Source organism: Eubalaena glacialis, chromosome 3, assembly GCF_028564815.1.
Source record: "Eubalaena glacialis isolate mEubGla1 chromosome 3, mEubGla1.1.hap2.+ XY, whole genome shotgun sequence".
Taxonomy (NCBI): domain Eukaryota; kingdom Metazoa; phylum Chordata; class Mammalia; order Artiodactyla; family Balaenidae; genus Eubalaena; species Eubalaena glacialis.
This window is the reverse complement of record NC_083718.1, coordinates 85,616,693-85,682,937: the sequence shown is the minus strand read 5'-3', so window position 1 is coordinate 85,682,937 and position 66,245 is coordinate 85,616,693. Positions and strand designations below refer to the sequence as shown.

At 37.7% G+C, this 66,245-nt stretch overlaps 1 protein-coding gene and 1 pseudogene across 1 annotated transcript; both read right to left on the bottom strand.

The window, feature by feature from the left end:
* Positions 1-18,418: 18,418 nt before the first annotated feature.
* Positions 18,419-47,415, bottom strand: CTSS (cathepsin S). The gene is made up of 8 exons (XM_061186042.1): positions 47,337-47,415; positions 45,936-46,062; positions 43,180-43,302; positions 42,205-42,354; positions 40,434-40,661; positions 38,449-38,614; positions 37,473-37,575; positions 18,419-18,770 (listed from the first exon to the last, which is right to left on the bottom strand). The coding sequence occupies exons 1-8, from the start codon at positions 47,360-47,362 to the stop codon at positions 18,671-18,673; spliced, it is 1,023 nt and encodes a 340-aa protein (XP_061042025.1). The 5' UTR covers positions 47,363-47,415; the 3' UTR covers positions 18,419-18,670.
* Positions 47,416-58,727: 11,312 nt separating this feature from the next.
* Positions 58,728-59,694, bottom strand: LOC133088207 (serine/threonine-protein phosphatase PP1-gamma catalytic subunit-like; annotated as a pseudogene).
* Positions 59,695-66,245: the final 6,551 nt, after the last annotated feature.

Below are 66,245 nucleotides of genomic sequence, written 5' to 3'. Positions count from 1 at the left end.
GTCTCTTATATATATATTTTTTTAATTTTATTTTATTTATTTTTTTATACAGCAGGGTTTAAAAAATTTTTTTTAAATTTAATTTTATTTATTTTTTTGTACAGCAGGTCCTTATTAGTCATCAATTTTATACACATCACTGTATACATGTCAATATCAATCTCCCAATTCATCACACCACCACCCCCACCCCCACCCCCCACGGCTTTCCCCCCTTGGCGTCCATACGTTTGTTCTCTACATCTGTGTCTCAATTTCTGCCCTGCAAACCAGTTCATCTGTACCATTTTTCTAGGTTCCACATACATGTGTTAATATATGATATTTGTTTTTCTCTTTCTGATTTACTTCACTCTGCATGACAGTCTCTACAAATGACCCAATTTCGTTCCTTTTTATGGCTGAGTAACATTCTATTTTATATATGTACCACATCTTCTTTATCCATTCGCCTGTCGATGGGCATTTAGGTTGCTTCCATGACCTGGCTATTGTAAATAGTGCTGCAATGAACATTGGGGTGCATGTGTCTTTTTGAATTATGGTTTTCTCTGGGTATATGCCCAGTAGTGGGATTGCTGGGTCATATGGTAATTCTATTTTTAGTTTTTTAAGGAACCTCCATACTGTTCTCCATAGTGGCTGTATCAATTTACATTCCCACCAACAGTGCAAGAGGGTTCCCTTTTCTCCACACCCTCTCCAGTATTTGTTGTTTGTAGATTTTCTGATGATGCCCATTCTAACTGGTGTGAGGTGATACCTCATTGTAGTTTTGATTTGCATTTCCCTAATAATTAGTGATGTTGAGCAGTTTTTCATGTGCTTATTGGACATCTGTATGTTTTCTTTGGAGAAATGTCTATTTAGCTCTTCTGCCCACTTTTGGATTGGGTTGTCTGTTTTTTTAATATTGAGCTGCATGAACTGTTTATATATTTTGGAGATTAATCCTTTGTTGATTCGTTTGCAAATATTTTCTCCCATTCTGAGGGTTGTCTTTTCCTCTTGTTTGTAGTTTCCTTTGCTTTGCAAAAGCTTTTAAGTTTCATTAGGTCCCATTTGTTTATTTTTGTTTTTATTTCCATTATTCTAGGAGGTGGATCAAAAAAGATCTTGCTGTGATTTATGTCAAAGAGTGTTCTTCCTATATTTTCCTCTAAGAGTTTGATAGTGTCCCATCTTACATTTAGGTCTCTAATCCATTTTGAGTTTATTTTTGTGTATGGTGTTAGGGAGTGTCCTAATTTCATTCTTTTACATGTAGCTGTCCAGTTTTCCCAGCACCACTTATTGAAGAGACTGTCTTTTCTCCATTGTATATCCTTGCCTCCTTTGTCATAGATTAGTTGACCATAGGTGCATGGGTTTATCTCTGGGCTTTCTATCCTGTTCCATTGATCTATATTTCTGTTTTTGTGCCAGTAGCATATTGTCTTAGTTACTGTAGCTTTGTAGTATAGTGTGAAGTCAGTATAGTGTGATTCCTCCAGCTCCATTTTTTTCCCTCAAGACTGCTTTGGCTATTCGGGGTCCGAATAGCCCCAAAGAGTCTTATATGTTTTTAATGGCATTGTCCAGTGGACTCCTAGTTCTGGAATGTCTAAGTCCTCTTGTTTCTTTACCTTTTTTTTATCCAGTTAAAAGTTTTGTCAACTTCTATGGTGTCTCCCAGATTTGCTCTTTGTTTTTGATTTGTTTGTAATTTTTTTCCTTTTTTCACAGTTACAAAGTTTGTCCAGGGTTTTAGCACCACACATACACTTGCTGTAGTACCTTCAAGCTAGTATTCTTCTTTTTATTTTCTCCAAATCATCCTATATAGTTTCCAGAGTAAGACTTTTTTAAAATTTCTTTTTTGATTTAACATTTTTATTTTATTTTATTTTTTGTGTAAACTATTTTATTTTTTAAAAAAGGCTTTTTATTTCTGTAAGTTTGAAATTACTTATGGCTAAAAATTTCTCCTTATGTTAGACATACAATAAAAATTTTTGTTAAATATTTCATTATTCTACTTACTAGTTCAGAGGTTCTTCACCTGGGATCCATGGATTCCTAAAGGATCCATGGATATAATTCAGAAAATCTGTGGATTTTTATGGGGAAAACAATAACATCTTTATTTTCATTAACCTCTAACTGAAAGCATTTCCTTCGATTCTGAACATAGTTCATAAACCACAGTAATATTAGCAATACTTGTAATTCTATCACCCAAAGAAAACTCAGATATTTTTGTATCACATTACAGTTTTTTCAGGTATCTTCAAATATCATTTATACTTGTCACTATTTCAAATTTAAGATAATTATTAACTCTTGTTATTTAATGCATTTTTAAAGAAGCATGTTTATGGTGAACTTCCCAGGATCCTTCTCAGTGATGTAAGTTGCTGAGCCAAGTGTTATTTTAGCCATGGTTGTGCCTCCGGTTTACGTAAAACATACACACGTCACTTAACCCTGTTTGTGGATGAAATGTCTATATCTTGAGTATATCAAGAAAAATAAAGGTGAAAGCATTCTTGAAAAAAAAAGAAACATGTTTATTACTATAGCACAAAGTTATATTTAAAAATTTTAATAACTGTATTTCAATATAATCAGCATCCTTTGTAATTCTATGTGTTTTATTTTATGGATTTAAAAACATTATTCTGAGAAGGTGTCCATAGGCTTAATGAGACTGACAAAGGTTAAGAACCTATGTTTTTGTTCCATTTACAGTGCTTGAAAAATTGTGGGCAAAATAAAAATTAAAGAATAATCAACTAAATACTTTTTATTTTAATTTAATTTAATTAATTTATTTATTTTGTCTGCATTGGGTCTTCGCTGCAGTGCACGGGCTTTCTCTAGTTGTGGCTAGTGGGGGCTACTCTTCGTTGTGGTGTGTGGGCTTCTCATTGCAGTGGCTTCTCCTGTTGCGGGGCATGGGCTGTAGGTGCACGAGCTTCAGTAGTTGCGGCACGTGGGCTCAGTAGTTGTGGCACACGGGCTTGGTTGCTCCATGGCGTGTGGGATCTTACCAGACCAGGGATCGAACCCGTGTGCTCTGTGTTGGCAGGCAGATTCTTAACCACTGCGCCACCAGGGAAGTCCAACTAAATACTTTTTAACTACAATGTTTCTCTACACTTTTGATGATATTCATATATTATTACCATGTTTTTATAGTGAGCAATTCTTGTTCTTTAAAATGTACTTTGTGGAAAGGGAACCAAAGATAGTAAAATTAGTTTAAGTTCAGTTTAAGATATATTAATGACATCATCCCATACATTTTTCATGTCATAGACATGAACTTATAAAATTTAAAATTCCTGCTACCTCTTCAGAACCTGTCTACTAATCTAGAGCAGTTGTGAGGAATATCAATCTGAATTACTCATAAAAATATGAGTAATGGAATATTTTTAAAGAAATGCAGTTTGGTTATTTTTTCAGGTTGACTAATAATTTGTCCCCAGAAGGTACTGGCCAATTGCTAATGACTAGGTAAAAATAATTTGAATTAGTATAATTATTGTTAATCATTAAAATAATTATTACAAAGCGCTTGAAAACAGATTGTCTCTTTAGCATGTGTCTACTTTGACATCATTTATTTAAAAACATTTACTGAATCCTTTTATGTGAAAAGATACAATCTCAGGACATGAATAACCTAATAGTTTCTTCCATTAAACTTGCCATAGTGCGCAGTGGTTAAGAATCCACCTGCCAATGCAGGGGACATGGGTTCAAGCCCTGGGACGGGAAGATCCCACGTGTCGTGGAGCAACTAAGCCCGTGCGCCACAACAACTGAGCCTGTGTGCCTACAGCCCATGCTCCATAACAAAGAGAAGCCACTGCAATGGGAAGCCCATGTACCGCAAGGAAAGAGTAGCCCCCGCTTGCCACAACTAGAGAAAGCCCGCGTGCAGCAACGAAGACCCAATGCAGTCAAAAATAAATAAATAAATAAACGTATTTTTTAAAAAAAAAGTTGCCATAGCATGTGATGTATCACATTGATTGATTTGTGTATATTGAAGAATCCTTGCATCGCTGGGATAAATCCCCCTTGATCATGGTATATGATCCTTTTAATATGTTCTTGGATTCTGTTTGCTAGTATTTTGTTCAGGATTTTTGCATCTGTGTTCATCAGTTATATTGGTCTATAATTTTCTTTTTTTGTGATGTCTTTTTCTGGTTTTGGTATCAGGGTGATGGTGGCTTTATAGAATGAGTTTGGGAGTGTTTCTCCCTCTGCAATTTTTTGGAAGAGTTTGAGAATGATCAGTGTTAGCTCTTCTCTAAATGTTTGATAGAATTCGCCTGTGAAGCCATCTGGTCCTGGAATTTTGTTTGTTGGAAGATTTTTAATCACAGTTTCAATTTCATTACTTGTGATAGGTCTGTTTATATATATACATTTTTTTTTTCTTTTTTTTTTTTTCTTTTATTTTTATTTTTATTTTTTTTATTAGTCATCAATTTTATACACATCAGTGTATACATGTCAATCCCAATCGCCCAATTCAGCACACCACTATCCCCACCCCACCGCAGTTTTCCCCCCTTGGTGTCCATATGTCTGTTCTCTACATCTGTGTCTCAACTTCTGCCCTGCAAACCGGCTCATCTGTACCATTTTTCTAGGTTCCACATACATGCGTTAATATACAATATTTGTTTTTCTCTTTCTGACTTACTTCACTCTGTATGACAGTCTCTAGATTCATCCACGTCTCAACAAATGACTCAATTTCGTTCCTTTTTATGGCTGAGTAATATTCCATTGTATATATGTACCACATCTTCTTTATCCATTCGTCTGTCGATGGGCATTTAGGTTGCTTCCATGACCTGGCTATTGTAAATAGTGCTGCAATGAACATTCGGGTGCATGTGTCTTTTTGAATTACAGTTTTCTCTGGGTATATGCCCAGTAGTGGGATTGCTGGGTCATATGGTAATTCTATTTTTAGTTTTTTAAGGAACCTCCATATTGTTCTCCATAGTGGCTGTATCAATTTACATTCCCACCAACAGTGCAAGAGGGTTCCCTTTTCTCCACACCCTCTCCAGCATTTGTTGTTTGTAGATTTTCTGATGATGCCCATTCTAATTGGTGTGAGGTGATACCTCATTGTAGTTTTGATTTGCATTTCTCTAATAATTAGTGATGTTGAGCATCTTTTCATGTGCTTCTTGGCCGTCTGTATGTCTTCTCTGGAGAAATGTCTATTTAGGTCTTCTGCCCATTTTTGAATTGGGTTGTTTGTTTCTTTAATATTGAGCTGAATGAGCTGTTTATATATTTTGGAGATTAATCCTTTGTCCGTTGATTCGTTTGCAAATATTTTCTCCCATTCTGAGGGTTGTCTTTTCGTCTTGTTTATGGTTTCCTTTGCTGTGCAAAAGCTTTGAAGTTTCATTAGGTCCCATTTGTTTATTTTTTGTTTTTATTTCCATTTCTCTAGGAGGTGGATCAAAAAAGATCTTGCTGTGATTTATGTCAAAGAGTGTTCTTCCTATGTTTTCCTCTAAGAGTTTTATAGTGTCCGGTCTTACATTTAGGTCTGTAATCCATTTTGAGTTTATTTTTGTGTATGGTGTTAGGGAGTATTCTAATTTCATTCTTTTACATGTAGCTGTCCAGTTTTCCCAGCACCACTTATTGAAGAGACTGTCTTTTCTCCATCGTATATCTTTGCCTCCTTTGTCATAGATTAGTTGACCATAGGTGCGTGGGTTTATCTCTGGGCTTTCTATCTTGTTCCATTGATCTATGTTTCTGTTTTTGTGCCAGTACCATATTGTCTTGATTACTGTAGCTTTGTAGTATAGTCTGAAGTCAGGGAGTCTGATTCCTCCAGCTCCGTTTTTTTCCCTCAAGACTGCTTTGGCTATTCGGGGTCTTTTGTGTCTCCATACAAATTTTAAGATGATTTGTTCTAGCTCCGTAAAAAATGCCATTGGTAATTTGATAGGGATTGCATTGAATCTGTAGATTGCTTTGGGTAGTATAGTCATTTTCACAATGTTGATTCTTCCAATCCAAGAACATGGTATATCTCTCCATCTGTTGGTATCATCTTTAATTTCTTTCATCAGTGTCTTATAGTTTTCTGCATACAGGTCTTTTGTCTCCCTAGGTAGGTTTATTCCTAGGTATTTTATTCTTTTTGTTGCAATGGTAAATGGGAGTGTTTCCATAATTTCTCTTTCAGATTTTTCATCATTAGTGTATAGGAATGCAAGAGATTTCTGTGCATTAATTTTGTATCCTGCAACTTTACCATATTCATTAATTAGCTCTAGCAGTTTGCTGGTGGCAGTTTTAGGATTCTCTATGTATAGTATCATGTCATCTGCAAACAGTGACAGTTTTACTTCTTCTTTTCCAATTTGTATTCCTTTTATTTCTTTTTCTTCTCTGATTGCCGTGGCTAGGACTTCCAGAACTATGTTGAATAATAGTGGTGAGAGTGGACATCCTTGTCTCGTTCCTGATCTTAGAGGAAATGCTTTCAGTTTTTCACCGTTGAGAATGATGTTTGCTGTGGGTTTGTCATATATGGCCTTTATTATGTTGAGGTAGGTTCCCTCTATGCCTACTTTCTGGAGAGTTTTTATCATAAATGGGTGTTGAATTTTGTCAAAAGCTTTTTCTGCATCTATTGAGATGATCATATGGTTTTTATTCTTCAATTTGTTAATATGGTGTATCACATTGATTGATTTGCATATATTGAAGAATCCTTGCATCCCTGGGATAAATCCCACTTGATCATGGTGTATGATCCTTTTAATGTGTTGTTGGATTCTGTTTGCTAGTATTTTGTTGAGGATTTTTGCATCTATATTCATCAGTGATATTGGTCTGTAATTTTCTTTTTTTGTAGTGTCTTTGTCTGGTTTTGGTATCAGGGTGATGGTGGCCTCATAGAATGAGTTTGGGAGTGTTCCTTCCTCTGCAATTTTTTGGAAGAGTTTGAGAAGGATAGGTGTTAGCTCTTCTCTAAATGTTTGATAGAATTCACCTGTGAAGCCATCTGGTCCTGGACTTTTGTTTGTTGGAAGATTTTTAATCACAGTTTCAATTTCATTACTTGTGATTGGTCTGTTCATATTTTCTGCTTATTCCTGGTTCAGTCTTGGAAGTTTATACCTTTCTAAGAATTTGTCCATTTCTTCCAGGTTGTCCATTTTATTGGCATAAAGTTGCTTGTAGTAGTCTCTTAGGATGCTTTGTATTTCTGCGGTGTCTGTTGTAACTTCTCCTTTTTCATTTCTGATTTTATTGATTTGAGTCCTCTCCCTCTTTTTCTTGATGAGTCTGGCTAATGGCTTATCAATTTTGTTTATCTTCTCAAAGAACCAGCTTTTAGTTTTATTGATCTTTGCTATTGTTTTCTTTGTTTCTATTTCATTTATTACTGCTCTGATCTTTATGATTTCTTTCCTTCTGCTAACTTTGGGTTTTGTTTGTTCTTCTTTCTCTAGTTTCTTTAGGTGTAAGGTTAGATTGTTTACTTGAGATTTTTCTTGTTTCTTTAGGTAGGCTTGTATAGCTATAAACTTCCCTCTTAGAACTGCCTTTGCAGCATCCCATAGGTTTTGGGTTGTCGTGTTTTCATTGTCATTTGTCTCTAGGTATTTTTTGATTTCCTCTTTGATTTCTTCAGTAATCTCTTGGTTATTTAGTAACGTATTGTTTAGCCTCCATGTGTTTGTGTTTTTTATGCTTTTTCCCCTGTAATTCATTTCTAATCTCATAGCGTTGTGGTCAGAAAAGATGCTTGATATGATTTCAATTTTCTTAAATTTACTGAGGCTTGATTTGTGACCCAAGATGTGATCTATCCTGGAGAATGTTCCGTGCGCACTTGAGAAGAACGTGTAATCTGCTGTTTTTGGATGGAATGTCCTATAAATATCAATTAAATCTATCTGGTCTATTGTGTCATTTAAAGCTTCTGTTTCCTTATTTATTTTCATTTTGGATGATCTGTCCATTGTTGTAAGTGAGGTGTTAAAGTCCCCCACTATTATTGTGTTACTATCAATTTCCTCTTTTATAGCTGTTAGCAATTGCCTTATGTAATGAGGTGCTCCTATGTTGGGTGCATATATATTTATAATTGTTATATCTTCTTCTTGGATTGATCCCTTGATCATTATGTAGTGTCCTTCCTTGTCTCTTGTAACATTCTTTATTTTAAAGTCTATTTTATCTGATATGAGTATAGCTACTCCAGCTTTCTTTTGATTTCCATTTGCATGGAATATCTTTTTCCATCCCCTCACTTTCAGTCTGTATGTGTCCCTAGGTCTAAAGTGGGTCTCTTGTAGACAGCATATATATGGGTCTTGTTTTTGTATCCATTCAGCAAGCCTGTGTCTTTTGGCTGGAGCATTTAATCCATTCACGTTTAAGGTAATTATCGATATGTATGTTCCTATGACCATTTTCTTAATTGTTTTGGGTTTGTTTTTGTAGGTCCTTTTCTTCTCTTGTGTTTCCCACTTAGAGAAGTTCCTTTAACATTTGTTGTAGAGCTGGTTTGGTGGTGCTGAATTCTCTTAGCTTTTGCTTGTCTGTAAAGCTTTTGATTTCTCCATCAAATCTAAATGAGATCCTTGCCGGGTAGAGTAATCTTGGTTGTAGGTTCTTCCCTTTCATCACTTTAAGTATATCATGCCACTCCCTTCTGGCTTGTAGAGTTTCTGCTGAGAAATCAGCTGTTAGCCTTATGGGAGTTCCCTTGTATGTTATTTGTCGTTTTTCCCTTGCTGCTTTCAATAATTTTTCTTTGTCTTTAATTTTTGCCACTTTGATTACTCTGTGTCTCGGCGTGCTTCTCCTTGGGTTTATCCTGTATGGGACTCTCTGCGCTTCCTGGACTTGGGTGGCTATTTCCTTTCCCATGTTAGGGAAGTTTTCGACTATAATCTCTTCAAATATTTTCTCTGGTCCTTTCTCTCTCTCTTCTCCTTCTGGGACCCCTATAATGCGAATGTTGTTGCGTTTAATGTTGTCCCAGAGGTCTCTTAGGCTGTCTTCATTTCTTTTCATTCTTTTTTCTTTAGTCTGTTCCGCAGCAGTGAATTCCACCATTCTGTCTTCCAGGTCACTTATCTGTTCTTCTGCCTCAGTTATTCTACTATTGATTCCTTCTAGTGTAGTTTTCATTTCAGTTATTGTATTGGTCATCTCTGTTTGTTTGTTCTTTAATTCTTCTAGGTCTTTGTTAATAATTTCTTGCATCTTCTCAATCTTTGCCTCCATTCTTATTCCAAGGTCCTGGATCATCTTCACTATCATTATTCTGAATTCTTTTTCTGGAAGGTTGCCTATCTCCACTTCATTTAGTTGTTTTTCTGGGGTTTTTTCTTGTTCCTTCATCTGGTATATAGCCCTCTGCCTTTTCATCTTGTCTATCTTTCTGTAAATGTGGTTTCTGTTCCACAGGCTGCAGGACTGTAGTTTTTCTTGCTTCTGCTGTCTGCCCGCTGGTGGTTGAGGCTATCTAACTATATATATACATTTTTAAGATATATATATATATATTTTTTAATGCTTTTCTTTTTTTAAAAAATTTTATTTATTTATTTATTTATTTATTTGGCTGCGTTGGCTCCTTGTTGTTGCACGCGGGCCCTCCCCAGTTGCGGCGAGCGGGGGCCATTCCTCCCTGAGGTGGGTGGGGCCCCCATTACAGTGGCTCCCCTGTTGCGGAGCACAGGTTCCAGGCACGTGGGCCTCAGTAGTTGTGTCACGCAGGCTCAGTAGTTGTGGCGCACAGGCCTAGCCGCTCCGCGGCATGTGGGATCTTCCTGGACCAGGGCTCAAACCTGTGTCCCCTGCATTAGCAGGAAGACTCTTAACTATTGCGCCACCAGGGAAGCCCTGTTTATATTTTCTAATTCTTCCTGGTTCAGTCTTGGAAAACTGTACCTTTCTGAGAATTTATCCATTTCTTCATTGTTGTCCATTTTATTGGCATATAGTTGTTTGTAGTAGTCTCTTATAATCCTTTGTATTTCTGCAGTGTCAGTTGTGATTTCTTCTTTTTCATTTCTAATTTTATTGATTTGCATCATCTCCCTTTTTTTTCTTGAAGATTCTGGCTAAGGGTTTATCAATTTTGTTTATCTTCTCAAAGAAGCAGCTTTTAGTTGTATTGATCTTTGCTATTGTTTTCTTCGTTTCTATTTCGTTTATTTATTCTCTGATCTTTATGATTTCTTTCCTTCTACTGACTTTGGGTTTTCTTTGTTCTTCTTTCTCTAGTTGTTTTAAGTGTAGGGTTAGATAGTTTATTTGAGATTTTTCTTGTTTCTTGAGGTGAGATTGAATTGCTATAAACTTCCCTGTTAGAACTGCTTTTGCTGCATCCCATAGATTTTGGGTCATTGTGTTTTCATTGTTATTTGTTTCTATGTATTTTTTTATTTCTTCTTTGATTTCTTCGGTGATCTCTTGGTTATGTAGTAGCGCACTGTTTGGCCTCCATGTATTTGTGTTTTTTACAGTTTTTTTCCTGTAATTGATTTCCAATCTCATAGCGTTGTGGTCAGAAAAGATGCTTGATACAATTTCAATTTTCTTAAATTTTCCGAGGCTTGATTTGTGACACAAGATGTGATCTGTACTGGAGAATGTTCCATGTGCACTTGTGAAGAAAGTGTATTCTGCCACTTTGGGTGGAATGTTCTATAAATACCAGTTAAATCTATCTGGTCTATTGTGTCATTTAAAGCTTGTGTTTCCTTATTTATTTTCTGTTTGGATGATCTGTCCATTGGTGTAAGTGGGGTGTTAAAATCCCCTACTATTATTGTGTTACTGTCGATTTCTCCTTTCATGGTTGTTAGCATTTGCCTTATGTATTGAGGTGCTCCTATGTTGGGTGCATAAACATTTATAATTGTTATATCTTCTTGGATTGATCCCTTGATCATTATGTAGTGTCCCTCCTTATCCATTGTAACAGTCTTTATTTTAAAGTTTCTTTTATCTGATATGAGTATTGCTACTCAGCTTTCTTTTGATTTCCATTTGCATGGAATATCTTTTTCCATCCCTTCACTTTCAGTCTGTATGTGTCCCTAGGTCTGAAGTGGGTCTCTTGTAGACAGCATATATATGGGTCTTGTTTTTGTATCCATTCAGCCAGTCTGTCTTTTGGTTGGGGCATTTAATCCATTTACATTCAAGGTTATTATCGATACGTATGTTCCTATTACCATTTTCTTAATTGTTTTGGGTTTGTTTTTGTGGGTCTTTTTCATCTCTTGTGTTTCCAGACTAGAGAAGTTTCTTTAGCATTTGTGGTAAAGCTCGTTTGGTGGTGCTGAATTCTCTTAGTTTTTGCTTGTCTGAAAAACTTTTGATTTCTCCATCGAATCTGAATGAAATCCTTGCTGGGTAGAGTAATCTTGGTTGTAGGTTTTTCTCTTTCATCACTTTAAGTATATCCTGCCACTCCCTTCTGGCCTGCAGAGTTTCTGCTGAAATATCGGCTGATAACGTTATGGAGATTCCTTTGTATGTTACTTTTTGTTTTATCCTTGCTGCTTTTAATATTTTTTCTTTGAATTTAATTTTTATTAGTTTGATTAATATGTGTCTTGGTGTGTTTTTCCTAGAGTTTATCCTGTATGGGATTCTCTGTGCTTCCTGGACTTGGGTAACTATTTCCTTTCCCAGGTTAGGGAAGTTTTCACCTATAATCTCTTGAAATATTTTTCAGACCCTTTCTTTTTCTCTTCTTCTTCTGGGACCCCTATAATTCAAATGTTGGTGCATTTAGTGTTGTCCCAGAGGTCTCTGAGATTGTCTTTAATTCTTTTCATTATTTTTTCTTTATTCTGCTCCTCAGCAGTTATTTCCACGATTTTGTCTTCCAGCTCACTTATTCATTCTTCTGCCTCAGTTATTCTGTTATTGATTCCTTCTAGTGTATTTTCGTTTCAGTTATTGTGTTGTTCATCTCAGTTTGTTTGTTCTTTAGTTCTTCTAGATGTTTGTTAAACATTTCCTGTATTTTCTCAATCTGTGCCTCCATTTTATTTCTGAGATTCTGGGTCATCTTTACTATCATTACTCTGAATTCTTTTTCAGGTAGATTGCCTATTACCTCTTCATTTATTTGGTCTTGTAGGTTTTTACCTTACTCCTTCATCTGTAACATATTTTTTTTTTGCCATCTCATTTTTCTTTCTTTCTTTCTTTTTTCTTTTATGAGTGGGATTGTGTTCCTCTCTTCCTGGTTGTTTGGCCTGAGGCTTCCAACACTGGAGTTTGTAAGCTGTTGCGAAGAGCTGGGTCTTGGTGCAGAGATGAGGACCTCCTTGAGACCTCACTCTGATGAATAGTCCCTGGGATCTGAAGTTCTCTGTTAGTCCAGTGTTTCCGACACAGAGCTCCCACCACAGGAGCTTCAGCCCCACCCCCAGCTCATGAACCAAGATCCTGCAAGCTGTGTGGGGCAGCAAAAAAAAAAAAAGAGAACTATACCAAAGTAAAAAATAAAATTAGACTAGGAAACTAACAGATATGTTAGAAACAATATAAAAATAAAAATATAGACGAATCAAAAACCAGAAGGTAAAACAGTACCACAACAGTAAAAAAGAGGAGGAGGGGAAAAAAAGGGAGGGGGAAAGGCTTGGCTGTGGAGGGCAGGGCCTAAGCAAGGGTGAGGTTTGGGTGGTGGGCGGGGCCTATGCTTAGGACCCACAAGGCTGGAAAAGGCACTGGGGGCTGTGGGGGGTGGGGCATAGGCTCAACAGGAACAGAAGGGGCCCAGGTGTACCCCCCACCCCTGGTCTCAGAGGGTGGGGGACCTCACCTGGGAGCCCAGCAGGCTCCTTGGGCTCGAGTGGGCGGGGCAAACACCCTCCACTCCTCTCCTGCTCCTCCCAGAGGGCCCCTTCTGCCTGCCTCTCCTGATCTCCTCAGCCTCCCTCTTATGCCCCTAGGACCCACGCGGCCTGGAGGAGGCTTTGGAGGGAAGACTGATATCACTGATGAATATAGATGCAAAAATCCTCAACAAAATACTAACAAACAGAATCCAACAACACATTAAAAGGATCATACAGCATGATCAAGTGGGATTTATCCCAGGGATGCAAGGATTCTTCAATATATGTAAATCAATCAATGTGATACACCACACTAACAAATTAAGGAATAGAAACCATATGATCATCTCAATAGATGCAGAAAAAGCTTTTGACAAAATTCAACATGCATTTATGATAAAAACTCTCCAGAAAATGGGCATAGAGGGAACCTACCTCAACATAATAAAGGCCATATATGACAAACCCACAGCAAGCATCATACTCAATGGTGAAAAACTGAAAGCATTTCCACTAAGATCAGGAACGAGACAAGGATGTCAGCTCTCGCCACTCTTATTCAGCATGGTTTTGGAAGTCCTATCAATGGCAATCAGAGAAGAAAAAGAAATAAAAGGAATACAAATTGGAAAAGAAATAAAACTGTCACTGTTTGCAGATGACATGATACTATACACAGAAAATCCTAAAGATGCCACCAGAAAACTACTAGAGCTAATCAATGAATTTGGTAAGGTTTCAGGATACGAAATTAATGCACAGAAATCTCTTGCATTCCTATACACTAATGATGAAAAATCTGAAAGAAATTAAGGAAACAATCCCATTTACCATCGCAACAAAAAGAATAAAATACCTAGGAATAAACCCACCTAAGGAAGTGAAAGACTTGTACTCAGAAAACTATAAAACACTGATGAAAGAAATCAAAGATGACATAAACAGATGGAGAAATATACCATGTTCTTGGAATGGAAGAGTCAGTATTGTGAAAATGACTATACTACCCAATGCAATCCCTATCAAACTATGGCATTCTTCACAGAATTCTTTGGTATTCTTCAGAGAATTAGAACAAAAAATTTTACAATTCGTATGGAAACACAAAAGACCCCGAATAGCCAAAGCAATCTTGAGAAAGAAAAATGGAATTGGAGGAATCAGGCTCCCCAACTTCAAACTAGACCACAAAGCTACAGTAATCAAGACAGTATGGTACTGGCACAGAAACAGAAATATAGATCAATGGTACAGGTTAGAATGCTCAGAGATAAACCCATGCACATATGGTCACCTAATTTATGACAAAGGAGGCATGAACATACAATGGAGAAAAGACAGCCTCTTCAATAAGTGGTGCTGGGAAACCTGGACAGCTACATGTAAAAGAATGAAATTAGAACACTTCCTAACACCATACACAAAAATAAACTCAAAATGGATTAAAGACCTAAATGTAAGACTGGACACTATAAAACTCTTAGAGGAAAACATAGGAAAAACACTCTTTGACATAAATCACAGCAAGATCTTTTTTGACCCACCTCCTAGAGTAATGGAAATAAAAACAAAAAATAAACAAATGGGACCTCATGAAACTTAAAAGCTTTTGCACAGCAAAGGAAACCATAAACAAGACAAAAGACAACCCTCAGAGTGGGAGAAAATATTTGCAAATGAAACAACAGACAAAGGATTACTCTCCAAAATATATAAACAGCTCATTCAGCTCAATATTAAAGAAACAAACACCCCAATCTAAAAATGGGCAGAAGAGCTAAATAGACATTTCTCCAAAAAAGAGATACAGACGGCCACGAAGCACATGAAAAGATGCTCAACATCACTAATTATTAGAGAAATGCAAATCAAAACTACAATGAGGTATCACCTCACACCAGTTAGAATGGGCATCATCAGAAAATCTACAAACAACAAATGCTGGAGAGGGTGTGGAGAAAAGGGAACCCTCTTGCACTGTTGGTGGGAATGTAAATTGATACAGCCACTATGGAGAACAGTATGGAGGTTCCTTAAAAAACTAAAAATAGAATTACCATATGACCCAGCAATCCCACTACTGGGCATATAACCAGAGAAAACCGTAATTCAAAAAGACACATGCACCCTAATGTTCATTGCAGCACTATTTACAATAGCCAGGTCATGGAAGCAACCTAAATGCCCATCAACGGACGAATGGATAAAGAAGTTGTGGTACATATATACAATGGAATATTACTCAGCCATAAAAAGGAACGAAATTGAGTCATTTGTTGAGACGTGGATGGATCTAGAGACTGTCATACAGAGTGAAGTAAGTCAGAAAGAGAAAAACAAATATCGTATATTAACACATGTATGTGGAACCTAGAAAAATGGTACAGATGAGCCGGTTTGCAGGGCAGAAGTTGAGACACAGATGTAGAGAACAGACATATGGACACCAAGGGGGGAAAACTGCGGTGGGGTGGGGATGGTGGTGTGCTGAATTGGGCGATTGGGATTGACATGTATACACTGATGTGTATGAAATTGATGACTAATAAGAACCTGCAGTATAAAAAAACAAACAAACAAAACAACTAATACTAAACTTTCATTGGGTTATTTGTATGGAAATATGTTAATATAAATGTTTCAGACATTACATGAAATTTCTAAAAATCTTATATGTTCTGGTATAATGTTATAAGTCATAATCCTAGTTATTACTTTAAAATATATATCTCAGAAATAACTAATTTTCTTGTCAACTGCATTATTATGAACTTTCATCAAATCTTTAACCGTGGTCATTTTTAAGTCTTTTGTCATTTACAGACAGTTCTGGGTGTACTCTGATGCTTTTGCAAATATGTTCCTATAAAAGGGTTTCATCTTCAAGAAATTCAAGGAAAAGACTCTGACAAGTACAGGTTTCTGGTAACTGACTGTACTGCTGAACTGAATGAATAAGCATTTTCAGAACTCTAATGAAAAACTGATGAACTCATAAAAGTGCTAACAAAAGATCAAGATAAAAAAAATATTAATTACATGGGACTGAGTGAACTGATGAGGATGAGTATAATTTTTGGGACTTTCTGTTTGAATTAAAAAAAAAATCCCACAAGGACTCAGAGGCAAAGAATATACAAAACAATTTTCACTGCAAAGTAAAGGAGCTGTTACAGTGGAGGATTACTGGACTGAATGTCAATATTATGACATAGTATGAGTGTGTTTCATGTTTGGTAATTGCAATCATTGTTGCTTTTGTTGTGGTCATCCATGTACAATGCTTGGTGTCAGTCTATTTATCTCTTGTAAAAATAAAATACAGTGTGTGTGTGTGAAAAAAAAAAAAAAGAAATTAGAACACTTCCTAACACCATACACAAAAATAAACTCAAAATGGATTAAAGACCTAAATGTAAGACTGGACACTATAAAACTCTTAGAGGAAAACATAGGAAAAACACTCTTTGACATAAATCACAGCAAGATCTTTTTTGACCCACCTCCTAGAGTAATGGAAATAAAAACAAAAAATAAACAAATGGGACCTCATGAAACTTAAAAGCTTTTGCACAGCAAAGGAAACCATAAACAAGACAAAAGACAACCCTCAGAGTGGGAGAAAATATTTGCAAATGAAGCAACAGACAAAGGATTAATCTCCAAAATATACAAACAGCTCATGGAGCTCAATATCAAAAAAACAAACAATCCAATTAAAAAATGGGTGGAAGACGTAAATAGACATTTCTCCAAGGAAGACATACAGATGGCCAAGAGGCACATGAAAAGATGCTCAGCATCACTAATTATTAGAGAAATGCAATTCAAAACTACAATGAGGTATCACCTAACGCTGGCCAGGTGGCCATTATCAAAAAATCTAGAAACAATAAATGCTGGAAAGGTTGTGGTGAAAAGGGAATCTTCCTGCACTGTTGGTGAGAATGTAAATTGATACAACTGCTATGGAAAACAGTATGGAGCTTCCTTTAAAAACTAAAAATAGAACTACCATATGACCCAGGAATCCCACTACTGGGCATATACCCAGAGAAAACCATAATTCAAAAAGATACATGCACCCCAATGTTCATTGCAGCACTATTTACAATAGCCAGGACATGGAACCAACCTAAATGTCCATCGACAGATGAATGGATAAAGAGGATGTGGCATATATATACAATGGAATATTACTCAGCCATAAAAAGAAATGAAATTGAGTTATTTGTAGTGAGGTGGATGGACCTAGAGTCTGTCATACAGAGTGAAGTAAGTCAGAAAGAGAAAAACAAATACCATATGCTAATGCATATATATGGAATATAAAAAAAAATGGTACTGATGAACCTAGTTGCAGGGCAGGAATAAAGATGTAGACATAGATAATGGACTTGAGGACACGGGGTGGGAGGGGGAAGCTGGGGCGAAGTGAGAATAGCATCGACATATATGCACTACCAAATATAAAGTAGTTAGCTAGTGGGAAGAAGCAGCATAGCACAGGGAGATCAGCTCAGTGCTTTGCGATGTTCTAGAGGGGTGGGATAGGGAGGGTGGGAGGGAGGTTCAAGAGAGTGGGAATATGGGGACATATGTATGCATATGGCTGATTCGTTTTGGTGTACAACAGAAACTAACACAGTATTGTGAAGCAATTATACTCCGTTAAAGATCTATTAAAAAAAAAAAAAAGTTGCCATAGCATATCACCAGGATACTACAATTTAGATTTTCATGATAGATTATAATAGTTACCTAAGAATAAGGAAAGAATGGTATGTGGTTGATCTCGGGTGGCCTCGGCCTGCAACGGCTTGAAGCAGGGTTTTGGTTGCCGGCCAATGATTGAGGTCGGGTCGCAGCGGTGAGAGCACCGAATCTTAGGCACAGTCAGTGAAAGGCCCGGGCCCTGCGGCTTTGCAGAAAAAGAATTCCCGCAAAGATGGAAAGTGGTGAAACAAGTATTAATTTGGAGAAAAAAAGTACAGTACGTGTGGATAGACACACGAGCGGGCTCAGAAAGAGTCGCACCCTGGTGGCAGTTTAAATCACTTATATGTGGCATTTTTTCCAGGTTTCCTTTGGCCAATCATTTTGATTTGCCTGGTTCAAAGTCTGAATTTGGTATAGCTCAGGATTTTCCCATGTGTGCATGCACATCTCTTAGCCAAGATGGATTCTACCGAAGAGGCCTATGGGTAGATTTGGCCACTTGGCATCACTCTCCTTTTGACCTCCAAGAAGGCTTTCTGCGCATGTGTAGTTGGGGAGGTCTCCTGACTTCAGGAATGAGAAATATGTGGTCTCTTATCTTCTATCTGGGCAGGGCCCAGCCTCCTCTCTCAATTGTCCTGTTATTCCCATGTCAGAGTATCAGTCCACAAGGAAAGAACTCAAACCATTTGCCCCGGGGGCCCATCTGTCTCCTGCCTCATGGTAATGATACAAAGTTGAAAAGGCAGTTATTTATTAAGCATCTATATGCCATCGAGGTTCAGCAGGATATCAGGGGACTTAAAAGGACAAATAAAATAAGACAATGACAAACATGACAGATTATCTCAGGTTGACCAATTTTCATAGTTATATCTATAGTACATTATTAATTTACTTAGCAAACTTTTCCCCAAGATTTGCAAAGTTAAAAAAGTAGATGAATCAAACTATATTTTCTGTTAGTACAGTAAATATACATTGATCATGACACACATTTCTACTCGTTACAGCAGGTAAAAATAAATTGTGAGAAAGTGTTTCTTCTTTCTTGAATTGTTATAAAACAAAGAGGTCCTCTAGATTTCCGGGTAAGAGGGATAACTAGCAATCCCACAGTGATTTCCACTATTTCTTGCCATCCGTATATATCCTTGTTCACCAAAGTTGAGGCCCCAGCTTTAGAAAAAGAAGTAACACAAAATTACAAATGAATATAATCAAATCACATTATCAACTTTTTATCTCTTAGATTGCTTTTCTCCTAAAGAGATTATATATGAAAAGCTGTAAAATAAAGTTGGAACAAAATAATATAATAATTTCCCCAGGGCTTTTAGGCAATTTTCAAAGGATGGTTTGGTAGGTTTTAATGCTATATTAATGAATAGATTTAATACCTAAGGAAAACAATATAAGGTCCATCCTAAACCTTTAAATCCTCCTATTTCTGCAGGGAAAGAGTTTTATTATCCTTTCCAAGACCCCATCTTTAAGTGTTTTTGCATAATAGGATCATAGGTGATGATTTCCTGTCAAACTTCAATTTCTTTAGAGAGTGTCAATTAAGAAAGATTTTTGATAGACCACTATGGAAAAGGCACAGGGCAGGGGACTCTCAAAAAGAGCAGCTTTCAAACACCTTTTTGACCTGGAAGTGGAGCTGAGATAAGGTAAGACTTGCTCATAGTTAAAGCTGTAAAAAATGGAATATGCTACCTTGGGAGAAGATGAGCTCCCTGGCACTGGAAGTGTTCAATTAGAGATGTACATAACTTGTCAGAGATGTTGCAGGGGGAATTCATGGGTCAGATAAGGGTTAGAGGAGATCAGTGGTTCCTCACTTTTTCATTTCATGGACTTTGAGAATTTCAAAAAATTTTGCAGATTGACATAAGGTTACCAGTTTTTAAGTTAGCAAGTACAGACATTAAAAAAAACAAAACCCTTTATTATCACCATCAAATTGTAAAAGAAAGGACATTTTAACACCAAAAACAAAACTTAAGAGGACATAACCTCTAATTTAAGTATAGTCCTTTGAGACAAATAAATTTAGATTTATGAAAGATTTACCAAAATATTCTTTTTTCTCCCTTTTTCACATACTAGTGAAAAAATTGACAAAATTCTTGTGAGAGAAATGACTTGTGAAGTCTTTTATGATTGTGAGATTTTATAATTGTAGGTGTACAAATAATTATAATATGAGGCAGAATTCATATGCTGTATGAATTGTGCTATAACTAGTATACAAATAAAAGCATGAAATACTGTGTTTGTATTTGGAGAGCAGCAGGAAATTTAGTTGAAGGGAAAACTGAACATCTTTAGGGGAGTAGTGTGAAAAGAAGATAGAAAGTTGGTTTGGGGCCATATTGTGCAGAGCTTAGAACAGCAGACTGAGGAACTTGTTTAAGTCCATAGGCAGAGGGAAGCCATTGCAAACTTCTGCTCAGGACTCAAAGGAAGGTTGTGTTTTTGCATGCAGTGGAGAAACTAAGAAATGCTGGACTATTGGAAGAAGACAAGTGGCATAATTTAAAACAACTGTGCTTCAATAGGCCTTAAATGTTCTATGTATCAGCCATTCACTGGACTCTTCCGGTCTTATTTCTCTCTCTCTTGTACCATTTAACACAGTTGTCTACTCTCACCTCACTTCTCTCTTGGCTTTAAGACACTACTGTGTCCTGATTTTCTCTTCTCTCTCTGGTCACTCTTTCTTAAACTCTCTTATGGGCTCCTTCTTTATTTTTTTTTGGCCGCACCAAGCGTCTTACGGGATCGACCAGCAATTGAACCAGGGCCCTCAGCAGTGAAAGCGCCAAGTCCTAACCACTGGACCTCCAGGGAATTCCCTGGGCTCCTTTTTTGATTCCTTTCATTTATTGCCACTCCCCTGCTCAAAATCCTTTAATGCCTCACCAACACCTTGAGAATAAAATCCAAACTCCGCTGCTGTCACCTCTCATCAATGGATGCAGTGCTTTTTTAGTATCTGGTTTGATAAGCAAAAGCGATAATAAATTCTGGCTAAGCTATTATTATTAATATCAATAGCCACCACTTATTGAGCACTTACTCTGTGCTAAGCAGCTTAACACATATTATCTCATTTAATCATCATCCTGTGAGGTAGGTATTATCTTCTTTTTACTAAAGAGAAAAACTGGCAGAGGTAAAGTGGCTTGCCCAAAGTCACACAGATGGTTAATTGTGAATCAAGGGTTCAAATCTAGGGTTATTTTATTCCAAAGCCTACTTTAACTTTTATACTATCTTCCTGTGAGAGAGGTAGTATGGGGAATGAAATTCAAACCAGAACATCCAGGATCTTATATAATTAGTATATTGCTATATCTTACTATATAGTTATTTCACTGCCTAAAAACAAGGTAAAAAATTTTAGATAAGCTGAGTTTAGACCTAAGTTCTGGTACTGAAAGTTGAATTGAGGCTCTTAGGAGTAGTAATATGAACTCAGTCGGTGAGAGCTAGGAGTCCCAGATCCCACTCAGTATCTGGACGAGATCAACTGTCCCAAACTTTGTAGATCCCAGACCTCTTTTTTGGCGGAGTACTGCTAACCCTCCTTTTAAAAATACAGCTGATTAAAAATCTCAAGCTAAATAAATATTTGAGGACAAATTCTTGTCTTCAGAACTGTTCAAGGTCAGTTCCAAATGCTCATTCCAGTCCTTACCAAGTTGTTTATTTTTATCAACTTTATAGCCCTTTCACTCAAACTGTTCAATTCTGGGCAAGTTTCTTAACTCTCTTAGTATCAGGAGTTTCCTATTCTGTGTTATGGGGATAAAATGCCTATCTCATAGATTACCTTAAAAATTAAATGAGAAAATGTATTTAAAGTGCTTGCACAGTGTCTGTAGTAAATGCTCAACAAGTAGAGGTAGCTATTTTTGTTCTTATCCAAGTATAAGTCCATCTGATTAGACTCAAGTCCATCCCCTTTAAAAGTATGTAGTGTTTTTCTAGGGTGACCAACAGTTCCACTTTCCCTAGGATTGTCCTGGTTTTAAAACTAAAGTCCTATGGCCTGGGAAACCCCTTACTCAGTGACAAAGCAAGATGGTTTGTCCCCCTACCTTCTCTCTGCATATTATAGACTACTAACTTATTAGATATTCCTTCTAAAATATATGCCAATTTCCTTTGTAATAAATTGCAGCCTTGAACTTCTTAGGCTGTGCCAGACACTATTCTAGGCATTAGGATTATGGAAGTAAACAAGGTAGGCAAAGTCTTTTTAAAGCCTATGCATTCTATAAGGGAAACATATAATAAACAAAGAAATACATAATATGATATGATATGATAAGTACTATAAAGAAAAATAAAGGATAAGGGGATACAGAGTGTTGGGAATCCGGGCTACATTTTTTTTTTTAATTTTTTATTTATTTTATTTTATTTTATTTTTTGGCCATGCCATGTGGCTTGCAGGATCTTAGTTCCCCAACCAGGGATCGAACCGGGGCCCAGCAGTGAAAGTGCAGAGTTCTAACCACTGGACCACTAGGGAAGTCCCCAGGGCTACATTTTAGATGGTGTAGTCAGGGGATGCTTATCTGAGGAAACATTTGAGCAAAGACCTAAGTAAACTGAAGGTGCAAGTGATGCAAAAATCTGGGAAAAGAGCTGGGAATAAGCTTGGTGTGTCTGGGAAACAACAACAAGGCTAGTGTACCTAGATCTCAGTGAGAGAGGGGAAAGCAATTGGAGAGGTGGTTGGAGAGGCAGGCTGAAACCAGATAATGTCCTGCTTTTAACAGACGTGGGTCTTATTCTGAGTGTGAAGGAAAGCCATTAGAGGGTTTGGAGTAGGAGAGGAATAACATCTGCTTTCTGATTTAAAAAGGCTCATTCTGGCTACAGTGTAGAGGATTGACTATAGGCAAATAAGAGGGAAAGTGATTATCAGTTGGGAGATTTACTGCAATAGACAAAGAGAGATGGACAGTGGCTTGAACCAGAGTGGTAACAGTAGAGATATTGAGAAGTGATAAGGTTTGGGATAATTTAATGATGGTAGAAATGACAGGATTTGCTGATGGTTTAGATGTAGGGTATCATATGAAGAAAGAAGAGATGGCTCCAATGTTTTTTGGCCTGGGGTAAGCGCTGTTGGCATTTACTAAGATGGGGAAAATTGGGGCAGTAGCAGGGAGTCAAGAGTTCTATTTTGAACATATTAAGTTAAAGAGACCTATAGACACACAGCCGGTAGACTGCTGGACATGGAATCTGGAGCTCAGGGGAGAGATTAGGGCTAAAGATACAAAGATGAGAGTCATCAGCACATACCTGGTGTTTAAAACCATGAGACTAAATGAGATTACTTAAGGAATGAGCCTAGAGAGAGAGGGAACTGAGGTCTGGGGCAGTCTAATATTTATAAGCAAGAAGTAATAAAAGGAACTAAGGAACTCAGGAGACTGAGAAGTAGAGCAGGAAGAAAACCAGGAGAATGTGGTCCCCTGAAAGTCGAATAAAGAGTGTTTCAGAAAGGAGAGAGTAATTATATATCAAATGTTAAGAGGACAGGTAAGGTGAGACTTTGAAAACTGTTTAATGAGGCAAGATGGAAATGAGTGGCAATCTCGGCAAGAGTGATTTCAGTGAAGTGGTGTAATAAATACTTGTTCTGAGTTATAAATCAATATGCACATTCTTAATCTCTTTATAGAGAAATCTCTAAGGAAATCCACTAGGCTATAACTTTTTACATCTTTTTTTCAGCCTTCGATTCCATGGAGAAGAGGCAGTATGTATGAATTTAATATAAATTCCTATAATGTTTAGTATAAAACGTTTACCCTAACTCTACTTTAAGATCAGCCTCAGGCTTCCCTGGTGGCACAGTGGTTAAGAATCCACCTTGAAAGAATGCTCAACATCGTTAATCATTAGAGAAATGCAAATCAAAACTACAATGAGGTATCATCTCACACCGGTCAGAATGGCCATCATCAAAAAATCTAGAAACAATAAATGCTGGAGAGGGTGTGGAGAAAAGGGAACACTCTTGCACTGTTGGTGGGAATGTTAATTGATACAGCCACTATGGAGAACAGTATGGCGGTTCCTTAAAAAACTAAAAATAGAACTACCATAAGACCCAGCAATCCCACTACCGGGCATATACCCTGAGAAAACCATAATTCAGAAAGAGTCATGTACCAAAATATTCATTGCAGCTCTGTTTACAATAGCCAGGACATGGAAGCAACCTAGGTGTCCATCATCGGATGAATGGATAAAGAAGATGTGGCACATATATACAATGGAATATTACTCAGCCATAAAAAGAAATGAAATGGAGGTATTTGTAATGAGGTGGATGGAGTTAGAGTCTGTCATACAGAGTGAAGTAAGTCAGAAAGAGAAAAAGAAATACAGTATGCTAACACATATATATGGAATCTAAGGGGAAAAAAAGGTCATGAAGAACCTAGTGGCAAGATGGGAATAAAGACACAGACCTCCTAGAGAATGGACTTGAGGATATGGGGAGGGGGAGGGGTGAGATGTGACAGGGTGAGAGAGTGTCATGGACATATATACACTACCAAATGTAAAATAGATAGCTAGTGGGAAGCAGCCGCATAGCACAGGGAGATCAGCTCGGTGCTCTGTGACCACCTGGAGGGGTGGGATAGGGAGGGTGGTAGGGAGGGAGATGCAAGAGGGAAGAGATATGGGAACATATGTATATGTATAACTGATTCACTTTGTTATAAAGCAGAAGCTAACACACCATTGTAAAGCAATTATACTTCAATAAAGATGTTTAAAAAAAAAAAAAAAAAAGAATCCACCTGCCAGACTCTGGGAGGGCTCACGCCAAGGAGTACTTCCCTGAACTTCTGCTGCCAGTGTCCTTGTCCCTGTGGTGAGCCACAGCCACCCCGTGCCTCTGCAGGAGACCCTCCAACACTAGTAGGCTACAGGGCGAGCAGAAGCAAGAAGAACTACAATCCTGCAGCCTGTGGAACAAAAACCACATTCACAGAAAGATAGACAAGATGAAAAGGCAGAGGGTTATGTACCAGACGAAGGAACAAGATAAAACCCCAGAAAAACAACTAAATGAAATGGAGATAGGCAACCTTCCAGAAAAAGAATTCAGAATAATGATAGTGAAGATGATCCAGGACCTTGGAAAAAGAATGGAGGCAAAGATCGAGAAGATGCAAGAAATGTTTAACAAAGACCTAGAAGAATTAAAGAACAAACAAACAGAGGTGAACAATACAATAACTGAAATGAAAACTACACTAGAAGGAATCAATAGCAGAATAACTGAGGCAGAAGAACGGATAAGTGACCTGGAAGACAGAATGGTGGAATTCACTGCTGTGGAACAGACTAAAGAAAAAAGAATGAAAAGGAATGAAGACAGCCTAAGAGACTTCTGGGACAACATTAAACACAACAACATTCACATTATAGGGGTCCCAGAAGGAGAAGAGAGAGAGAAAGGACCCGAGAAAATATTTGAAGAGATTATAGTCGAAAACTTCCCTAACATGGGAAAGGAAATAGCCACCCAAGTCCAGGAATCGCAGAGAGTCCCATACAGGATAAACCCAAGGAGAAACATGCCGAGACACATAGTAATCAAAGTGGCAAAAATTAAAGACAAAGAAAAATTATTGAAAGCAGCAAGGGAAAAATGACAAATAACATACAAGGGAACTCCCATAAGGCTAACAGCTGATTTCTCAGCAGAAACTCTACAAGCCAGAAGGGAGTGGCATGACATATTTAAAGTGATGAAAGGGAAGAACCTATAACCAAGATTACTCTACCCGGCAAGGATCTCATTCAGATTCGATGGAGAAATCAAAAGCTTTACAGACAAGCAAAAGCTAAGAGAATTCAGCACCACCAAACCAGCTCTACAACAAATGCTAAAGGAACTTCTCTAAGTGGGAAACACAAGAGAAGAAAAGGACCTACAAAAACAAACCCAAAACAATTAAGACAATGGTCATAGGAACATACATATCTATAATTACCTTAAACGTGAATGGATTAAATGCTCCAACCAAAAGACACAGGCTTGCTGAATGGATACAAAAACAAGACCCATATATATGCTGTCTACAAGAGACCCACTTTAGACCTAGGGACACATACAGACTGAAAGTGAGGGGATGGAAAAAGATATTCCATGCAAATGGAAATCAAAAGAAAGCTGGAGAAGCAATACTCATATCAGATGAAATAGACTTTAAAATAAAGAATGTTACAAGAGACAAGGAAGGACACTACATAATGATCAAGGGATCAATCCAAGAAGAAGATATAACAATTATAAATATATATGCACCCAACATAGGAGCACCTCAATACATAAGGCAACTGCTAACAGCTATAAAAGAGGAAATTGACAGTAACACAATAATAGTGGGGGACTTTAACACCTCACTTACACCAATGGACAGATCATCCAAAATGAAAATAAATAAGGAAACACAAGCTTTAAATGACACAATAGACCAGGTAGATTTAATTGATATTTATAGGACATTCCATCCAAAAACAGCAGATTACACTTTCTTCTCAAGTGCACACGGAACATTCTCCAGGATAGATCACATCTTGGGCCACAAATCAAGCCTCAGTAAATTTAAGAAAATTGAAATCATATCAAGCATCTTTTCTGACCACAAGGCTATGAAATTAGAAATGAATTACAGGGAAAAAAACATAAAAAACACAAACACATGGAGGCTAAACAATACGTTACTAAATAACCAAGAGATCACTGAAGAAATCAAAGAGGAAATCAAAAAATACCTAGAGACAACTGACAATGAAAACACGATGATCCAAAACCTATGGGATGCAGCAAAAGCAGTTCTAAGAGGAAAATTTATAGCTATACAAGCCTACCTCAAGAAACAAGAAAAACCTCAAATAAACAATCTAACCTTACACCTAAAGGAACTAGAGAAAGAAGAACAAACAAAACCCAAAGTTAGCTGAAGGAAAGAAATCATAAAGATCAGAGCAGAAATAAATGAAATAGAAACAAAGAAAACAATAGCAAAGATCAATAAAACTAAAAGCTGGTTCTTTGAGAAGATAAACAAAATTGATAAACCATTAGCCAGACTCATCAAGAAAAAGAGGGAGAGGACTCAAATCAATAAAATTAGAAATGAAAAAGGAGAAGTTACAACAGACACCGCAGAAATACAAAGCATCCTAAAAGACTACTACAAGCAACTCTATGCCAATAAAATGGACAACCTGGAAGAAATGGACAAATTCTTAGAAAGGTATAACCTTCCAAGACTGAACCAGGAAGAAACAGAAAATATGAATATACCAATCACAAGTAATGAAATTGAAACTGTGATTAAAAATCTTCCAACAAAGAAAAGTCCAGGACCAGATGGCTTCACAGGTGAATTCTATCAAACATTTAGAGAAGAGCTAACACCCATCCTTCTCAAACTCTTCCAAAAAATTGCAGAGGAAGGCACACTCCCAAACACACTCTATGAGGCCACCATCACCCTGATACCAAAAGCAGACAAAGACACTACAAAAAAAGAAAATTACAGACCAATATCACTGATGAATATAGATGCAAAAATCCTCAACAAAATACTAGCAAACAGAATCCAACAACACATTAAAAGGATCATACACCACGATCAAGTGGGATTTATCCCAGGGATGCAAGGATTCTTCAATATATGCAAATCAATCAATGTGATACACCATATTAACAAATTGAAGAAGAAAAACCATATGATCATCTCAATAGATGCAGAAAAAGCTTTTGACAAAATTCAACACCCATTTATGAAAATAACTCTCCAGAAAGTGGGCATAGAGGGAACCTACCTCAACATAATAAAGGCCATATACGACAAACCCACAGCAAACATCATTCTCAATGGTAAAAAACTGAAAGCATTTCCTCTAAGATCAGGAAAAAGACAAGGATGTCCACTCTCACCACTATTATTCAACATAGTTTTGGAAGTCCTAGCCACGGCAATCAGAGAAGAAAAAGAAATAAAGGGAATACAAATTGGAAAAGAAGAAGTAAAACTGTCACTGTTTGCAGATGACATGATACTATACATAGAGAATCCTAAAGATGCCACCAGAAAACTACTAGAGCTAATCAATGAATTTGGTAAAGTTGCAGGATACAAAACTAATGCACAGAAATCTCTTGCATTCCTATACACTAATGATGAAAAATCTGAAAGAGAAATTAAGGAAACACTCCCATTTACCACTGAAACAAAAAGAATAAAATACCTAGGAGTAAACCTACCTAGGGAGACAAAAGACCTGTATGCAGAAAACTATAAGACACTGATGAAAGAAATTAAAGATGATACCAACAGGTGGAGAGATATACCATGTTCTTGGATTGGAAGAATCAATATTGTGAAAATGACTATACTACCCAAAGCAATCTACAGATTCAATGCAATCCCTATCAAATTACCAATGGCATTTTTTATGGAACTAGAACAAAAAATCTTAAAATTTGTATGGAGACAAAAAAGACCCTGAATAGCCAAAGCAGTCTTGAGGGAAAAAAACGGAGCTGGAGGAATCAGACTCCCTGACTTCAGACTATACTACAAAGCTACAGTAATCAAGACAATATGGTACTGGCACAAAAACAGAAATATAGATCAATGGAACAAGACAGAAAGCCCAGAGATAAACCCACGCACCTATGGTCAACTAATCTACGACAAAGGAGGCAAGGATATACAACGGAGAAAAGACAGTCTCTTCAATAAGTGGTGCTGGGAAAACTGGACAGCTACATGTAAAAGAATGAAATTAGGACACTCCCTAACACCATACACAAAAATAAACTCAAAATGGATTAGAGACCTAAATGTAAGACAGAACACTATAAAACTCTTAGAGGAAAACATAGGAAGAACACTCTTTGACATAAATCACAGCAAGATCTTTTTTGATCCACCTCCTAGAGAAATGGAAATAAAAACAAAAAATAAACAAATGGGACCTAATGAAACTTAAAAGCTTTTGCACAGCAAAGGAAACTATAAACAAGACGAAAAGACAACCCTCGGAATGGGAGAAAATATTTGCAAACGAATCAACGGACAAAGGATTAATCTCCAAAATATATAAACAGCACATGCAGCTCAATATTAAAAAAACAAACAACCCAATCCAAAAATGGGCAGAAGAGCTAAATAGACATTTCTCCAAAGAAGACATACAGATGGCCAAGAAGCACTTGAAAAGTTGTTCAACATCACTAATTATTAGAGAAATGCAAATCAAAACTACAATGAGGTATCACGTCACGCCAGTTAGAATGGGCATCATCAGAAAATCTGCAAACAACAAATGATGGAGAGGGTGTGGAGAAAAGGGAACCCTCTTGCACTGTTGGTGGGAATGTAAATTGATACAGCCACTATGGAGAACAGTATGGAGGTTCCTTAAAAAACTAAAAATAGAATTACCATGTGATCCAGCAATCCCACTACTGGGCATATACCCAGAGAAAACCATAATTCAAAAAGACACATGCACCCCAATGTTCATTGCAGCACTATTTACAATAGCCAAGTCATGGAAGCAACCTAAATGCCCATCGACAGACGAATGGATAAAGAAGTTGTGGTACATATATACAGTGGAATATTACCCAGCCATAAAAAGGAACAAAATTGGGTCATTTGTTGAGATGTGGATGGATCTAGAGACTGTCATACAGAGTGAAGTAAGTCAGAAAGAGAAAAACAAATACCGTATATTAATGCATGTTTGTGGAACCTAGAAAAATGGTACAGATGAACTGGTTTGCAGGGCAGAAGTTGAGACACAGATGTAGAGAACAAACGTATGGACACCAAGGGGGGAAAGCGGCGGGGGGTGGGGGTGGTGGTGTGATGAATTGGGTGATTGGGATTGACATGTATACACTGATGCATATAAAACTGATGACTAAAAAGAACCTGCTGTATAAAAAAGTAAATAAAATTAAATTTAAAAATTAAAAAAAAATAGAATCCATCTGCCAATGCAGGGGACACAGGTTCCAGCCCTGGTCCGGGAAGATCCCACATGCCGCCGAGCAACTGAACCCGTGTGCCACAACTATTGAGCCTGCGCTCTAGAGCCCGTGAACCACAACTGCTGAGCTCACATGCCGGAACTACGGAAGCCCACTCGCCTAGAGCCCGTGCTCCGCAACAAGGGAAGCCACCGCAATGAGAAGCCCGCTCACCACAACGAAGAGTAGCCCCCGCTCTCCACAACTAGAGAAAAGCCCGCGTGCAGCAACAAAGACCCAACGCAGACAAAAAAAAAAAAAAAAAAAAAAAATCAGGCTCTCCTGAAAGATCATTCAACAGTTTTCAGTGAAAGAAAATGGAATATGCTCTTTCTTCTAACTTATATTTTAATAACTTAATTCCACTTATGGATGAAGAAGAGTCATTTCTGTACCCACCCCCAACCCAATCCATCAACTTACTCCATGACCTAGAGGCCCATCTATTTTGCAACTGTTTATTTTAGAGAGTTCACCAGATATTGCTTAAAGGTGTCCTGGGTGCTTACTTAGTTTTTTGGTGTGTGTGTTTGCATGCATGGGTGTGTATGTGTGTGTGCATGCATGCGTGTGTGTGTGTGTGTGTGTGTGTGTGTGTGTGTGTTTAAGGTTCTAATGGGCACATAGTTAATACCTTTAATATTTTTTCCTCAGGCCAAAGTTGTCTCATGCCCAGTAACTGTGGAGCCTTCATTACTCATTGATCTGTATGTTAAATTAAACTCCTCCCTTTTTTTTGCAAAGACAATCTTGGCCCATCTTGTGGGCAGTCCCTTAGACTGGGGTGGCCTTCTGACCAAGTTTAGGCTCCTAAACTTTTCTAAGTACATAGCCGTTGTATCTCTGGCTCAGCTAGCTTTCTAAATTTATAGATCTGCCCATCATTGGCAACATAGACTATCCAAATACTTAAGGATCTTCTCAGATAGTTTAACCTCAAAATCTCTACTGCCTAATATTTAGGGAGATGTCCCTGAAAAACATGTAGTTCATCATTCCTCACTTAGATGCTCTAGTTTTATTCCTGAATTAAGTCAAACCATCAGAGGGTTGTATAATAAGGTATTTTGCATTATCTTGGTCCCCATAAAATAATTTTTACTCAGTTATGCTTGGTATTAAATCATTTGCCTATATGCTAGACATTCTGAAAGCATTCTGTAAAACTTCTAGCTGCATTTACGGTTGGGATGTTACTAAGGGCATAGTTTTCTGCATTAGATTGTATTCTCTTTATAGAGCTTCAAAGGAGGAATAATAACAAAAATAATAACTATGATTTATTGGACATATTATGTGCCAGACACTATGTGCTAAGTGTTTTACATACATTATCTTGTTAAATCCTTATAGTAATCTTGAAACTATTATTCCCATTTTACAAATGGGAAAATTGAAAGTTAAAGATATTAAATAACCTGCCTAAGGTCACACGGACAGTAAAGGAGCTAGGATTCTAAGCAAGTTCTGCCTGGCTTCAAAGTAAATGCTTTTACTTGCTATGCTATACTGTATTATAAAAAGAAGCTAAATACCCATGTACAGAAAGGGAGAAAAATTCAGGGACATTGGATCAGTGTTATATATATACCAAGAAGATTAAGTGTAAACAAAAGGAAGATAAAAAAGAAGAGGCCAAATAGAGGAAGACTCCACATTCTTTTACTTAAGGTTAACTTGGTAGCACTGGAATGACATAGAATCTAACCTTTTAAGAAATCATTAAGAACAAGTTTGATAATATAAGAGGGTTTTGCTTGAGTCAACCTCTGTGGAGCCTGGAATTCATGACCATATGCAATCTGTCCTTGCTGGGATTTAGTGCCAGAATCGCTGTGGTCGTTCATAATTTGTTCCCTTCCTATCTCACATCTCTCTCTAACAGGCTTCTTATACTACTACCTTTATAAAAGAACATGCAGTTCCCTTAACTCATTTACTTTCTCTCAGTTCTAGATTTTGGCACATTTACCTTCCTCTGTTCTGATTGCCCTTTTTCATCTGGTTATTTCTTTCTCATCCTTCAAGATTCAGTCAAATAATCTGGCTAAAAGGCCCTCCCAGACTCCCCAGGCTATGCCAGGTACTCTTATTCTGTGCTTCCACTGCAACGGATGCATACCTCCATCTTAGCATTTATTACATTCTATTGCAATGGTCTGTACATGCACACACCTGTTTCCTTGACTCTACATATTAAACTATGAGTATCTTGAAGGATGATAGGAAGGCTGTATTTTTCATTGCCTAGCACTGTGCTTGGCACATGGTAGGTACTAATATATGTTTGTTGAATCAATGTATGAACAAAGATGCAAAAATGAACAAGAGACTGTTCTACCTTTGAGGAGTTTATATTTTAGTGAATGGAACATGATTTATAGAAATAGCTATAACAGAAGGTACAATTTGTTAAATGCTATAATAGAATTTGTAAAGCATTGTTAAAGCTTAGAAGTTAGAGAAATAATTCTGAGTAAATGAATGGGGTATGGAAGAGATAGCATTTGAGGTAGGTGTTTTTTGAAGAATGAATAGGATTTTAATGATGTTTTAAGGATTTTTAAGGTTTCTTTTTTCATTTTAAAAGTAATAAGTGGTTTGTTAAAGACAATTTTGAAAATACATATAGGCAGACAAAGACAATCTTTTTTTTTTTTTGCTGTGCCGCGGGGCAGGTGGGATCCTAGATTAGATTTTTTTTTTTTTTGGCCAAGCTGTGGCATGTGGGATCTTAGTTCCCTGACCAGGGATCAAACCCATGCCCCCTGCAGTGGAAGTGCAGAGTCTTAACCACTGGACTGACAGGGAGGTCCCAAAGACAACCATTATTAACATTTGGTATAATTCCTTCTGGTCCTTTAGTATAACATATATCAGAGAAATGGTGTATACTATTTTAAACTTAATACTTATACTGTATATAAATGTTGTATTTATATGTATTTTTTCATTTAAACATATATTCCAAGTATTTTATTAGGTTATTAATAATGGTCTGAATAAATATAATTTCTAACACATGGACTGATTATGTCATAATTTATTTAACACTATTTCTATTGTTAGGCATTTTTGGTTGCTTACTAGTTTTCACTATTAAAGGAGAAGAATGCTACAATTTACATAAGTCAGGTGTGAAGTTTGCCCCAAATTTAGGATTATTTTCTTCATATAGATTCCAAGAAATGGAAATAATTGGATGAAGAATATGAACAGTTAAAAAGTTCTTGATTCATATTATCAAACTGCTTTCAAGAAGGATTGTAAAACTTTACTCTTCCACCGGAATGTATAAGGGTGCCCATTTCACCACAGACAGTGGGGTTTCTGTAGGCAGCAATGGGCTTTAAGGGCATTTCAGAAAGATGAAACGGCACAAGTAACAAATCAGAAATAGCTAAGTAGGGCTTCCCTGGTGGTGCAATGCCTGTCAATGCAGGGGACACGGGTTCGAGCCCTGGTCTGGGAAGATCCCACGTGCCTTGGAGCAACTAAGCCCGTGTACCACAACTACTGAGCCTGCGCTGTAGAGCCCATGAGCCACAACTACTGAGCCCTTGTGCCACAACTACTGAAGCCTGCGCCTAGAGCCCATGCTCCGCAACAAGAGAAGCCACTGCAATAAGCCCGTGCACCACAACGAAGAGTAGCCCCTGCTCGCCGCAACTAGAGAAAGCCCGTGCACAGCAACGAAGACCCAATGCAGCCAAAAATTAATTAATTAAATAAAGAAAATATCATTAGAAAAAATAGAAGAAAAAAGAAATAGCTAAGTGTCTCTAAACTTAAAGAATGATGAGAAAGTAGTTTGCTGTGGCCAGAGTGTGAGTATGGGTACATGAGAATATAGTGGAAGAAAAGTGTAAAAGGCTATGTTGGAAGCTACCTAGTGGAGACCCTTGAATGTCTGGCCAGGAGTTTGGACTTTATTTTGACGAAAATGGTAGACTGTTTAGAATTTTGACCTTGGGTTTGGATGATACATATTTTAAGAAGATACTTCCATAGCTGGGTGAGAAGAGAATCTGAATTAATGTCATTAGGAATGGAAAAGAGAAAATACATATAAAGTATGATGCAGAGGCCTAAAGGACAGGGCTGTGTGGGTTTAGGGAGAGAAGGAAGAGCCCAAGATGATACCAAGGCTTTGATGATCTGAAGATGATGATGTATTACTCAAAATAGAGAAAAATTTTCCCTTGAACTTACTCTGAAATCATTTTCATGGATGGGGGATATAGGGCAAGTTGGGATAGGGAGAGGGGGAATTTGATTTTAGATTTGTTGAGTGAGAGAGAGAGAGAATGTGTGTGTGTGTGTGTGTGTGTGTGTGTGTGTGTATGTGCTGTAAGTGGAAGTAGGGCAGGTGGGTGGGGAATTTTGATTTTTAAAGTAGAGCTAAAGTTGGAAGTTGGACATAGAAGTCTGCTGCTTAGTAGAAAGGTAATTTTTAGAAATTGTGAACTGGGTATCATGCACATAATGGCGATAGATGAAGCTCAAGGATCAGAGGAGTTTGCTTTGGCATGGCTAGAGCTAGAGTGTAAGGGACAGGTGGAAGAAAATAACCTAAGAAATGAGGCTAAAGCTGATATAGCAAAACAAGCCAGGAAAGTGATATGTCATAGATGTCATAGAACTAAATGCAGTAGCGAGTTTATAAAGCAGAGAAGTCTCTCACATTTCTGTGCCATTGCATATCCTTTTTGGGTCATTGGGCAACTTACTTCCCTCCTCCAACACATGAGCAGTTCCATTCATCTGAAAACTTGGTGCAAGTAGTGCCTTCTCTCTGGAGCTTTAGGCAGTTAGGCATCTTCTCTATGGCCCCATAGCCATTTAGACATATTATACCATGATGTGTTGTATTTTATTGCTTAAAAATATATCTAATTCCCAAGTGGACTTTGAACCCTTACAGGATAGGATGATTTCTCATTAATTTTTGTATTTCCAAGGCCTAGATAATGTCTGTCACATTGTAGATGCCTAGAAAATGCTTGTTAAATTAGTAAGTGCTAAGAAGAGGTTTTGAATTAAAACCCCAAAAGATATATAATCTTCAAGAAGAAACTTCAATAGAGAAGAGGATTTACAATACCTACTGTAGGGAGTAAACAAGATATATATATAAGTGAAAGTATTGCTCCATTTAAAAAAGTTATCACCGGTCTAGACCCAAGCTGATCAGTACCGTGAACGGGTTATAAATGAACCAAGATATTAATCACCTCAACTACTTTCCCAATGGGCCATGCAAATATCATCATCTTTGTGGGCCACAACATGAAAAAGATAGGAAAGTAACTTTTTGTTTATTTATGATTTGTAGACTAGGTACTTCCAGTAAAGATTTGAGGGGGGTTATGGGTTGAATTGTGTCCCTTCCAAATTAATATGTTGGAACCCTAACCCCCAATACTTCAGAATGTGACCTTATTTGGAAATAGAAGCATTGCAGATATAATTAGCCAAGAACAGGTCATTAGGGTGGGCCCTAATCCAATATGACCTGTCTTATAAAAAGAGAACATTGGACAGAAATACACATGCACACAGGGAGAATGTCATGTGGAAATGAAGGCAGAGATCAGGTGATGCTTCTATAAGCCAAGGAAAGCCAAAGATTGCCAGCAAAACTTCAGAAGCTAGAGGAAAATGACAGCCCTTCTGACTTCTAGCCTCTAGAACTGTGAGACAATAAATTTCTGTTGTTTAAGCCACTCAGTTTGTGATACTTTGTTATGAGAGCCCTGGAAAACTAATACAAGGAGAAACTTCAGACACGTTTAAGTCTCAACTCTTCATATTTCCTCTTTTTTTCCCTCTGAAAGCTACATTACTTTTGTTTGTGGGTTTTATGGATGTCAGCTAATTCATGTATTGAGGGGCTGTTAGGTGCCACATACTGTGCTGAGGATTCAAAGACAAGATATAATCTCGGCCCCAAAGGCACATACAGAATTTTGGAGTGATAGTTAGGTGAACATACAATTTAAATATAATGTGTAAAATATTCCAGTATGCATAGGATATTTTAGGAGCATAGAAAAAAAGACATTTTGCCTAGCCCAAGAATTTAGGGAAAACTTTCTGGTATAGATAATGCCTGAGCTGGTTTTGAAGGGAAAGGAGGAATAAACCAAGTGAGGAGAAAGGATGTTTCAGGCAGAGGGGCCAGCATAACCAAGATATGAAGATATTAAAGGTAAAATGATATGTATGGGAACTATAACTGTGTATGTTTCAATATAACTAGAATGAAAAATGTGAGACAAGTGCCAGGAATTGAGGCTGGCAAGGCAGGTAGGGACCAGACAATAGGCGACTCATCGTTTCTACTAGGGAACATTCATCTCACAATGAGTGGTACTAAGTATAAGAGGTATAAGCCCAGACTTATATTTTAGACAAACCAGATTGGAAGCAGTATAAAAGACAGATTTAAGAGTAAAGGAGACCTGGGTATATATCCAAAAAAAAACAAAAACACTAATTCAAAAAGATACATGCACCCGAATGTTCATAGCAGCATTATTTATAACAGCCAAGACATGGAAACAACCTAAGTGTCCATCAACAGATGAATGGATAAAGAAGATTTGGTATATATATAATGCAATACCACTCAGCCATAAAAAAGAATGAAAATTTTGCCATTTGCAGCAACGTGGATGGACTTGGAGGACATTATGCTAAATGAAATAAGGCAGACAGAAAAATAAATACTGTATGATATTGCTTATATGTAGAATCTAAAAAATACAATAAACTAGTGAGTATAACATAAAAGAAGCATACTCACAGATATAGAGAACAAAGTAGTGGTTACCAGTGGCAGGGTGGGGGAGTGGGCGGTACTAAGTATTGGGTGTAAGATAGCCTCAAGGGTGTATTGTACAAGCCAGGGAATATAGCCAATATTTTGTAATAACTGTAAATGGAAAGTAACCTTTAAAAATTGTATAAAATAATTTAAAATTTTTTTTAATTAAAAAAGAAAAAGAAAGAGTAAAGGAAACCAGTTAGATGGCTACAGGGAGAGTCCAGGCAAGAGATGTCTCAACTAGAGCAATAATAGAAGAAATGGAGAGGGGGCAGAATCAAGGACCGATATGAGGTAAAATTAGTTCAACTTGTTGCTTGATTGGGTCTGGAGGATCTAAGACAAATCCATAGTATCTAATTGGGTAACTATGTTGTGTGGTGTTGCCTTTTAGTGAGATGGGAAGTTCTGAGAAGGAACGAAATGGTAGGGAGGGTACTGGGTTCCCTGGACATACTGAGTTTGGAGAAACTAAGATACGTGGAAGTGCACGTGTCCAGATAAATAAGTCTGAAGTTCAGGGCAGAGGTCAGAGCTAGAGCTAGAGATTTGAAAGCCATCAGCGTATAGTTATAGCTGAAATCATAAGAATGGAATGATTGTATCCAAGAAAGATGTAGAATAAGAAGAGTAATGGGCAGAAGATGGGGCCCTGGAGGAAAGACTAACAACTGAGGGCTAAGCAGAGGAATGGCTATTCATAAAGGAGACCAACAAGGAATGATCAGAGAAGTACTGTAGAAGATAAATCATGAAGACCAAGTGCTGACCGCAGAATAGGAAGTGAAGAATTCTGAGTAATTTAAAATGTCACTTTATAAGAAGCTATAAATATTCACCATTTTCAATATCATGATGATCATCATCATAATCACAAGAAAGCATTGGTTGAGGCTCCCTCAAATTCCTGATTTTATTTAAATATACATTAAAGTGTGAGTACCTGTTTTTCACAAGCCAGTAGTCTCTCCCATTAAGGTTACCATAGCCAATCACCAGTACACCATGATTCACAGCCTGAGTACACAAGGGGTCATAGTAGACACCTGAGAATAAAATATGGGTAGAGCAAAAGAGTAAGTGATGTGTGGCAATGAAGGACATTTGAAAATGCTATTTTATTAGACTGTTTTGGGTATATGTCAGGAACATATACTCTCACATTTAAACTATTTAGAGTCCATGATTCTTTGCCATCAGTGCTGTATTTGTCAGGGTTTTTTTTGTTGTTGTTGTTTTGTTTGTTTGTTTAGCCAAGTTTGGCATCAGTCTAATCACAGCTCCCTCAGAAATCTTTGATGAACTGCCACCTTTTTCTAATTATTTTTTAACTTATATTGTTGTATTTCTATGTATATATTCCTAAATTGTTTGTTCTATACATTTTCATCCTTTACTAAATTAAATGATCTTTAAGGTGAGGTTTAAAAAAAAAAAAAAGATGATAACCTTCTAGTTTGTCTAATACAATGCTCTATCCTTAGTGGGCGCCCTCCTTGTACACTACTGTGTTGCACCTACACTCCACAGCGGCTACAGCAGCTAGGAGCTCAGGCTCTGGAGTCAGGCAGCACAGTTTCTAATTCCAGCTGACCACTTGCAGACTGTATGACTTTAGGCAAGTTAACCTAAGACTTAGTTTTTTCATCTGTAAAATAGGGCTATTGTAAGGATTAAATGAGATAATGCACAGAAAGAATTTAGCATAGTACCTGGCCTGTACTCTTAGTAAATTTTGACAACTATTACTTTACTAATTAGAACTGGGTATAAAAATATGTATATGAAATGATATGAGGCGGAGGATTCCGTTTAACCTAATCTAAGCATCCAGAGGCATAGTGATGGGGAAGAAGAATATTCTTTCTTATGGTGCAAGGGCAGTATAAAGCACGAGGATAACATGTCTGGATTTTTACCACTTCTGTAGAGGAAGAAAGAAGAATGGCGTGCATCTATAGCAACAGACACAGGTCCTTTGTTGGCCACAGCTTCTTTTAAGGCATCTTCACTGCCGAAGGGAAGTTCAATATACCTTGAACACGTGGCAGCTCGATTTTTTGCGTCATACTGGCACTTTTCATCCTGTGGAAAAAGGATAAATCAGATAAAGAAGTATACTTCAATTTCCTTTATAAATCGACAGTATCCTAAGTCTGGATTTCAAATACGCTTTCTTTCCTCATTTAGTCTTTTCAAGTGTCTAAGGCTCCTTCTTCCTTTTAAAGAAAGAAAAATAAAATCTTCCAAACCCTAATAGTTCTATGTTTCACCAATAACACAGGAAATACAGAACAGTTCTATTGCTTTAAATTGTATATATCTTCATATGTGCAAATTTGCCAGGGTAATGTCTCTCAGACTCTAAGGTGGATTGTTAGGGGCATACTACATCAAGACTTGAGACTACAGCTTTAAGATCTTTTTGATGGTATAATACCTGCAAGATGATCTGCAGTTTAGGGACTTCCCTGGTGGCACAGTGGTTAAGAATCCGCCTGTCAGTGCAGGACACAGGTTTAATCCCTGGTCCAGGAAGATCCCACATGCCGTGGAGCAACTAAGCCCGTGAGCCACAACTACTGAGTCCGCGAGCTGCAACTGCTGAAGCCCGTGCGCCTAGAGCCCGTGCTCTGCAACAAGAGAAGCCACTGCAACGAGAAGCCCGCGCACCGCAATGAAGAGTAGCCCCCGCTCGCCGCAACTAGAGAAAGCCCACACAGCAAATAAATAAATAAATAAATAACATAATTTTTTTTAAAATGCCATAACAAGTCTCAGAACAAAAATCTAAATATAACAAATTTGAATCAAAACATAATAAACCAGTCTTTAAAAAAAATGATCTGCAGTTTAAATATTGGTTTAAAAACACCATATTTCAAGTGAGAAAGGGGAGTTTACAAATTCATGTTTGTTGTATATACAACTATGTTTTTAAAATGCTTAAAAGGAAAAAGAACTTGAAAGAAATAAACCAAAAAAATAGAGGTTAAGGTAAGAAGTTTTTGAATGATTTTTTTATCTTTTCTAAATTTTCTGTCGTATGGACAGAAAAGTGTGATGAACCTGCGAGGAGGAGGAGAGCATTATTTAGCTTTTTAGTAGGTAGAAGAAAGATGGTTGATGATCTGAGAATAAGGTTGAGGATAGGAGGTTGTGGGACAAAAAAGTTTAAATACCAGGCAGATATACAGAAAGAATTTTAAGGAAGGTTTGCTGAAAATCTTTTTTTTTATAATTAATTTATTTTTATTATTATTTTTTTTGGCTGCGTTGGGTCTTCATTGCTGCACGTGGGCTTTCTCTAGTTGCGGCGAGCGGGGGCTACTCTTTGTTGCAGTGCATGGGCTTCTCATTGCGGTGGCTTCTCTTGTTGCAGAGCATGGGCTCTAGGAGCATGGGCTTCAGTAGTTGTGGCATGCAGGCTCAGTAGTTGTGGCTCGCAGGCTCCAGAGCATAGGCTCAGTAGTTGTGGTGCACGGGCTTAGTTGCTCCGCGGCATGTGGGATCTTCCTGGACCAGGGCTCGAACCCATGTACCCTGCATTGGCAGGAAGATTCTCAACCACTGGACCATGGAAGTCCCTGAAAATCTATTTTTAATCATGAACTCTGCTTGCTTGTTTAAAAATCATTGTGCCACTGATAAATTAAGTAGGCTGCTGCATAAGAAAGAGAACTCTTGAGAATTTAAGATTTCTTGATGGAGGTTCATTCTCTCTCTCTCTCTCTCTCTCTCTCTCTCTCATACACACACACACACACACACACACACACACACACACACACACACCAAGCAGCACTGCTTCTCAAGCAATTGGCTTGGTGATAAGTTTAGTAGAGTGAGTTGGAGGGATAGCATGAGGTCAAGGGGCAGCACAAAAAGTTTGCTTGTGGCACACCATGGCTTTGTAGGGATAGGAAGCTTCTGAATCGATGCCGTTGTTATCAATGATATATTGGAAAGCCTCTGTCATGAAGCCACCATTACAGCCTTTATTCCCATATTTTTCAGTTGAGCAATCCACCAGGTTCTGTGCGCTCAGAGACACCAGCTTTCCTGTTTTCAGCTTCACTTGTGCTTCCAGGGCTCCCACAGCACTGAAAGCCCAACAAGCACCACAGGAGCCCTAAAACAGAGACAAAGTCACAAGGGCAATCACAGAGTCAGTAAGGATGACTTCCATAACACAAACTGGGCAACTCTCAACATGTCAGCACTTTCAGCAGTTCCAGGAAGAGCTCCCCCCACTACAGTTTCCTCTTCCCTTAGGCCATGGCAATGAAGACTAAATACTTGATTGTTCTCTGGGCAAGGTCTGACCTTAATAAATATTTACGAATGGCTGAGCTCAGAGCATAATTGCCATATTCAAATATATTAAGAAACAGTACTTACTGAGCATGTACCAAATCCCAGCTATTTTTACCCCATAGTAAGGGAGATAAATGCTAATAGTAAAGTGATTTTTGAGAGGAACTGGGATGATTCCCTTGACCTAAAATACTCTTCCTCCTGCCAAATAATGCCTGAAACATAAGGTTAGCATTTTTCAGACAGTTTTAGCTATAGAATTCTTTTGGTCATAAGATATTTTACAGGGAAGCATAAATAAACAGAAAAACACAAAGTTGCTTTAGTTTAAAAAGGTGCAGAGTGTTCTAAGCCACATCATAATTGTTCTCTCTCTCTCCACCTCATCCCACTCTGCTCTCTAGTGTAAGGAAGCAAATTCAATTTGCTTTTGGTCAAAGCAAAATCACCCCCTAAAATGCAAGCACCCAGAGAAAGGATCTCATTAAATTATTTATAGTTAACACTTAGATATGTAGTTTATTGGGTCTTCTTATACTTTTGTTTTAGGGAAGCTCCAGTAAGAAACCCAAAACTAGTTGAAAGAAAAATATCTAGGTGGAAAAGAATGAGAGATTAGCAGTATCATTCACTTCTTAATTTTTCTTTTCTTCTTTGGTCACAAGCTGGGGCAGCTGCTCAGGACACTGATCCTTTTCCCTTATCCTGACCTCTAAGGTGATACATGTGTTTTATCCTAAGTTATCCCTAACTAATTTAGGATTTTGTAGCTTTCTTTCTTTTTTTTTTTTTACAAGCAAATTAAAGGAAATACAAAAACATAGGAACACATTTATAAAGTCCATATTTCTTATTCTAACAACGTAAGCCTAGTCATGAATTAACTTGACCACTACAATTTACAGGCCACTCTTAGCTCTAGTTTGTCCTCTCCTTCAACCCTGAAATTCATAAGTGAGATGGAGGAATAAACTTCCTGATTGAAATTCTCTCACACACATGATACTGTTTCTCAAGTAATTGGCTTGGTGGAGGGTCCAGTGCAGTTGATGGATAGCATGAACACCAAAGGTCTGTCTTAAAGACCTATTTGCTTAATTCACAGTTTTTTGCTTAGTCTAATATTGATGGCTGTAACCTTTGATGTTCTCAGCACTGTGGGGAATACAAAAAGTATCATATGTGGTCCTGGCCCTTCAGGAGCTCACAATGTAGTTGGGAAGACAAGAATAGCAAACATACTTAGAAAGGAACCTAAGGGACTATGAGATTCACTGCCAGATTACGTAGCTAGACTCAGTATTTAAGGAAGAGAGATCTCGATCTGGGGTACAGAGGCCTGGGATGACAATACTCACCTGGTATTTCACTTCAGTAACACACCCCTTCTCTCTCCAGTCCAGAGAATCAGGCAATTTCTGATTAGGGTTTGACTTGTAAGTGACATTTCTCTGCCATTGGCTGGGAACTCTCAGGCAACTCATCAAAGATATCACTTCTTCACTGGTCTACAAAGATATATACATAGCTCCTTTCACTTATACCCTTCTTTTCAATATCCTGATAACCGTAACTGTGAATATATTTAACAACTGAGAGAAACAAGTGGTAGCTGTGACTAACATAGGTAACTATCTGGTAGGTGAATTATCTGGGTCTCTTTAGTCTTACACTTTGCCATTAGCATCCCAGTTAGGCATTGGGAAGGAGGAGAAGAAAATGATAAAAACTAGGTTACAGAGAGGCAGATTTTTGGTTCAAAGCAAGGCAGAATTTTATAAAAGGGTTGTCTAAAAAGTGGACTAAACTGGTTTTCCTTGTGAGAAAGAATTATAAAAGAGATTCCTGCATTTAATCTACTTAGGGTGTTCCCTTCCAAGGGGTACTATGATTCTTAATTTTGGCCACAGTGAAAAAGTCTTGTAGGGTAGAACAGAATCTAATAACTAATGGGAGATTATTTGTGATATTAAATACCCACACTCCCCCATTAAGAAAGCAGGTGGACCATATTAAATTATCAATTTAGACTTACATAACTATGGTAACTTATTCTAAAATATTTTGAGTAGCCTTTAGGCAATGCTTTCTAGAATTAATAAAAATAAAAGTAACAGTGGTCTACTCCTTTAAAGAAGGGATTTGTTAAGGAAAGTGGTCACAGTAGGACCAAAGAAGGAATCTGTACAAATTCTTATGTCCTTAAATTCTGTTTTCTAATTTTATACACATACAGAAAACACTCCTTTGTTGTTTACCTTCAAATTGCCTTTGGGGAGACAGAAATCCTGTTTACCCAGAGATGAAAATAGGATTATTTATAATTTACCTACCATGTCTCCCAGGTGGTTCATGCCTAGATCATATGAATGCATTCCCATTGAATGCTCCAGATTGTGAAGCGTCACAGTTTTTAGATTCTTTTCCCAGATGAGACGCCGTGCTACTTCCTCATTCTAAAATATAAGGAAAAAGAACATAGTTATACTGAATCCTTCAAAAATGTGTTCAATAATGAAAATAAACATATTATGAAGCATCCTATTAAGTGTGGATCTGTTTGGGAGCATGCAAATAAATGAATATATCCAATATAACTGGTAAAATTGCACCCTAATCTTAACTCTTCCTCTTAATTGCTCTGATGGTGATTAATATCATTTTAGATATACACAATGAACTTCCTCAATTTGCTAAAAAGTTTTTTTTAGAAATTGCAGTTTGTTGAAGTATATCCTTTGCAAGTGGTAAACTCACTTAATCATTATAGGCCTTTTAAAAATATTTTCTTTTTTACCCTCACTCTTGAAAAATAGTTTAGCTGATTATAAATTTCTAGCTCTTTTTATTCAGTTATTTGAAGATATTTCTCCATTGTCTTCTGATATCTATTATTGCAGATTAGAGGTCTGTTGTCAATCTAATTGTTGTAATGTTTTTAACTTTGGTAACTTTTGTGATTTTCTTTCTCTTTGATGTTTTGCAGCTTCATTACATGTTTGTGGGTGTGGGTTTCTTTATTTTCCTCTCCTGGGTACTTTTAATTGGAAAGCACTTTTGACTGGAGGACTCAGGAACATTTTTTTTCATATATGGAAAATTCTCAACCAGTATCTCTTCAAATATTGCTTCTACACGATTCCATCAGATGGAGCCACAAACTCTCTTTCATCTCTTTACCTGCATTTTCAGTTTCTCCTTTTTATTTTTGTGTGCTGCCTTCTTGATGAATGCCTCAGTACTATCTTTCAGACTGCTGATTCTATCCAGCTCTTTCTAGTCTGGAGTTTATCCCTTTTATTGAGTTCTTATTTCAATGACTATATTTTTTCATTTCTGAGATTTCTAATTGGATTTCTAATACATTTCACAATTTCTTGTTCATTCATGCAGATGTTATTCCATTATACATAGTTTTAAGAATAATTTTGGTCCTATTATCCTAATTTTATCCAGAGTGAATTCATATTCAGACTGTTGATTTTGTTGCCCTCCAGGAGCTTCATTTACATAGAATGCAACGTACATGGTGCCTCCTAGAATCGCTGACCCTCACCTCCACCCCCAAGGCTGGAGTTTACGACAAGCCGTAGCCCAATGAGCAGTCAGCAATAACTCTTTTCTGCCTCATTTCATTGAGTATTAGAACCCAGGCCTAGGCCCTGGTTCAAGGTAGTAAGTCTGGATGCAGTCCCTCTGTCTTGGAGCAAGATTTTACTGTTACCCCAGTAATGGACATGCACAGATATACTTCCAAACCACTAGAGGGAAAAAATGAAATAAAGAAAAAAATAAATCTAATGAAGTATAGGAAAGAAAAAAAAGAAGAGAACTTTGAGATACATTTTAATGGTAGGATACTAATCAAAAGTCATTTTCATGCCTCCTGATGGACTAGAATCATTAAAAAGTGAGATAATATTCATTTAACCAAAGAGTGGTGCTAACTGCACATCTAACTCTAGTTAATGTTGAAATTAGAGGTCTGGTCCTAAAGGGGAGTGGGTGAGGGTGAAATTCATCACTACTAAGAAAACAACTCAGAGCATTTTTATACAAAAACCATACATCAGATAAGTAAATATATAATCCTTGCTTACAAACTCAGAAATATTATACAGTTATAGGACTTAGTTATTTGAAGCACCAGGGTTAAAATCAGTTATTTGAAGCACCAGGGTTAAAATCTTAAAATCAATCAAGAAGTATGTTTTGAAATAAAAATAAAAGTACAAACTGGGAAGTGAGAGTCAAGAAATAATATCTGCCAGTGCTTCTCTATGCCAGGGACTGAAAGAGGCCTTTTTTGTTCCTCAAACATGCACTCCTTCCCTCTTGGCCTGGGACTTTCACTCCAGTTTTCTACTTTGCTTGCTCCCTGGCTTCTATCCATTCTCTGCTCAAATGTCACCTTATATGTGAAGCCTTCCCTGACCATTCTATCATATGTATAAAATAATCACTCCCAACCCCTCACAGCCATCACACAGGACCCTTCCAACCCCCCCATGCCTTGCTTTACTTTTCTCTACTTCTTTCCTGTCTCTCCTTTTAGGATATAAGCTCCATAAAAACAGGAACTTTGGGACTTCCCTGGTGGCACAGTGGTTAAGGATCTGCCTGCCAATGCAGGGGTTACGGGTTCGAGCTCTGGTCCAGGGAGATCCCACATGCTGCGGAGCAACTAAGCCCGTGTGCCACAACTACTGAGCCTGAGCTCTAGAGCCCGTGAGCCACAACTACTGACCCCACATGCCACAACTACTGAAGCCCGCGTGCCTAGAAGCCGTGCTCCGCAACAAGAGAAGCCACCGCAATGAGAAGCCCACGCACTGCAACGAAGAGTAGCCCCCGCTCGCCACAACTAGAGAAAGCCCGTGCACAGCAACAAAGACCCAACGCAGCCTAAAATAAATAAATTTATTTAAAAAAAAAAAACAGGAACTTTATTTTGTTTCCTGATGTATCTCTAGTACCAAGAACAGAATCTGGCAAGAGAGGAGCGTGTTAAATTTATTGAAAACACTGCTTGTCACAATATGTAGGGTACTTGAGTAAAAGCAAATTGCTCAAGTGGCAGCCCATCTACCTGTTCCTTGTATTGTTTCCCATAGGTTTTCTTCCAGAGATTCCAGTGATGATCCAGAGTGGAGTCTCTGTGCTGTTGTGCCATCACAGAGGAGCACAACAGGAGCACCCACACCAGCCATTTCATTCTGTTAAAGGAAAGGTAACATAGGAAGAGTAGCTGTTAGCTGCATCTATTGTGACCATATTTTTTTAACAACAAAAAGTTGGAATGCAGAGTCTGTCAAAGGGACAGAATATTACAAAGCAGAATTATGCAGGAAACTTTCTGGATTATATAGTGACAGGGAGTAACTGCAGATTTTTGTCTGAAATACCACTTCCAATTCTTTTTTTTTTTTTTTTAATTTATGTATTTATTTATTTTTGGCTGCGTTGGGTCTTCATTGCTGCAGATGGGCTTTCTTTAGTTGCGTTGAGCAGGGGCTACTCTTGGTTGTGGCGCGCGGGCTTCTCATTGCGGTGGCTTCTCTTGTTGCGGAGCACGGGCTCTAGGCTCGCAGGCTGCAGTAGTTGTGGCGCACAGGCTTATTAGTTGCTCTGCCGCATGTGGGATCTTCCCAGGCCAGGGCTCGAACCCGTGTCCTCTGTATTGGCAGACGGATTCTTATCCACTGCGCCACCAGGGAAGCCCTCCAATTCTTAGTAGCACTGTAAAAGTGATTTTCAAAAAGTTTCCTGATATCTGTAAGCCAGATTTACATGTAAGTTTGGGGGGATGTGGAGATGAGGAAGCAGGCACTTTACAGGATTTGACAACAAATCTAACCAAGGGAAATCCTCTTTCCTCCTTTCCAGAAAAAAAAAAAAAATCCTTAAGAAGAAGGCATACCTTTGAAAAATCAATTTATCTTCATAATTTTTGAATACACGAGCTCCTCTTAACTGGTCTATCCACAACCTTCAGAGATAGTTAAAAGACAACTCCTGTGTATTGCTTTCCCATCCTTGGATCATTTTTACCTTTTAACCTCTTTTTTCCCCTAAAAATCAAAATATCTATTTCAAAAGAAGAGGTTAGCTGCTTTTGAAAACACCACTTCTATATTTAATACAAAGAGACTTTAACAGAAATTCAGTGACTAACTCCCTCAAACTGAATTCTACTTTCCTTTCCACTTCTTTTTCATTCAAAACAGCTGGATTTTTAACCATGTATATCTTCAAATTATATTCCAAAGAAAGCTATGTGTCCGCCTCAGGCTTTAGATGTTTAAGCAGACATCAACTTTTCAAAAATAGACTCTTTTTAGTCAAAAACAGAAGAGGCAAATTGAGCAACAATGATTTTTTAGTTTACTTCCTGCAACAAGCGATGTAAAACCTGGCAGGCAGAGCAAGCTAAAAACACAAATGAAGGATTTAAGGACCAAGTAGGAGAAAAAGAACAGACAGTACATACGTGATAGAACCAGCAGGTGCTCCCATACTAAGAATGCTTGATGGTGGGCTCTCTCCAAAGATTTCAAAGGCAGCAAAGAGACTTCAGTTAAAGTGACTTTAAAAAGAAATTGGAACTTGTCACATGAGGTATCCACAAAGAGGAAGTGAACTTTCATTTCAGTTTCATTTAAAATCTAACTAGATTTGCTACCTCTGGCTCTCTCGCTGCAGTTTTGGAGATAAAGCGGGTGCAGTAAACCATCAAAAAGAGCCCCCAGTAGAGGAGATCAGTAGAAAAAACGCAGCAAAATAACACCAGTACACGTTTACCCTTTAATTTTTCATCATTTTGATTATTCACTTTACCTAGAAACAACAATTTTCAGATGGAAAACTTTAGCTATGAAGAGATTAGGATTAAGTTCCTGAAATCCCAGCTTCCTCCATGATTTACTAGGAAAAACCACCTTATTCTTTTTAACACAACTCATCCATGATCTACTGTTGTCTAATTCTCACCCGGATGAGAATTTCCATTTATACATGGGTCAGTTTCTGAGTCCACTGATCTGTTTTTTTTTATCTATTGCCCCTTCAATACCACACAGTTTTAATTAAAATAGCTTTGAATATGTCTCGATGTCTAATAGGGTAAGTCACCCCTGTCACTCCTATGTTTGTTCTTCTTTTTCAAAGTTGTCTTAACATTTTGTGCCTGTTAACTTTTCCATATGAGTTTTAAAAATCAGTTTATCAAGCTTCTTGAAAAATTCTGTCAGAGTTTTTATTTAAATTGATATATTTATATTAAATTACTATATGTATTATAAATAAAGTTTAATACACACACACATAGATGAATTTGTGGAGACTCAGTATCATTACAATGTTGAATATTCTTACCTGTAGCAGACATTTTCATGTTTGTGGCCATCTAGCTTTTCTATTTTTATTTATTTATTTATTTTTTAAAAGATTTTTATTTATTTATTTATTTATTTATTTATTTTGGCTGCACTGGGTCTTAGTTGCGGCGCCCAGGATCTTCATTGCGGCATGTGGACTCTTAGTTGAGGCATGCGGACTCTTAGTTGCAACATGTGAACTAAGTTGTGGCATGCATGCGGGATCTAGTTCCCCGACCAGGGATTGAACCCAGGCCCCCTGCATTGGGAGCACAGAGCCTTACCCACTGGACCACCAGGGAAGTCCCCCATCTAGCTTTTTTTAAAAAAAGATTTTTATTATGGAAAAAAAATTTTTAACATCTTTATTGGAGTATAATTGCTTTACAATGTTGTGTTAGCTTCTGCTATATAACAAAGTGAATCAGCTATATGTATACATATATCCCCATATCCCCTCCCTCTTGCATCTCCCTCCCACCCCTCTAGGTGGTCACAAAGCACCGAGCTGATCTCCCGGTGCTCTGCGGCTGCTTCCAACTAGCTAGCTATTTTACATTTGGTAGTGTATATATGTCCATGCCACGCTCTCACTTCGTCCCAGCTTACACTTCCCCCTCCCCGTGTCCTCAAGTCCATTCTCTACGTCTGTGTCTTTATTCCTGTCCTGCCCCTAGGTTCATCAGAGCCTTTTTTTTTTTAGATTCCATATATATGTGTTAGCATATGGTATTTGTTTTTCTCTTTCTGACTTACTTCACTCTGTATGACAGACTCTAGGTCCATCCACCTCACTACAGATAACTCAATTTTGTTTCTTTTTATGGCTGAGTAATATTCCATTGTATATATGTGCCACATCTTCTTTATCCATTCATCTGTCAATGGACATTTAGGTTGGTACCATGTCCTGGCTATTGTAAATAGTGCTGCAATGAACATTGGGGTACATGTCTCTTTTTGAATTATGGTTTTCTCAGGGTATATGCCCAGTAGTGGGATTGTTGGGTCATATGGTAGTTCTATTTTTAGTTTTTTAAGGAACCTGCATACTGTTCTCCATAGTGGCTGTATCAATTTACATTCCCACAAACAGTGCAAGAGGGTTCCCTTTTCTCCATACCCTCTCCAGCATTTATTATTTGTAGATTTTTTGATGATGGCCATTCTGACTGGTGTGTGGTGATACCTCATTGTGGTTTTGATTTGCATATCTCTAATGATTAGTGATGTTGAGCATCTTTTCATGTGTTTGTTGGCAATCTGTATATTTCTTTGGAGAAATGTCTATTTAGGTCTTCCACCAATTTTTTGATTGGGTTGTTTGTTTTTTTTGATATTGAGCTCCATGATCTGCTTGTATATTTTGGAGATTAATCCTTTGTCAGTTGATTCATTGGCAAATACTTTCTCCCATTCTGAGGGTTGTCTTTTCGTCTTGTTTATGGTTTCCTTTGCTGTGCAAAAGCTTTTAAGTTTCATGAGGTCCCATTTGTTTATTTTTGTTTTTATTTCCATTTCTCTAGGAGGTGAGTCAAAAAGGATCTTGCTGTGATTTATGTCATAGAGTGTTCTGCCTATGTCTTCCTCTAAGAGTTTGATAGTGTCTGGCCTTACATTTAGGTCTTTAATCCATTTTGAGTTTATTTTTGTGTATGGTGTTAGGGAGTGTTCTAATTTCATTCTTTTACATGTAGCTGTCCAGTTTTCCCAGCACCACCTGTTAAAGAGGCTGTCTTTTCTCCATTGTATATTCTTGCCTCCTTTATCAAAGATAAGGTGACCATATGTGCGTGGGTTTATCTCTGGGTTTTCTATCCTGTTCCATTGATCTATATTTCTGTTTCTGTGCCAGTACCACACTGTCTTGATTACTGTGGCTTTGTAGTATAGTCTGAAGTCAGGGAGCCTGATTCCTCCAGCTCCGTTTTTCTTTCTCAAGATTGCTTTGGCTATTCGGGGTCTTTTGTGTTTCCATACAGATTGTAAAATTTTTTGTTCTAGTTCTGTGAAAAGTGCCATTGGTAGTTTGACAGGGATTGCATTGAATCTGTAGATTGCTTTGGTAGTATAGTCATTTTCACAATGTTGATTCTTCCAATCCAAGAACATGGTATATCTGTCCATCTGTTTGTATCTTCTTTAATTTCTTTCATCAGTGTCTTATAGTTTTCTGCATACAGGTCTTTTGTCTTCTTAGGTAGGTTTATTCCTAGGTATTTTATTCTTTCTGTTGCAATGGTAAATGGGAGCAATAATAGCAAAATGAACACCCATGAGACCATTATCCTGTTTCAACAATTATCAATACGTGGCCAGTCTTGCTTTATTTACCCTCCCACTACCCAGATTATTTTGAACCAAGTACTAGATATCAGATTCTTTCACATGTAAATATTCCAGTGTGTATCCCTAAAAGATAAAGACTCTGAAATAAATAAAACCCCAATACCATTATTACATCTAAAATAAATTAACAATAATTTCTTAAAGTCCTCAAACATGTCAGTATTTACATTTCCCTATCTTATACATTTAAAAAAATGGTTTGTTTGAACTGAGATCCAAATAAGGTCCATACATTGCAAAACCATTGAGTTTTTCTTGTATCATTATGAATTCATGGATTTAACCAAATTTTATGTGCTTCAATTCAATGCAGTTTTATCCTTATTGATATTCATATTGTCCCATCTTTGGTCAGTGAAAACATTCAAATTGGCTTCTGAGTCCTGAGTCTCTGTGTTTGGCATGAGATTAGTGCTCTTTAATAGATTCTTTTCTTTCTAATATGACAACCCATTGCAGGCTTATGTTGAACAGTTCCAGCCTAGAGAGCTCCCTTGGCCTTTCCATCATGTGAGGACACAGTGAAAAGACAGGCATCTGTGAACCAGGAAGGGGGCCTCACCAGACACTGAATCTGCCAGTGTCTTGATCTTAGACTTCCCAGCCTCCACAACTGTGAGAAATAAATTTCTGTCATTTATAAGCCACCCAGTTTATGGTATTTTGTTATAGCAGTCCAAACAGACCAAGACAACTATCCTCACATAAATCTTACACTCAAAGCAGGTAGTTTTCTTCATGTTTCCAAGACATTTATGCTTATTATCCTCTGCACTTTTTACTCACTTTATTATTATAACAGTCCTAGCTAACATTTGTTGGATGCACCAATTATATGCCAGCAAGCGTGTTATACTCTTCATATATTATTATTTAATCTTTACAACACTGTGAGGTAGGACAATTATTATCCTCATTTTACAGAGGGGAAATTAAAGTTCTGAGAGGCTGTATAGTTTGTTCAAGAGGACACAACTGGTTGCTGACCTGGGATTGAACCCAGTTTTAAAGTAGTACTTTCGCAACAGAATCATTTTGCTTCCCACTGTCTGGAATTTCCTTCCCTCATCGCTGCCTCTTGAAATCCTGTTCCTCCTTCATGGCCCATCTCAAAAGATACCTCTTTCAGAAAAACCTTTCTTTATCCCCAGCTTAATGTCTCTTTTTGAGCCTCTACAGTACTTTGAGGCTCTCTTATGGCAAACTCAAAGATTCTGAGACCAGAAAAATCATCCTCTGAATTCTCTACCTAATTTATGTCTTTGTCATACAAATCTACCTGTTGGCCCCTTAAGTACAGAAGTTATGTATATCTTACTCTTCTTTGTATCCTCCACAGTATAGAATGCAATGATATAGTTAGTAGGCGCTCAATAAATATTTACTGACAAGATTTAAATTATTTCAACAGCCTTCAATCCAATCTACCTTGCAATCTCATCCTGTACCTCACTGCCAAATTGTTCTCTTAAAACACATTTTTAGGGACTTCACTGGTGGCGCAGTGGTTAAGAATCCGCCTGCCAATTCAGGGGACACATGTTCAAGTCCTGGTCCGGGAAGATCCCACATGCCTCAGAGCAACTAAGCCTGTGCGCCACAACTACTGAGCCCATGTGCCACAACTAGTGAAGCCCACGCGCCTAGAGCCCGTGCTCTGCAACAAAGAGAAGCCATGCAATGAGAAGCCCATGCACCGCAACAAAGAGTAGACCCCGCTCGCAGCAACTATAGAAAGCCTGCGCAGCAATGAAGACCCAACGCAGCCAAAAATAAATAAATAAAATAAAAAACACCACATTTTATCAAGCTATTTTCTGCAAATGCTTTCTGTTGCCTGCTACATTTCCCCATAATCTGGCCCATCCTTAGGCACTTTATTCAATATAGAGTAGATTTTTTTAAACTTTCACCCTCTGTTGTAGTCAAACTGGTTTCGTGGGCCCCCACATTGCACGGTCATTCGTGTCTTTCTGAAATGACTCTCTCTATTCCTTGGCCTCTCTACCTTGCAAGTTCTACTTCAAGTATCGCCTTTCCCAGTCTTCTCTGACTACCTCATCATCTTCCATTTCTATATACTTTTTTTAAATTTAATTTTTATTTTATATTAGAGTATATTTGATTTACAGTGTTGTGTTAGTTTCAGGTGTACAGCAAAGTGATTCAGTTATACATACACATATATTCTATATACTTTTTTTTTTTTTTTTTTTTTTTTTAAATGATCAGGGCATTTTTTTTTTTTTTTTTAATTTATTTATTTATGGCTGCGTTGTGTCTTCGTTTCTGTGTGAGGGCTTTCTCTAGTTGTGGCAAGCGGGGGCCACTCTTCATCGCGGTGCGCGGGCCTCTCACTATCGCGGCCTCTCTTGTTGCGGAGCACAGGCTCCAGACGCGCAGGCTCAGTAATTGTGGCTCACGGGCCCAGCTGCTCCGCGGCATGTGGGATCTTCCCAGACCAGGGCTCGAACCCGTGTCCCCTGCATTGGCAGGCAGATTCTCAACCACTGCGCCACCAGGGAAGCCCTCTATATACTTTTAAGAAACAAATTGTACCATGCAGTTTTGAACTTATTCTCTATTTGTATCACATAAGATAGTTTCATCTCACCAGCTGACTTGAGAATACAGGATCCTTTCTTACTTATCTTTGTATTGTTCTGTTTAATACATGTTTAGGCAAAAACAAATAAATATTTATTGGATTAATTTTCTAATTATAATCTTCGACATGTTTTATCTTCACTTCTGATTCATCACCCATTCGGCCGTGACTTCTAAGGCTTTTAGCCTTAGGTTTCTCTGCTTCTTTTGCTCTCCTCTTCGTATATAAAAGTCTGTAAACAATCATACTACAGTATTTAAAAACATTAGGGGAACACATCATTATATAGTCTATCCTCAGGTACACTTAGTGCCTTTCATAAAATTAAAACTCATTCTGCAACATTCTAAACCTGTAAATTGGATTTTTGCACATTAGTTTCCTTTGAAATGGGGCAAACTTGCTGTTGCAAATTTAACTAGAGATATTTTTTTTTAAAAGAGAGGAAATCTGCAATAGTACAGTACTTAATCTTCTCTAGAATGCTGCCTCCCTTCCATCACAGATGAGGAAACATTTCCTGAATGATGTCGAAAAGGAAAATGAAAGCCGAATAAGGAAGCCTAGTGCCTTCTCCAGGTTTTTTTAAATTTATTTATTTTATTATTTATTATTATTTTTGGCTGCATTGGGTCTTCGTTGCTGTGCACGGGCTTTCTCTGGTTACGGTGAACGGGGTCTACTCTTTGTTGCAGTGTGCGGGCTTCTCATTGCGGTGGCTTCTCTTGTTGGGAGCATGGGCTCTAGGCGTGCGGGCTTCAGTAGTTGTGGCATGCGGGCTCAGTAGTTGTGGCTCATGGGCTTAGTTACTCTGCGGCATGTAGGATCTTCCTGGGCCAGGGCTTGAACACGTGTCCCTTGCATTGGCAGGCAGATTCTTAACCACTGTGCCACCAGGGAAATCCCCCTTCTTCAGGTTTTAAAGTCACCATCTCTCAGGCTTATGCACCCTGAAAGTTAGCTGTCTCAAGTTTCTTTGAGGAACAATCTTACTTGGTCTTAAAGAAAAGGACTCTGAATTTCAGGATGATTCTGATGCTAGTTTTACTCTCTGTTAATTTACCCAAGTGACTAACTTTGTGCTGGGAATTTAATAACGTACATTATTTCTATAATTAAGATAGCTCGCTCGTTACTGACCCTTTTGCCCAAGAAGTACACAAAGGTGAGATGAAGAACACCCTTAATAGAGTATAGGAGACTAGAAAATTAATTAATTATCTAGTTTACATTTTCTGAAGAAAGAAAATAGGATTCTTGAATCATTGGGAAAGATAGGAATGTTTTAACTGAAAACATACAGTATTTCTAATACTTTCTGTATAGATTATCTGCTTGGTGCATTATTCTGGAAATATTTGATTCCAGTAGACATCCCCCATTATCCTGGGTGCCTCTCTCTGTCATGTGGCAATGTGTGCTCAAAGAAGGAAGGTTAATTTTACTAAGAGATCAAAACAAGACATAACTCAGGAGTACTGGGATGCCACAGATAAGACCCTTCCCCCAACAAATGTATAACAATTGTGACACACTTGTGTCACAACAAGGTGACACAAGGTAAGTCACAAGAAATTTGTTAGTAATAATAAAGTGCCAAAATTTGCAAGTGATACATTTAAAAATTAGAGGAGATTAAGGTTATCTCTGTAATAACATCACTTTGATATAGGTACATTCCAATATGCTTTCTGGGAGAGGAAAGGGGGGTTTATAGATAGCTACCAGAGACTGACATTATTTTGTGAGTGTACCCATGGAAATGTGTCACAAATGTGAACATCAGTCTTCTCTATAGAGGTGGAGAACACTTGAGCTAAAGCATGTCTTTAAGTGTACATTATTTGCCACCTAGCCTCCATTTCCCCTTCCTGTGGCAATAGCATCCTGATTTTAAAATGGGGAACTCCCCCCACACACACACTCATGGGATTAAGAGAGAAGCAACATTCTCCCCTAGCTCCAGTGGTACGTGTAGGTCCCAAGGTTAGCCCATCAGAGCTTTGTATCCTTCTGGCTACAGAGACTAGGAAAAAAATCTTTGGCTGTGGGAACTAGCAGAAGGAACTGAACCAAAGGCTACCGAGCTGTCATAGAAACTGTAGTGCCAAAGAATCCCTAAGCCTAGCAGTCTATTGCCTTTCTAGGCTCCCAACTTGTACCACAGCTAAAGTTGAGTAAGTCCATCTCCAGAAAAGGCATTTACCCCATGCCCACCTCTGGCATAGCCATGGAGAATAAGGACAAGCAAGACCATCTATCTAGCAGGAAAAAACAGGGGCCATGGTGGCAATAAGGAAGATTCCCACAGAGAACAAATTTGGAGGTTCCCAACTGGCTGGCCAAGAAACTCACTCCACCCCCAGGGAGGGAGTCTTCCGTATTCCTGCCTAGTTGGTATAATGTATGCTATGGATCAGTGATAACTGTGTACTATTTTTTCATCCATTCTCCCCTTTCCAGGGGAGACTTTCACTGTAGTTATACTATTTCTTCTTCTCCATCATTTTTAAGATAGCTTAGATATAGATAACTTAAGTTTTAGGTTGCCAGGCCTCAAGGGGCCATATCCAAACTTGACGAGGAAGACTATATATATTAGCCAAAAATTCTGGTCTTGGAGCTGAACACAGTAACCAGATAAGGCCCTGGGTTGTCTCACTGGGGAGGGGACTTTGGTAAGCACTTTTTAATGTAGGTATGAACATTTTTTAACAACCATTCACCCCTTACTTCCTTTCCAACAGAATTCTAATCTTGTTTAGAGAAATGCTCTCCACAGGGCCATGGGCTAAAATGAAGTCAGAGAGGTAAGCTGGAACCAGATCATACTTGTAGGTCACTTAAGAATTTTGTATTATATTCTAAATTCACTAAAGTATAAGCTCCATGAGGTCATGGATTTTTGTCACTGTCCCAGAACAGTCTAGCATGTTAAATAAATGAAAGTATGATGGAAGGGCTTTGCACAGGGGAGTGATATGACCTGCTTGCTGTCCAGAGAATAGACTACAGTGTGCCTACAGTAGAGGGAGTGTAGCGTGGAAGTAGGGAAGTTAGTAGTCCTACCACAGAATCCAGGGGAGAAGTGATGGGGGTGGAGGGTGTGGGTTGTGGTGGAGGTAAAGACATGGCCAGATTCATGTTATATTTTGAAGACAGAGGGACGGAATTTTCTAATATGGATTGTGAGAGAAGCAGAGAAGACAGGAATAACAACAAAACAGTTGTTATTAAACATGGAGCAATGTTTAATTCAAAAATCACATGGCTAGATAATAAAGCTTTAACTAGTTACTAGAACTTCTCTCTTTGGTTCTTTTTTTTATTGTAGTAAAAAATACATAACATAAAATTTACCATTTTAGCTATTTTTAAGTATACAATTAAGTGGCATTAAGTACATTCACAATATTGTATAATTATTGCCACAGTCTATTTCCAGAACTTTTTTTAAAAACAAAATAGACTTTATTTTTTAGAATAGTTCTAGGTTCACAGCAAAATTGAGCTGAAAGTACAAAGAGTTCCAATATACTCCTCGCCCCCACATACTCATAACCTCCCTCATTTAGAAATTGTTCATCATTCCAAACAGAAAATTTGAGAACTAACTCCCCATTTTGCCCCCACCCAGTCCCTGGTAATACCTCTAGTCTATTCTACTTTCTGTCTCTATGAATTAGTCTATTTTAAATGCCTCATGTAAGTGTAATCATTTGTCCTTTTGCGTTTGGCTTATTTCACTTATGTTTGCACTGTTCTTCCATGTTGTAGTATGTATCAACACTTCATTCCTTTTTAAGGCTGAATAATATTCCATTGTGTGTATATACCACATTTTGTTAATCCATTCATCTGTTGATGAACACTTTGATTGTTTCTACCTTTTGGCTATTGTGAATTATGCTGCTAAGAACATTGGTGTACAAGTATCTGTCTATGTTTTCAATTCTTTTGGATGTGTATCTAGGAGTGAAATTGCTAGATCAATATTGTAATTTTATAGGGAATTCCCTGGCGGTCCAATGGTTAGGAGTCCATGCTCTCCTGCCAAAGGCCGGGGTTCAGTCCCTGGTTGGAGAATTGGATCCCACAAGCCCAGCAGCATGGCAAAAAAAAAAAAAAAAAGTAATTCTATGTTTAACTTTTCGGGGAACCTTCAAAACCACAACAGTTGCACCACTTTATGTTCCCACCAGCAATGTACCAGAGTTCCAGTTTTTCCACATCCTTCCCACACTTGCTATTTTTTGCTTTTTTTGTAATAGCCACCATAATGGGTGTGAAGTGATATCTCATCGTGGTTTTGATTTGCATTTCTCTAAAGGCTAGCGATGAGCATATTTTCACGTGCTTATTGACTATTTGTCCATGTTTGGAGAAAAGTCTGTTCAAATCCTTTGCCCATTTTTGCATTGGGTTTTTTGAGTTGTAGCTCTTTATATATTCTGGATATTACTTTTAAAATCAGATATATGATTTGCAGACATTTTCTCTTATTTTGTGGGTTGTCTTTTGACTCTCTTGAGTCACTTTAAGTGTCTCACTTGAGACTTTAATGCACAAAAGTTCTAAATTTTGATGAAGTCCAATTTATTTTGTTGTTGCTTGTACTGGTGGTGTCATGTCTAAGACAAGGTCAGGAAGACCCTATGTTTTTTCCTAAGAGTTTTATAGTTTTAGCTCTTATATTTAGTTTTTTTAAACCATTTTGAATTAATTTTTATACATGGTGTGAGGTACCATTCTAACTTCATTCTTTTACATGTTGTCATCCAGTTGTCCCAGCACCATTTGTTGAAAAGACTATTCCTTTCCCTGTCATATTGTCTTGGCACCCTTGCTGAAACTCAACTGAACATAAATAAAAGTTTATTTCTGTATTCTTAATTCTATTCCATTGATCTATAAATCTATCCTTATGCCAGTAATACATGGTCTTGGTTACTATGTTGGTTTGTAGTAAGTTTTGAAATTGGGAAGTATATTCTTTTTCAAGAACTTTATTCTTTCAACTCTATTCTTTTTCAAGATTGTTTTGGCTATTCTGGATCCCTTTAGTGTTCATATGAATTTTAGGGTCAGCATGTCAATTTCTACAAAGAAGCCAGCTAGGATTTTTTTTTTACCCAATAGTATGCATTTTATGACAATAACAGGTACAGATTGGACACCCTAGGGCCCTCTTTATATCCTAAAGAAAATGAACATTTACATTATTCATGGGCTGTACTGAATTTAAAAAATATCAGTTGTACACTCACCCCTTAGACAGGATAAACTGTCCTGGGGTGTACAGCTTTAACGCCTTCATTAAAGTTGTTTGCAAAAGGAACAGAGAACTAAACAAAACAAAACATTTTTCCTTGGGAGTGGAGAGTCATTTGCTGTTATAACCAGCAAATACCATTTATTAAGTCAAAAATGGAAGAGGGCGGGGTCACAAACACTATTTGAACAAGCTGACCAACACACATTACAGTTTTAAAAATGAAGGTTATATACTATATGTTATAAGTCCCAACAGAGAGTGTCAAAATGACATCTATTTCTTTGCTTGCTTTGTGATCATACCTCTCAGAGGTGTTACGGGTCTCGTGGCATCCGGCTTTTTTTTCTCTGCAGGCTTTAAAATCTGAAAAGAACACATTAGTGTTTCAACCACACTCATCATGGCACCTGCATCGTCAAACTCTCCACAATAATTGGGTGCAGAAAACAGAGTGACCAACTGCCTCTTTGCAAAAAATTCATATCCATCTTCAACCACCGAATGGGCTCTACATATAAGATCTAAATCATGCTTATGGAGAAATTTTGCAACCACTTCTGCACCAAATGTGAACACTCCTCTGTCATTTTCACCCCAGCCTAAGACACCTTTATTGGCATCAGACCACAAAAGATCACAAGGAAGACCTTGATCTGGTACATCAGTTGGTCGAATAATTCTCCGAATATGCTCCATAGACTGAAGATCTGGTGATAAACCTCCATGACAGCAGAATATTTTCTCATGCACCAAGGCTGCTATCCGTAAACAGTTAAAGCAGTCTGTGAAAGTTTTCCATAGTTTAATGTTATATCTTCTTTTACATTCATCATAAAATCCATAAATTCTATTGATGCTGGCACATTCATGGTTTCCTCTAAGAAGAAAAAATTCTCGGAATATTTGATTTTGTAAGCCAGTAAGAGGCAGATAGTATCCAATGAGACTTTCCCCTGCCCACATAGTCCCCAAGAAACAGGTAATTGCTTTCTGGCGGGAAACCACCATACTCAAAAAGGCGAAGCAACTCATAGTATTGCCCATGGATATCACCACAGATTTTGAGTGGTGCTTCAAGTTCTAGTAGGATAGGCTGACTGAGAAAGATCTCTCCAGACTTTAAGCACAGTCCTCTGATTTCATTCTCCTGTAGCTACATATTCTTACCAGGCTTGGACCCTCTCACTTTCAGCGGCCGTTGGATGATGCTGTCGATGTTGAGTTTATCTGTATCCGCCATCGCCTTCCCGCCGCTGACCCTGCAGCAGCGGCGCCGCCGCCGGCTTGCGCCCCCGATTCACACCTCCTTTCCCACGCCACGAGCACGGAGATGGTGGTGGCGGCGGTGGCGGAAGCCACTGCTGGATCCGCCCCCTGCGCAATCGCCCCGCTCGCTGCTTCATCCTTATTTCCCCAGAGGAACCACGAGAGCGAAGCCAGCTAGGATTTTGATAGGGATTGTTCTGAACCTATAGATCAATTTGGGGGAGTATTGACATCTTAATATTATCTTGTAGTCCATGAACATGCAATGTCTTTCCATTATTTAGGTCTTCTGAATTTCTTTCCAACAGTGTTTTGTAGTTTTCAGAGTATAGGTTTTGCACTTCTTTTTTTCATTTTCTTTTTTATTGAGGTATAATTGACATACAACATTATATTAGTTTCAGGTGTACAACGTAATGATTCAACATCTGTATGGATTGCAAAATTATCACCACAATAAATCTAGTTAACATCCATCACCATACACAGTTACAGAATTTTTTTTCTAGTGATGAAAACTTTTAAGATCTACTTTCTTAGCAACTTCCAAATATGCAATACGGTATTATTAACTATAGCTGTCATGCTGTACATTACATCCCCATGAGGCAGGAGATAGATGGGCTCCAGGTTAGACATTTACAACTGGCCTCCTATTTACATTTCTTGGGGCGATAAAAAGACGAGCTTCAGGTCGGACACTTACTTTTAGCCTCCTGTTTGCATTTCCTGAGACAGGAGGTAGGTGGGCTCCAGGTTAGGCATTTGCAATCAGCCTCCTGTTTGCCCTCCAAAATGGAAGTAACAACAGAAACAGGGTAGATAGCCAGGCTTTGTCTCTTGTGGACACCTTAAGATAACAGTCATGGCACTAACAAAGAGGGGCAAAACCTTGTTTGAGTAAAGGATCGAGAGTCTCAGCTTCCCCCCTCTCCTTGGGGCAAGGGAGACACTATACATGCGCAGAAAGGCTCCCTGCGGGGGTCAAAAGTCCGGGGACAACGCCAGGCCATAATGAGTCTTGCTTCTCCCAGATGCCTTTTCATCGAGATCCATCTAGGCTGAGAGGTATGTGCGCACCTATGGGGAGGGTCCTGAAACAAATTAGCCAGGGGGGACAAAAACAAGATGATTGGCCAGAAGGAAGACAAAGACCCCGAAGAACTGCCCTATATAAATGACTTAATAGCCTCTTTACTGCGCTCCTCCTGATCAGGGAGGATGCCCACACCCTTTCTCTCCGGGTGGGCATCTCTGCCTTGCTTCTATCTTAGCTAAACAAACTGTTTCTCTGTGTGCTTTCCCACTTGTTGTTGTGCTATGTCTCTAATAATAAACTTTGTACCTGTTTTTACAGTTTTTTTACCTCCGTGAGAAATGCATTTTTCACTGGGGGCAAGAGCCAGAGAAAAATAGCTTCTAGCCTCTAGCCCTTGCTGGTCTGGTGGCTAGGATTCCCGGTTTTCATCCAGGCTACCCAGGTTCAATTCCTGGGCAGGGAATTAAGATCTCGCTTTGCGCCACCACTCACTGCTGCCTCTCTGAGATCACCCATGACTTATTTATTTTATAATTGAAGTTTGTTGCACTTCTTCAAATTTGTTCCTATTTTATTCTTTTTGATGCTATAGTAAATGGAATTGCCTTAATTTCATTTTCAGTTTGTTCTGCTACTGTATAGAGATCAAATTGATTTTTGTATAGTGATCTTGTACCCTGCAACTTTGCTGAGCTCATTTATTAGTTCTAATAATTTTTCAGTTAATTCCTTAGAATTTTCTGTTATCTACAAAAGCATAGCATCTTTGCTCTGTTAAATCCACATGTAGAGTCTCAGGTGTAAACAAAAAGAACAAAGAGTGTCGCTCATTATCCCATTACACAAAGGGTTAAACGGTAACCCAGTGCAGTGGCCCTCCCACCAACAGTGCTCCCTGAGGGGAATTCAGGATGGGAAAAATAGGATGAAACATTCTGTGCTTAACAGATAGTTAAGATGCATAGCTAAGCAAGAATTTCAATGTCCCCAGATTCTTGCATCTTCCATGTATAGAAAAGCACTAAAATAATTAACTTGAGATATCTGTTCTTTGTGATTTGCAGTAATCTTTTACCAAGATGTATGCTTGACTACATGTATTTTCCGGCCAAAAAAAATCATATACATATTGGCTCCTCCCCCTATCTCTTTGGAGCAGTCCCCTCAGAGCTACTGAGAGGCTATTTCCCGGGCTATAGTCCTCAGTAAGTTCCCTGAATAAAACTTAACTCACAACTTTTACCTTGTGTGTTTTTCTTTAAGTCGACACAGGAAAGCAGACCTTAGGCTATAAATGTCCAGAGGTGAAGAATTAGATTCCTGAAGTCTGTGGACAAACTTAGTTTGTAAGTATTATGAAGGCTGTCATTGACTCATAAAGGCTTTTCAAGGGCATTAGAGCCTGAAGGTTCAGCAAAAAGGATATGTACTGTAAAAAAATAAAATTGGCCAGGAGTATTATAATACCTGTGCCACTAAAAGTTAATGGGCTGGACTTCCCTGGTGGTGCAGTGCTTAAGAATCCGCCTGCCGGTGCAGGGGACACGGGTTCAATCTCTGGTCCAGGAAGATTCCACGTGCCACAGAGCAACTAAGCCCGTACGCCACAACTACTGAGCCTGCGCTCTAGAGCCTGCAAGCCACAACTACTTGAGCCTGCATGCCACAACTACTGAAGCCCGTGTGCCTAGAGCCCATGCTCTGCAACAAGAGAAGCCACCGCAATGAGAAGCCCGCACACCACAACTAGAGAAAGCCCATGCGCAGCAAGGAAGACCCAAAGCAGCCAAAAATAAATAAATTAAATTAAATTTAAAAAGTTACTGGGCTGTCACTTGTAAGTTTTCATTTACTCCTCACAACATCTATGAAGGATAATGAGAAATAGAGTATATTGTGGTAGCTAAGAGCACTAGGACCTTGGATTCAGAAAGAGCAAGCAATCGGCCAAATCCAGAGCATGAGACAGTCTACTGGACAAATAACCTGGCTTCTCCATGAAATCAATTACAAGGGAAAAAAAATGTATGTGTGTTTGGGGGGAGTGTAGGGTGAGGAGGTGACTGTCAAAGAATACAGTAGACTTAACAACTAAATGCGATGTGTAAAACTGTTTGGATACTTATTTGAGTAAACGAACAGTAAAAAGACACCTTAAGCAATAGGAGAGGCTTTTAAATGGACTAAATATTAAATGATATTAAGAAATAATTATTAATTTTGTTGGATGTGCTAATGGCATGGTGGTTATATTAAAAAATTTCTCACTCAGAGATGTATAATGAGGGATTACACATAATCCCTCATTATATGAGTAAAGTAGTATCCGGGATTTGCTTTAAAATACTGAAAAAAAATCAGGAGGGATAGATGAAACAAGACTGGAAAATGTTGATAATTGTTAACACTAGATGATGGGTATGTGGCGCTTCACTCTACTACTCTCTTTCTCCTTTCATATATATGTTTAAAATATTCTATAACCAAGTTAAAAATAAAAATAAATAATAAAATATATAAAAGGAGAGAGAAAAACAAAAAAGACCTGGTCTGCTTCCTGGCTCAGCCTCTTACTAGCTAGGTTACCTTGGGGAAGCTATTTGATATCTGTAGAATGGCAATAATAAGGATACGTAAATCATTTAACACAGTATGGGCTGCATAGTTAAGCTCAATAAATGTTACCTAATATTGTTATTATGAAAGAAATAAAAAATATGTAATAACAGATTTGATTTACAATAATTTTAAAACTGCTTTGTGTCAAAATATCAATCATTAATTACAGAATAATTTGTAACTGAGAACACTGGAAACAATATAGATATTCATTTATTGGAGTTTAAATAAATTATATACATTTTTATAAGGGAATTTCATGCATCTATAAAAATAATCATATTTCTAAGTCAAGACCTATCAATTCTATCACTAAGCATCATTTTGGAGAAGCTACCTAATGCAAACAGACAAGAAAGAAATTAGAGGTAAAAATGAGAAAGAAAAAGGTAAAATTTACCTCTGTGGATGATATGCTTACATACTCAAAAAAAAAAAAAATCAAAAGACTCAACTGAAAAATGTATAAACCAAAAGAGAATTCAAGGTAAGGTAGCTGAGTACAAAAACTAATATAATAGAAATCAATAGCTTTCAAATATACATCCAATTAGAAATTATATTGGAAAAGACCCCATTTAAACTGCAAAAATAATAAAAGATAAACTCCCTAGAAAAGAGGTTAGCAAGAAATGGGCAATATCTATAAGAAGGGCACAAAAGAGTACTTGACAAAATGTAAAGGCACCTCTTATTCTTAGATAGGAAGGTTCAATAGTATAAAGAGGTCAATTTTCCCTAATTAAAGATATAAATTTAATGTCATCCAAATAAAAATACCAGCAGAATTTTAGACAACTTGACAAGCTAATTCAATAGATCACATGGAAAAAATAAAAAGCAAGAATCTTCAGGAAAAAATCTAAAAAAAGAGAGTAATAAGGGGAAGACTAACCTGACTAGATATTAAAACATTATAAATGTGTGATACTGGTCAAGGATAGATATACATATTGATGTACCAGAATAGAAAATCTAGAAATAAACCCAAATACATACAGGAATGAAATAAATTTGTTGCCCACATATCCATACAAAAGGAAGTTCTAAGGGATGTTCTTTAGGCAGAAAGACAAAAAAAATAAAAATAATAGAAATGTGTAAATTTGCCTAGCTGGAAGTCAGACATCTCTCAAGCTTGTCTTTGGTCTTTACAAAGCTCAACAAAAACTACTTGCAGATTATCGAATGTGGTCTCTCATGCCTACACATTTCAGTATACTGTTCTTTGTGTCTGAATGCCATTTTACATCTCCCAATCTGCCAAACCCATACCCAAGCTTCAAAAAAGTTCAGGAGTCATTCTTCCATTAAGTATTCTTTCTTTGAGAAGAAATAGAGTATGTGCAGTGTCTCCTAAATGTTGACTTACCAATTTCTTGCATCTCCATTTTGTTCTTCATCTGTTATTTGTTCTTTATACCACTGCCAGAGGAATATTGCTAAAATATAGATTTGATAGTGTCTTTCTCCTACTAAAAAATAGTTGATGCCTACTAAATGCCTGAGTGTCTATAAAATAAAATATGAACTTCTAGGGACATGAGAGGCTTTCAAGGCCTTCCAGGACTCACCTCCAACCTACTTTCTGTCCTCAGCTCCACCATGTATATGTGTTAGCACCCTATATTTAGAGCCACTGCAGCCCTTACCATTCACACACACAGCTCTCTTCGTGCCTTTGTTCACCCAGAACCTTCAGCCTGATATGCCGACCTCCCTCCCCTAACCCTACTCCTCACCCCCAACCCAAATCTCTCCAATCCCTCATCCACCCCAATCCCTAGTCTTCTCTGCTCACTGAGATTTTTCAAAGCTGTTTTCAATGAAACCACATCTAAAATCGATTAAGAATGACTCATTCCTGAGCTTCCATAATTCATATTTATTTTATTATGGTTGATATTATTAATAATATTGATATCAGTTGTTTATATGTCTGTCACTAGTCTATAACATTCATAGAAGTCAGGGCCATGTCTTACTAATTTGTTTCATCCTGGTAGCTTTAAATACACTGCGTACCACATGGTAATAAATACTGACACACAAAAATAAATAATTTTTGCACAGCAAGAAATAAAGTAGCACCTGACACATGGTAAGCATTCAATAAATGTGAACTCTTTCTAGTGGTAATAACAGATGCTCAATAAACATTCTGTGAAAAATGGCAAAACCAGTTGTGCTGATTTATTATTAGCCAGCTAAGTTATTTTAGAATTGATACTGCTTGGGAATCATTATAAAGAGTTTCAATTTCCTCTTTTGGTGACAGCAATATTTTAGGTTCCAGAACCTCAGAAAGGGCCTTAAGATATTTTTCAAGACCTAGGTTCATGTGTCACTTAATCTGGTCCCCATACAGATAGAATTAAATATTGAAATCTTTTTATATCCATTTAAACCCTGAAACTTAGTATAATTCTTTTTTTTTTTTACACTTTTCTGTCTGTTTTTAATAGATGAAAGATTTACAAAATCATAATTAGTCTCCTTCAGCAGCTAGTGTGGCCAAGACAAATCACATCAAAAGTACTTGTCAACTTACTTCCTGTAGACTAAAGGATAAACAAGTCTCTCTCTTTTTATTTTTTTAACTTCTCTCTCTTTTTTGGTAGCTTTTCAAGATAAATAAAGTATATATTATTAGGACTTTTCACAGCCAAAAGTCAGTTTTTCACTTCCATTCCACGTGGAAATTTTTGCTGTGGCTTATTTGTTTTCACAGCGGTATGATATTCCGTAGCGTATCTGTTTCACAATGTATTCATCCATTTTCTCTTGCTGGACATTTAGATTGTTCTAGGTTCTTTTCCTCTTTCAAATAATTCTGCAACGTATTCTTCTGTGTGTCTCCTTATGCA

What these genes read in the sequence shown, in the direction of transcription:
- CTSS (XM_061186042.1), bottom strand. Translation starts at nt 47,362, where the DNA reads ATGGGAGCACCTGCTGGTTCTATCAC. An exon ending in GGAAACAATACAAGGAACAG is followed by an intron (nt 43,303 to 45,935) that starts GTAGATGGGCTG and finishes CTTATATTTTAG; the next exon opens with AATGAGGAAGTAGCACGGCG. An exon ending in TGAACCACCTGGGAGACATG is followed by an intron (nt 42,355 to 43,179) that starts GTAGGTAAATTA and finishes ATATCTTTGTAG; the next exon opens with ACCAGTGAAGAAGTGATATC.